Source organism: Netta rufina (assembly GCF_964035555.1).
Source record: "Netta rufina genome assembly, chromosome: 3".
Taxonomy (NCBI): domain Eukaryota; kingdom Metazoa; phylum Chordata; class Aves; order Anseriformes; family Anatidae; genus Netta; species Netta rufina.
In genome coordinates this window covers 33,216,073-33,288,161 of record NC_140125.1, presented here as the reverse complement: position 1 = coordinate 33,288,161, position 72,089 = coordinate 33,216,073, and the positions used below count along the sequence as shown (strand labels likewise).

Sequence of the window (72,089 nt, the reverse complement as noted above, 5' to 3'; positions counted from 1 at the left end):
TAGTAATTCATTGAGAGATCAACAGCATTCAGCAGAACTCGCTGCTACAGACTGAGCCGCACCTGGGAACTGGGAACTATGTCCCATGTGATAGCACACAGAGAAGTATATGTGCCAGAGAAACTGGTCCTTTATGTGCAGGGATGGCCATGGAGCTTGAGAAGCACTGTCCTTTGTCCCTTTGCATGTCTCTAGCCCCTTGATTTTACTCTTCTCTGAAATCTCAGTCATGAAAAAGCCCTAGATGAAGGAGTTAGTTTGAGTTACTAATGAGGCAATGCTGTAAGGATCTATTACATTTCTCATTTACAGTTGTGTAAATGGAGAGTAGAGCCACGGAAGTCAGCACAGCTCCTGCAAAGACCAAAGCACTTTAACATACATGGACAAGCTGGAAAGAGCTTTCTCCTTGCCCTTGGGTCTCTCACAGAATCTGGACTAAGTGAAGAACAGCAGGTCTTCACTTTTACTTTCCTCTGAGCTAAAACTGGGCTCAGGAGACAAGCAGGACTAAGGAGCTCTTTCTCCAATTTGGGAGAAAGATTAAAATGTTATAGGATTGCAGATGATTTCTAAATGCATTTCTTTATCCCCAGCAGTGGCGGAGTGATAAGGTGAGTTGTTACACAGATGCAGCAGCAGCATAATAATCTGATCTAAATTTAGACTCTTTTTGTGATGCTTCTAATGTAAACCTGAAGACTGCCACTGTGCAAATAAACCAGGTTCTGCCTATGGGGAAGCTGCGTACTCCTGGGCTCTGTGGGTTTTGATAAACATCATCTTGTGTCCCATATGTGGTCAAAAGGTAGGTCTGAAGCCTGACCTGAATGTGGCCCTGCTTTTTGGAGCAATGGTAATGCATCCTTTCTACCGATGTGTCATCTGGAAGAAGTTGTGTCTAGGCCGGAGTTTGCTTAACATGCTTAAAAATGGGTTCACATCTGGGTTGGAAACCTCAGTTTCAGTCTGTTTGAAGTACAAATTATGGTGTGGTGGCCGCTCACCCTCTCGTGCCTGTTTGTAACTAGCAAAGCCAGAGGTTTAGAGCTCTATTTTCTTAACCCACTAGCTGCGAAACTCCCACTAAACTGAATGGAGCCATTCAGCTGAGTGCCAAGGCATTTCAGTGCTTGAAAGTGAATACCAGTGCATTTGCATACCTCCTGGTGTGCTGACTGCTTTAATCCCAGAGGACAGACCTTGTTCCCCTGCTGCTCCCAAATCACACCACCTCATCCCCTGGGTCCCCCAGGGATTCCTCCTCTGTGCTCTTTTGTATGGATGCTCATTCACAATTTAAACATCACAAACTCCTGGTGACAATGTCCTAACTAGGAATAAAATGTTGGCACTGTCCCAGGGTACAGCATCACATACATGTACAGTTTTGGTCTGATGAAGGGGAACTTGGATGGAGAACAGGAGACTCAGTGCAAGCTCTAAAGCTTTAAATTAATGCCTTAGGTGACTTGTATTTTATGGGGGAATGCGTTATGCAGCTCTGTGTTTTTATGACTCATAACTGTAAAAAAAAAAAAAAAAAAAAAAAAGCAAGTGAAACCAAAACAAAAACACCATTTTTCTCTTTTTGAGAATGAGATCTGACTGCATGCAGCCACAGGCTGCTGTGATGAATAGCACAACCTTCTTGGGGCTTTAGACTTCTGAATTTCTCTCTGAAATTCAAAAATTCCCACATTTTCATCAGGTATAGTAAGAATTCCTTTCTTATTTGTATATGAAACGTGAGATGAGACAGGCTATATTATGTCACGTTTATGCTTGAGCTAGTTCATAAACTACATTTACATCAGAGGGACTACTCAACATGCGTAAAATTAAGTGTATGAAAGACAAATCTCACCATGCCTGTATCAGTATACAGATTTTTCATCATCTCCTCTTATGTGTACTTGTGACTTTCTCTTGTATAATCTCTTGTAGTAACTCATTAATTAATTAAGAACAAAGTTTCATTACTACAAATCAAAAATTCCTACAGTTTTATAGGATAAGTGAGCAGCTGCTGAGGTAAAAAGTTCTTATTTCTCATTTATGTACCAGAATTACAATGTGCTGTTTGTTGCGAAAAAAAAAGCAGCAACAAGTACAAGTAGCAATTCAGCTATTCCAGGAAATCCATACTCATCCAAAATAAATCCTTCTCAATTTGGTGTACCCATGGTAAAATGCTGTAAAAGTGCATCCAAATATATTAATGCAAACTCCAGATGGCAATTCATTTTGGTCAGCTTCTAAAACCTCTGTTGCTGTCCACAAATTTTCACATGAAAAGAACATTTCTTTATTTTTAGAGGCTGTTCAGTTGCTTGAGCTGTTGATTTTTCCAAAAAAGATGAAGTTAACTAACATCAGTTGGTCACGCCTATCCCAAAGCTTCAGATGTGTGGACCAGCAAGAACTTAACCACTGGATGGATGCAGCAAGAGGTTAGATTTAGAAATTGTATATAAATTATGAATTTCATCAATGAATCCAAGGGAGCTACTGGGCAGAAAAAGGAATTAGCATTGAATTGAGATGGATTTCCCTGCACTGGGTAGATAGCAGCACCTTTTGGCTCACAGAGGTGGGAGAATTTCATAACTTATTTGGGATACAACAATAGCATTTTTTAATATAGGGTTTTGTATTAATACAGTATGGCTATATATGATTTGAGAAGGCTTGGCAGTTTTTATTTAAAGGTTTATATTGATAAACTATACATATTTAATTTTAACGAGGAACTCAGAGAACCTGGGCCATTGTGTCCAACAGCTGCAGTGAAAATGTGTGGCTTTCTCAGAGTAAACTCAGAGTAAAACAGACCAAAAGGCTTCTCTGCAAAGCCTGAATGGCAGCACAGAAACAAGTTGTTTCAGAAGACACAGGTGCAGAAGCAGACTGAGGGGGCCAAAAGGCCACTTAGTTTGCTTAGCAGCAATACTTGTCAGCGTGGAGAGCAAGTGCATTAGGGAGATCTTCCCACCGGTACCAAGGCTCAGGTTTTAAGCATCAAGAGCAGGAGCTGGGCTGCCCTTGGGCAGTCAATCCAGACTGTCTGTCACCTCTGGCAGACCTGCAGAGGGCTGAGCCCCATGCACCTCTGGTGGGGTGTATTTCTCTTTGAAGCCCAGGATAAGAACTAACTGAGGTGCTCTGGCGCAGTACCTGAGACGAGGAAGGACTCCCTCCAGCGCGGCAGTGACAGGGATCGGACTCCATTGGAGAAGCTCCCCCGGTAACCAGCGTGGCCGGCCACTTTCTGAACCAGGATCTTCCCTCCTGCGTTGTCAATGATACCACTGCAAGGGGAAAACATAGTAGCTGAAGGAGGAAACGCTCCCCAGAAACATAGAGACCATTCAGCAGTGCAAGAGGTAGGAAGCATTTGCTTTCATCTTTAAGCCAGGATTTACAGTGGAGCCATGAAGCTACTGCTAAGTCTGCCACTGAGAAAAAATTGTACTTCTTCAACACAGAGAAGAGCAGTTTGCCACACAGTGCTGTCGGGCTCTGTTTGCTCTTCCCATAGATCTATGTGTTTTGTTTTTAAGGACGAGTCTCTGCCTTTGTTAAAATTCCTACAAGCTAGACTGCATGATTGAAGATATGCAATATACTCACAGGAGTTTTAGGGCCAGCCATGCAACAGAAATAATTTAGACAAATGCAAGGCAAGCCTCCCACTTGCTTGGCTTTTTCTTTCATGAAAACCGATGTTTTCTTTGATTTTCAGAATGCATTACCACAGAAAACTAAGCCTGGTTCTGGCCTCAGCCCAGACTAAAGTGAACAAAATATTACTACAAAAAGCTGCAGAAAACCTGACCATCTCCTTGTCTGGTGCACAATAAATGGTGTTTGACATTTGATATAATATTTTTCTCAGGACAAACAGAAAACCTTCACTGTATGCAACCTGCTGTGGCATTATTAGGACAGTACAAAAAATGATTGCTACTACAAAGGGCTAGTATAATTGACAGTAACTGCACAGTGCATGGCAATTAGTAATGGGCAGCCAGCAGTGGTGAAGAATGCGTTACTGCCTTAGCTTTCTCTGATGATTGTGAGAAGCTGGTGGTATAATAACCATAAGGAAAGGAAATTCACTGTCTGCAGAAATGCCGATGTAAGTTAATGAAGCCAAACTCAGCTCGCAAATGAGGAAAACTGAAATCCTCACTCCAATAACACAGGGAGCCAGCATTTGAGCTGTGGCAGAAATTGCATTCACCGTCAGCATTTTATAACCTCCCACCGGGACAAGCTCTGCTTGCAGCGATGCACACAATTTCCAATGTGCATTCGCAGGAAGAATGTGACAGGTGAAAGCCGGTCCCTCGAGAGCCATCTTCCAGCAAGGGGCTGAGCAGGGCAGCTGCAGCCAGGAGATGGCAGCGCTGCGCACATCGGCACCTCTGCCGGGAGGTGCGGCTTCGTGGTGGGCTCTCATCCACAGCACCTTTCGTTTGTCCTCGGTCCAGCATGGGCTTCACTGTCTCCTCGTGGGCATCACCCCCTATAGCAGAGCTTTTGTCTTCTTACAGGTTCAAGTAAAAATTCACAGCAGACAGTTAAGGAAACGAAATACTTTGCATCTTCTTATCGACTTAGAGATGCTTTCCCATGGCAATCACAAGCTTTGCATTAACACAGTTTTTCATCTCAGCAGGTCATACTGGAGTAGGCTGTTACAAAGATAGAGCAATTCATGGGCTGGGACTGAGAAAGGAAGGAGGGCAGAGAAATTCCCACTGGTGTTGCCTAAGATTCATGAACAATTTTCCTTTCTCAGTGCTGCTACAGTTCCCTAATGTAATATGAAGGGAATGTGTTTTCAAATAAAGTACAGAGTCCCAAAGTCTGAACTATTCAAGCTTACTCAGGTTCCCAGGTATTTCTCAGAACTGAAAGCATTATGATAACTCTGAATGAAGCCAAGATGTTGATCAGACTCTACAAGTTCTTCCTGCATTTTCAGCTGAATGCATCCTGCTTTTGCATCCTGCCTGCAATTATGGTGTGTTTTGGTTGTGAAGTTATTCTCCATTAAAAATATCTGCACACTTTTGCATGGCAAATTAAACTTGGTATAATTTGTACTATCAAATCTGCATTATACATTTCCTTGTCCAGTATTTCCTTCTGTGGCAGAAAAGCACATTACTCAGCCTCTGACATCAACGACAGCTAAATTCAAATCTAGAGAGCCAAAACCAGTCCCAGAATTATGTGAGTTGTATGTATTCATTGCCAGTGATATGTCTTTTTTTTTTTTTTTTTCTAAAGCTGTATTAGTAGCAGCAGCTCCATCCTACTTGAATAATAATAGTATAATAGTCATTTGCTATGCTTGAATGGCAGATCTGAAAAAACTCAAAACATTTCTCCTAAGGTTGAAAAACACTTTCAGACATGACTGATTTCAGTAGGACTAGAGGATTGACAGCACTTCATAAAACAGGATCCGTTGCATCACATGTGGTCTTTCTGACATGCTTTTCACGAGAACAGCAGCCTGCAATCAAACCTACAAGGCACTGGGAACTTTAAAGGACCTGAATGGCCAAGAGCTCCCCACACTGAGATGATGATTCTCTCAGGGTGCTTGGCTAACTTAAACCCACTCACCTGTGAATTGCAGCACCACACACACTGGAAAAAGAAGCATAAATGTCTGTGCCGTACACACGGTATTTTACATCTTGACATCCCGGAGGGCATTTTGCAATGAATTCGGGATTGATTATCTTCCCTGCCTTGGCATCACAGTCGATCTGTGGTATGTCTGTGAGGACAAAATCCTGGTAAAGTCAAACTGAATGTTTTCATAGATGAATTATCTTGTCATGAATATAATGAATAACTGAGTGACAGGGATGCCCTCCTCTTATGCACTTATACCAATGCTTTTGTGACACAATAGATGTCTATGTCTTCTGTATCTACAATATAACACATAACAACCTGTGTGCCAAGGGTTGTGGCTGTAAGTGGGGGTGGACTGAAGAAGCCTGGGGATACTTCTGATTTTCAGTGTTTGTTTCTCAAAAGTAAGTGTGTATAATACCTGGGGACCTATGAAGATACATTTTAATAGTGAAATACACAATATCCTCTTTACAAGTGTACAGTAGCACACATTTCAGTGATTTGACTTCAGTAGAATTTGTTAGTTAATGTATGTTCCTATTGACTCTGCAAAGAATTGTGAAGTTACTGGAATATGACTTCACTTTGGACACGTTTATGCATCAGTCTTGCCTGCAGTAAAGCAGCTAGGCACACTAATGGGACCACTTACATAGCTTAGCCTTTTTAATCTTCTTTGTAGCTTCCTTGGCTGCATATGTACATGTAAGAAATACACCTAGAACAAAGAAAACATAGTATCAGAAAAAAAGGAACTACCAGCATCAGTCAGAGATTTTTTGGTTAACTTGTTGGTTAACTTTTCAGTCAAGATGGCATCTACTGTGCCCCCACAGTTAGCTTTTTGAAGGGGATTCAACATCAATTGATTGCACATTAATCGGTGGAACTCATGTCAAAATATGCCATTAAGTCCAGGCACTTCCAGAAAATCACAAAAAAGCCTAAGTATCTCCAAGAGCGGTAGAAACTCATTGCAATTGGTGTATAGAGATACCAGTGAAACACGCTCTGTGCATAAAACAGCTAGGAATTTAGGGAGAGAAAGATATATTTTAATAGCCTATGCAGGGAAGGTATCCTATAAGAGCGTGTTGTGGCATTTCACTCAGTGGTGGTAGTGGATATGGGATACCAGGAGCATCATGAAATGTATGAGATTCCAGTGTGGCATGTCCAATACCCTGTCCCAGCAAGGACACTGCTTTCCTTAAGTAAGTAGAATTGTGATTTGAAAAGTGTGATTGTAGAAGAGACATACAGTTATGTTAAAAAATACATCACTATATATGTATGCTGCTTAGCTGGCTGGGTTTACTTGCTAAGTGTTTGATGTACAAACAGTTCTGTGTGTTTACTTTATAAGCACTAAGTTGTGGGTAATAACTGTTACAAATGTCTTGGCCTTCCTATTCACCTTCTTTTCTGAGCTTTTAGAGTGAAATAAAACTCTCTATGAAGTGTTGACTCAGCAACAGCAATGTTTCTTCTTCTTCTTCTCTCTCTATCTTCTTTTTAATATAATCTTCTCCCCCTAGACTGGTTGCAAGTGTTTGCAGACAGTAACTGTTACAACCTGCTCAAAAGTAAAAAGAGTCTCACTGTTTCTGAAGTTACAGCATATAGATGCAGTAGAGGGACTTCTTGACATCGGTAAAGTTGTGTGAAGAGAAATTGTACTTAGAAAAAAAATAGAAGCAATGTAAAAGAAAGTGCAAAATCCCAGCTGCACGCTGTGTTAGGGCCTCATTTAATGTGGAGGAAGATAGTCTTCCTAGTAAAGACAAAAGAACAACATAGGTAACTATGAAGTTAAACTAAACATGGATATGCTGCCAGGCTGGAGGGTCCCAGCTAAATGGAGCATTGCCTGGGAATATTGCAATTAAAGTCATACAGAAGCATTAGGTTACATGATAGCTGTAGCACCATCAAAGGGTGATAAGTGCACTAGTACACTACGCAAAGCAACTATGCCCGATCAACCAGGTTGTTCATGTCAGACCTATCGCAAATTCTGGAATCTCTACGCCTTCCCAGAAAGTACGATCTCATCTGACATCCAGAGGAAAGAAAATAGAACACATTTATAAGCATTTTCATTTGGCACCTTCTTGGCCATGGAAATCTCTCAGAAATTGTGTTCTCAGAGAAAGGGGTAAACGGGGGGGTGCTCCCACAGTATGAAATAAATAGCTGATTTTTCTTTATAGGGAATCTTTAAGTTACAGATATTTTCCAGCATTAGTGGTACCATCTGATGTGGACTGTGTTCAGCTATGGCCACATGCTTAGAGAGCTCTGCAAATAATTAATATTATTTCTATGCAAAAGTTTGGAAGTTTGGGTACCGTTTCTGAAAAGCCGTGTCAAGGCTTACTCTACCTTCCACAGAGAGCTTCATCAGCAGTGGAGTCACTGGTCAGCCAGGATGGGGTGTACAAATCCACAAACTACTAATTGTAGCACATCTTTAGTACTTACCAAAGAAGATCACAATAACTGAGGCCTTCATGGTGATTAAAGCAAAGTCTGGATGTGACAGTAAGGAGCACTGAAAAAAAAAAAAAAAAAAAAAAGTACTGTAAAAAAGAGGCTGTATTTAGAGTTATGATAAATGATACTGGAAACATCGGGGAATAGCAACTGTGCATTATTCTTCAACATTTCACAGTCCTCATGTACGGTGCTCTTTTCTCCTGAGCTCTCTGCTTTGCAGAGCAGCTGATGTCCCCCTGAGAAGATGTTTGGTCTGTGGAACAACCATGGACTAATTTTTTTCCTTCTGTCCAAGTTTTGCCTTTTTCCTCAGTGAAACCAAGATTTCATCCCTCATACTTATTTCTGAAGCCAGTGGTAGCAGAGGACATGACAGATATGAACATGCGCTTGCAGCTATTCAAGTTAATTTGCTAGTTTTCTAGGGAGTATTCGCAGACTTGTACTGTCTGCATGTCCAATTGCACCCCATAATTTCACAAATGTAAGGAGAACATAAATTTGCTTACTCTTGAAGCAAGTTGTGCAAAGTATCTTGTAATCACATCATAGATTTTGAGCCAAATTACTGGATTATTTCCTTTCCTTATTGTGTGTGTGTGAGAACATGCCTGAGAATGAGAAGAGTCTCGGAACATCTGGACAACATTTTTCTCTGGGTCTACGTATGCAGTTCCTGATGTCTGCCATTCCTGAAGCTCTTGTCCAGACTACAAGACTACAGGCTTATCACAGGTATCCTCCTTTTCCTGAGCATCACCTCCCATGTTGCTTTTGTGGTCACTTTTCCCCTCTGTAACATCTGGGAGATGTTATATGGGGGAATATTTTTATCTTTATTCGCATTCATTTATTGACATGCCCACTGTTTCTTTGAATTTGAAAGAGTTACAAGTGGGCTGAATGAGTAGTGCTTGAGCAGTCAGTGGATAGAAGTTTAGCATGACAATGAAAACAAAAAAGAATTGTATTTTTAAACTGTCTTTCTAATGAGTTACAGAGCTTGAGAAGTGAAGCTTTTAATCTCTAGCAAATTAGGAGACACTACTTTAAACAAGGCATAGGAGGAAACAAAAAAGAGGAAATCATCACAATGTATTAATTCCTTACCTCTAGTAGCAATTAATTACCATTAATTCCTTACCTCTAGTAGCAAGTGTTCATTATATTATGATTGCTGGGGAAATCCTGGGTTGGTTGCTTGTAATTAACATCAGTCATTAAAATACCACAAAATGCCTAACAAATATCAGAGAGTGAGAAAATATTTGTGTGTTGTAGAGGAAAAACTCAAGGAGCAAAATGAAAGGCAATTGATTACATGCTTACAAATGGCAAGCTTTGCACTAAAGTCAAAATTAGCTTGCTATCAAAGAAAGTATAGAGAGTAAGTACTAAAGCTGGAAACAGTTAGGGAAAACAAGTTGTCTGCCTCCTGGAAAACATGGCAGTGACAGATTCCACTCAGAGGTTTGTGTACTCGGACCTGGGCTTCTCCCACCTCAGGAAGGAAAATTAGAAGGACAAGACAGATATAGGGCAGAGGGAAAAAATCCACAATCTTTCCTCAAAGTCAATGTTTCCACATTTTTTATTTTAATTGCTCTTCTTTTCCAAGAAAACCACATGTTTATTGAGTGAGAAAGATGAAAATAGTTTGCCAGATTAAACTGAGTTCATCCAGTTGTAGGCCTATATAATTTATAACTGTTTTTACACAAGCCAGCTGCACCTCCAATTTCTGCTTCTGTATTATGGTCAGGGAACTCAAAATGCCACCAACTATGGTTAACAGTATCACTTGGAAATAAGTATTTTGGTACTGTACCTTTCCTCATCAATCTCAGTAAAACCTGCTAACTGCTGAGGTGGAGAGAAGCAGAAGTTGCCTAGAAGCCACCAAGCTGAATCCTGGGGCATGGAAAGCTGCTCACAGGGCTGTGTCCTTCTCAGAACAGTGGACAGCATAGTCAGGGGTCACCCCAGGCTGCGCAAGTAGTAGAAGCAAGATCACATCAGTTCTTACTTCAGCTCAATCCCAGGAACAGGAGATGCAGACTGAGGGACTTTCTGGCCACTTGCAGAAACACCATACATCTTTAAAGGCCGTGCTGGTGTTGACTGGGCATTCCCTGAATCTATAGCGAGTAAAATCAGCAGTGGAATCTTTATTTAAAGTCAGAGAGAGCTGTGAGAATTAGTCTTGACAGTATTTGGCTTAGTGCTAAAACACTTTCATCTCCAGTTTAACTAGAGTAGAAGAGGGATGGGATAGTGAAGGATACATGTGAAAGCTGCCTCACGGGTAGGTTGCTGTGTGCCTTGCTGTGGACAGAGTCCAATGTTGCCTGACTTCTCCCATCTCACAAAATATATAAACCACCAGTGCTGCACAAGAGCTCTTGTTACTTTCCAAAGGCCCTGCTGTCCCCATGCCCGACCATCCCAAGGCCAGCTGCACCAGGCACCATCCCAGCCCTCCTGGGTGGCAATGAAGTACTATGAATGTCCGGTAGAAAGAGGCCAAGAAATCTAAACAGAATTCATATATAAAATCTATCAGGAGGCAAATGAGTTCAGCAGACTCCTTAGCCTGCAATAACAGGTATTTTACCGACAGGAAAGTTAATAGAAGCATTTAGGCAAGGCTGTTCGATTTACCTGACAGATTTGTTGTCATAGCTACTCTCAAAAGCATGCTACTGGGGACTGTGCTGTTGCTGGTGCAGCTTTTACTGGCATCCTGATGGAAATAAATTTTAATAAAGAAACTTATTTTTTCCAACTATATTAATTTCTATGTTAGGCATTGGTATACCAGGAAATATGCACAGATATCCTATAGGTACTATGAGACCTCCTATATGGTGGGCTAGCATGGCATCTGCTACTTTCAAATTCTTAAAAGGAACAAATGTCTGGAATAAAATGGTGTGTTTGTTTGTTTGTTTGTTTGTTTTCTTTCTCTGGGAATAAAAGAGGAACTAGGGCTCTGATCTTCCAAATGGACCTATGTGTATGACTGGCCCTCTAGTCTAAATTCAATGGCAGCTTTGGAGATGTCTGCAGATTGAGAATGACACTTTGCAATTAAACAAGAAGCTAGTGTCCCTTTCTTACTTTACAAAATTAATAGATCTCATTAACGCAAAAACTGAAGTTTCTGCTTTGGGTTAATCTATAGTATGAGTTTTGCTGAGATTTCTCCTTTTATCTACCATTGTAAGTCTCAGTGTGTTTAATTTTTTTTTTACACCCTAGATTTTTTTCTTGGGAACCTAATATCACCACTTCGTGCATGCAACTATTAACTTGTCTGTGAAAGACAGAGGTTTACCAAAGTCATTAAATATTTTGGTTTTATTTCAATAACCATACAGAAAACCCCCAATTCGCCTGATTTTCCATGTTTTCTGCTAAAGTAGGGTGTGCTTTGTGTAGGTCTGGTATTGATCCTCCCCTTTGATCCCAGATCTTATTTTTGTTTTGAAGAGTATTCAAACCTCATGCCCTTCAAACACCTATTATATGCAATCTGATCCCACCTCTGAGAAATAATCAAAGTCCTCCACTGATGTTACCGCAAACTTACCATCAAGTGGCCACATGAGTTTACACCTCAGCCTTCTGCAGTTCTTGTCCTGACTCCCTGCTATCAACACCTGGTTAAACCACCTGTCCTTCAGAAGTGTGATGCAAGGGGCCGCATGGATGCATAAGAGAATAACCCATACTGCAATTAACTTCAAGAAAGCCAAAATGAGAAATCTTATGTACAAGAGGAGTGTGTCTGCTGTTTCCATAGCTGGGATAAATGATATCAAAATCTCACATGGTCTTTCTCTCGTGGATTTTGTATTCCTCCTTTCTGCCTATGGCATCTCTACTACAGTTTAGAGTACTCAGTTCAGAGTAAAGAGCCATTTAAAACATGATATGTTTAAAATATTTTTAATACTAATCTGTGTGGCATTATTACTAATGCATTAATAAAAATGTGATTACTGTACCTTTCTCAGGCATTTCTGAAGGATAATTACTCAGCCAGCACAGGAGCATGCTGTGTCCTACTCATTAACTTCTAGCTGGGAAAATGCATTTGGGATATTTTTTTAAAAAGCCAAGAGTGAGAGAATATACCAATAGTTGGTTAATAGCAAGGTCTTTCCTAATGCCTGGCTTCCCAGTCAGGTTCTGAGAGTTTTCACTGAGGAAAGTGTGTTTTCCTCAGACTTTTTTTTTTTTTTTCAGTGGAAAGTAAAGCCAAGAAACACCTTCTTCCAGCTGTCTTGGACTATATGTTCTTCCCTGTATTATCTTACTGTGAGAAGCTCCCATGGGCTGGGTTTCCTTGTCTTTGCATTCTGGTGTCTGTGGGGCTGTGCCTGACTACCTGCCCTCCAGCAGCCCAGTCTCCTGCCCCTGCTGGGGGACCGCAGCAGGGATTTTACATAATTTTAGTTTTCCAGCCTCATGAAATTCCTGTCATAACACACAAAATGGGAAAAAGAAAAAAAAAAAAAGTTATAATGTCCAGTGCCCTGGTTATGTTTGCTATGTCCAGTAGCTGTGGCTCCTTTCACTCCCAGCAATGGGATGCTAAAGCATCTTTTGAGTTTGTGTCTCATTAGTAAACCAGAATAATGGATGATATTTTGGAAGCCCTGATTCACTGGCATCTTCTGTTCCTTTTCTGTGACACTCTTCATGAACTGAGAGATAATGCCAGCTATGCTTACCAGATTTCCATTCATTATTTACAGTCCTAGTTGGTTAACTAGTGACCATTCAATATTAAATCTCCCAAACTTTATGCTGGATTTTTTTTTTTCCTAGTACATTTCCTCATCTGTATCCTTCTGACCACCATAACAGATGCTATTACTATACCAGGAAAGCAGTGTATGTGCATTATATCAATGCTGCTTAAACCCATGTTAAGTCACGCACAAATGCAGTAGAAAGCATCTCCTTCAGTGTTTCCAAGTGTAAGCCCCATCCTAACATTTTGAAATCAAATTTCTATTTGAAAGAATGTTGATTCCTTTTTCCTGTGCTAAAAATATTTGAAAATGCTCAAATGCCAGTGAAAAGACAGAGTTAGCAAACCATTCTTTTAGGATATAAAGTCAGATTTTTATGCCTTTTAATAGCAGCTCGGCTCTCAGGGAGCTGTTACATGAAAGAACCTCTACAAACAAACAGATGGTTTTGATCTGTATAAACTGTTACTGTATGGAAAACTATACTTTTGCTGATGGAAGCACAGGTTTTAAGTAAGCCCTTGATGTTTTGTGTAAGGCATTGCTGTCCATTACATGTGCAAACAGAAATTCTTTGCTGGTGCCATGTGCTTTGACTCTGCAGGCGTTAGCAGTTTGTTTCCTGTAATCTCCTGTGCTGCAGAAATTAATTTCTGTACTTCCTTTGTACCACAATAAAGCATGCTATTGTTCTCCTTCTCAAGAGGTTATAGTACAGCAGCAACACTGGCACTGTTAAAAAAAACAGAAGTGGACTTTGTTTGAAAGCTATTTGAGCAAGTAGTTTGGAGTTAACAACACCATCTTAGAGCACTGTGGGTTGAGTTAGATATGTGCTCCTTACAGGAAAATCAAGTGGGTTTGGTGTAGGTGTGAGTATAGCGGTTCAGATAAACAAGCTTATCATCGTCTTTGCAGATAAAAGATTTTATTTATTTATTTATCTATTTTCCTATTGTTTCTTTTAAAAAATGTTTCACTCTTTCTTGGTTTCATGTTCATATTCTGTCCCCATAGTATAGTACCTTGCTCACCATTATAACATAGCTGTGCATTTTCGTGCACACTAGGTAATAGGGCTAATACCTGTCACATGCATTTACTTTCCTCTCTTTTCTCCTCAAAGGGAAGGAATGCTGTTCACTCAGTGCATTGATTTGCTCTGAAAGTCTATACACAAAAAAAATCCAAATGGTAGTTTATTTTGAAAAGACAGGTAGTGAGTTCTGCTGAGCTAGAAAAGCAGTGGTGATAACTGTATTTCATTCCAGAAGCTTAGATTGTCCCGCAGGTATCTTAGGTCAGGACATTGGGTAACAGAAGTAAGACTGAAAATGCTAGCTTGTAAGCATGAGCTCATTTGCATGGGATGGTGGACTTTTGTCTTGTAATGGCCTGAAATAAAATATATTCATTCAGGGATTTAAAAATATCATAGAAACCATTACCTTCTGTTATAAAAAAGATGAGGCAAGAGAAAGCTTGTATCTGCACTAGCTCCATCTGCAAGGATAGGACATTTCATACCTTATCAGATCAAAGAGAAGAAAACAAATAAATTGCCCACACTGTTTGTGGGAAGTGTCAGTAAGAAACTCAGAGTCTCCTGTACCATGTGCATAATTAAACCTTCTTCAGCTTTCAGAGGAGCTTGGGCTTTGGTTGCAAACAGGAGGCTTGGCCAAACAGCAGGAAGAGACAAAAGGACAATCCCTGTCCCAGCTAGGGGTAGGTGCCTCTGTGGAAATACATGTAGGACTGAGAACCCAAAATTACCTCCTGGAGGCGGTACTCAGATTCACTTTGCTAAGTTATCCAGTGCCTCAGAAAGAGTTGATGAGGAAACACAGGCTTTTATGTCTGCAGCTGTTTCCACAGTGGTGGAGGAATTGGAAGAAATAATAGATGTTGCACATGAAGCAATTGTGCGTGTGATAAAATGAACAACCAGACCTCTGCTGGATGAGTTTCTGAGCCTGTGGACAGCTTGCACTTCTGCCTCAATGTGTCTTTGTGTAACATGCACAGCTAGCATTAGGATCATAGGCAGGACTATTCATTTTGAATAAAAAGTCTTTACCACCTGAGCAGTAGCCACAGGCTCCTTGTCATCTCTTCCCTGTGGCCACATGAATCCCACACTGGTCCACAGTTGCCCTTCCCCCCGTGGGTTGTCACACCCTCAACAGCAGGCTGGTGGTTGCTGCTGTTCTTGCTTAGCATTTTAAGCCTTTTGCTTCAGAGATGGGAGCTGAGGGCTTACATACTGCTCTGCTGCCTGAAGATGTGCTGCTTTCCACCATCTTGTTATACCGAGGTAGCTGTCAGCTCTGTTTCTCAAAGAAATTCAGCTGACTGGTGCCAGCATGTGGTCACTGTGCTCAGGTTGGGCTGTTCAGCCTATTGAGTGGTCTGTGAGTGTGAAGAGAGTTAATATTTTTTTGAGAGGGTGCCAAGGATGCCTGGGCACATTCTCCCCTCTCTGATGAAACTTGACCACTGCATGGTCAAGTCCATAAGAGCTGTGAAGATGCCAAAGGAGCCTTGCTCTGTGGTTTGGACATAGATGGGGAGGAGGACATAGGGTCCTGGGACCCTCCCTGGGTTTCAGAGGTCCCAGTGCTACCTCAGTTGCACTTGGGGCACACAAATCCTTTTCTATTTATTCCAGAGACACTTTAAGAAATGTTTACATGTGGATTTTCAAGAAGAATTTAGTCCAAAACAGCTCCAGTCAGGTAGGTAAAATGACGATGCTATACCCAGCAATTTAGAGCTGAATAAAAACACCCAAGCAGCCCTGTGCTTCTCGTTTTATATTCATGCAGTGCCCTGAAATTAAACCAACATAAGGCTGAAGTAACAGTGACAAATGGTTTCTCTGCTTTCCACAGAGCTCGTTTAGAAGAAGGTAATTTATTTAAAACTATAGTGTGATTTAACTTGCCAGACCTTTCTGAGGGCCTAAATAAAACTGCAATGATTATACTTTCTCATCTGTCTCACAGAGATAACCACCAATTATGCTGTCCTGATCTGTTCCTCCCAGCAGAGGAAGAAATACAGTTAGGATATGTCACCCACTCACAGAGAAAATACAGTTTGGAATATCCGGATGACTATATCTGTGAGGGTCATTGCACCATGCTTTCCTGTTTTCTTTTTACGTTTAATAATGTATTATTTTATGTTACATTTTTTCATTTCGATGCACAGCTTTTATTGCTCACTGGGAATCGCTGTTAGCTCTGACCTGTGAAGCTCTGTCCAGACAACTACCTTCTGTCTGTCCGTCCCCCACAGCTCTCGTATCTCATGTATCTCCTCCCCTTGCTCCCAGGCTTGAGCCCTATTCTGTCTGTGCACTGGAACTTGCTCACTGCTGAGGGCAACCTCTTTCCCTTTCCTAACTTAATTACTTCTCCCTAATACCAGCCAGGTCCCAGCTGGGTACTGTCAGTCCTGGCAGTGCTGTGTTCCCAAGAAACCGAGAGCAAATGTTTGACATGAAGGGAATGGGAATATCTGCAATCCAGCAGTGCCTGAGGGATGTATTAGGTAGGGAGAGTAAGATTCTTGGCCACATTTCTTTCACTTTTTATAAAAAAAAAGCGTTGTTTCTATTTTCAACAAAACACCCAGTTCTGAAAAGTCAAAGTGACTTTTGAAAGTGCAATATGTGGTTTCTCAGTTTGGATGCACAATAAACAAGCACTGAATAACCACGCTATTGTGCTGCCTGCAAGCTAAGAATTATTGTAGTGTGTCAGAATTCCCCTGAAGGTACATATTTGGCCTAAAAGTGAAGAATTTGTGTAAAAGGCACTGAATAAACTGCACATCACTCTGGAGATGGTTTGGGGAATTTTTGTAGCATGTTGAGACACAGCTTGACACCTTTTTGTTTGGTAGAAATTTAGACACAGAAATTTAGAGAAAATGTAGGACGTGTATGCTCTGCTTATTAAAGCTACATGTATCCCTCTACTGCAAAAGTAAATTTTATCTCCAGATTGAAAGCAAACCCAGTCCTTAAGCATGCTGATAAACTTATACAGCATCTCACAGAAAACCAGAATGGACGCTGTATCAATTCAGTATCTCCTGCACTCAGCACAACTACTCCATGCCAAAGCCATGGACTGGTTGGATAAGGATTCATAAAACATATGCAATTAAAAAAACTATCTGGAGCCCTCCTAGCATGTGGCACTGGTTTTAGATAAGGCAGTAAGCAGCCAATTTATCGATGCCTAGTAATGGTGACTTGATTAAGGAAATATTGTACACAAAATATCTTCAGCAAATCAGGAAGGGCTATCACTAGATGTGGCTGTTGTGTGGAGCCTTTTGAAAATGGTGGTCCTGTGAATATCGTTTCTGCTTTTTAATGATTGCAGAAGATATCTTGGGACTCCATGCTGCTTTTGAGATTAAAGTGAGCTACAGGTTTGCACGGGTGCCAGCAGTATAAATGAGGATGTTAGGGGTTTCTGAAGAGGCACTGCTGTCAAAGACTTGACATCGTGCAGGCCAAGCTGTGCAGCCCTACATTATGCATGTTGGCAGCCCTTGGCAGACGGCAGGAGTGGGCTCTCTAGCACACGGGGCATGCAGACAACATGGCAGGTGGTTATGCTTCCAAAACTGTATCCTTTATGTGTATGAGTGCCCTGGAGGCAGATAAAGAGCTAGCGAATGTGGTGGCATGGAACATGGCATCCAGAGCTTGGCCATGGATACTGTGACAGCGTAGGTGCAGCCAGAAATTTTTGAGAAATACATCTGAAGGCCAGGCTGATACTGATTTAATAATTTTGCCTATTAGAAACTTTTAAAACTTGCTGTTTTGGCATAGAGATGAATCACAGGATTCTGTCTTTGAGAACCCAAGATCAAAAAGGAAATCTGTGTTAATCACATGGATTGGGAGCAAACAGGTGATCAAGAGCAGGAATATGTAATTTAGGGTCAAAGGTCTGTTTTAAAAACAGAACAAAGCCTGCAGACCTTAATACTGCATAATCTACTTCCATGCTCAGGAATTTTGTTCTGAACTTTGGTTTGAAGAGACTACCATATAAACTTCTAGTTATTGCCTAAAATCTATTCTTTAGATGCACAAATTTTGCCTGTGAGAATCAAAGATGTAGACCATGGAAACCTGAGATGCTACATCCCAAATCACCACATATTTTGAGAGGCATTTTGGTAGAAAGACTGCCCCCAGAGTAGGGGGAACATCTGTCAGAGAACATCTGTCTGACCTGGGCATGGTGCTTACCCCATACTTGAAGAAAATGTCAGGTGTCCACTTTAATTCCTGGCAGATTCATGAGTACACGTGTGGTACCTATATTTAACCTCAGAAGCAGTTCTGTTTGCACCAAATTGTTTCATAGCAATTACTCTAAATTTCTATAACCTCCTCCCTCCCTCGTCTGGACACTCCTCTCCTTCTCTCCATTTAACCTCATCTCCAACCAGTCTCTCTTCATACCCTCCATGTCCAAACGCTTCTTCCACCAAGCCTGGGAGAACAAAATACTGGTGTGCTACAGATGCATTGCCAGAGAGATGAGCAAGGTGGGCTCCCACCAGGGTGAGCAAGGTGGGCTCCTATCATCTTAAGCTGGCTGGTAGTGGTGCCAACAGCCAACGGAGTCACGGATCCCTTACCCTTGTGTAACTCTGACTCGCTGGAGGTGACCAGGGCCAGGATACACAGCGCTGCTGCCAGCTTTCCTCTGTCTCACCCTTCTTCTACTGACTCCAGGGTAAGCTGCATATTTGGTGAAAAGAGAAAGAATGGAACCTTCTGAATCCTTAAGGGAACCTGGCAGAGAGAGACAGAGGTACAGACATGGCCGCATTCAAACTTCCCTGTAAACAAGTGATTTTGGAGAGGTAAAAATTTCCACAGTTTTATGTACAAGCCTAGAGGCACTGGAAATCCCCAATGCATCCTGGTGGGGACATTAAAGGATTGTGTGAAGCTACACAAAGATCATTCAGAATTTTACCAGAAATTTTGGCTCACGTAAAACTGTCACTTGGCAATTATGAATTTTTTCATAGGAAACCAGCTGCCAGCTGAGAAACTGTTGGCTGCTGTGTTACATGCATTGCATTTACAAAGCTATTTTATAGGGTGACAGGCCAAAATACAGTTTCCAAATGCAGTTTGCATCTTCAAAGTATTTTTTATATCTGTATCGATGGGATGTCCTGTAGAATGAGACACATTAAGGATAGCTGACATAGATAGTTCTGTTAATGTGCCTCTGAACTCTTAATGCACCCTGCTGCTCTGGAGATAGAGCAGAGGTAGGATGGGCTTAATAGTTACTAGAAAGCCAGTTCAGTCAGGACAGTAAGGCTTGGCAGGTTAAGACCTGCTTAAATCTTGATTTGAATGAAGCAAGGATGGTTATAAACACTCTTCTGAATTCAAATGTGTTCCCAGTTTGGGGGATGAGCTATAGATTTGGGTGCTCTGCTTCAGTGGTGAAAGCAAAATCTGCAGATGGTGTTGTTATTCTAATTAAAATATAGCTCCAACTTCAAATGCTGGTTCCTACTCATTGGGAAATCTTGTTTCTGATCTGCAAATCTTCTTTCTGGCTTTTTCCAGGGCTCATTTCCTGAAAAAAATGACCCAGCCACATCCTTGCTACTGTGCAGAGATGCCAGCTCAGAGAAGGTGGCAAGAGGTAAGGTGAGCAGGCTGTGGGCAGAGGGAGTGGGCAGCTGTGCTGCTCTGCTGGCAGGGCACCCAGCAGGGGATGTGGCAGCAGCCCTCAGACACCACAAAATCTGCAGCTGCCCCAGCACAGAGCTTAGTGTTGAATGTTTGTAGAGCCCTGAGCCAACGCTCAGGTAGCTAAACCATGAGTGTCGCCGTCGTGACTGCCCACTTCTGATTCATCTCCCTGTCTGCAAGGGTCAGACATAGCCACAGTCTGCAGTCACTGCTGGTGGGTATAGCTACCCCCACAGATGTCTTAGGAGCCTACACCATGTCAGAAGTCTCCCCAGGATGCCTGTGGGTAAGATCTCATCTGCAATACACACTGCTGTGTTACCCATCGCAAGCCCCTTCACACCCCGCTTTTTGCCACTGCAGGGCATTATAGGGAGTCTGCAAGAAGCATCCTTACTGCTCCCTCCCACAGAGCTTGCAGCCACACGTGCAGCCCTGTTGGGCTGGGGGCTAAAAGAGTTCACCCACAAGATGCAGGCTGTCATGAGCCAGACGGTCAGAGTTCAATTTACTGATGCAGATACAACCGAAACAGCCACAGGTTTTCTGGGCACTCTGCACCGCTCTGCCATCTTCAGTGACACGGGGAGGCTGCACTCCCTGTGCAGCATTCACCCAAGTTTTCCGAGTGTGAAATGTGCAATAAATAAAGGAATCAGGATGCAAAAGAATGGCATCTGCTCCAAGACAGTTAGAGAGGCTCTTTTACAGGCGAATGAACCACCAATTTGTAGTAAGACATTGTTTTCTAAACATAGCATAAAAACTGTTGTCTTGCTTGGCTGGTCATTAGAAGGGAGATAATTATAGTCTCCGTGTGACAATCGGGCCCTGAACACTGGCTGCATTGTCCCACACCCCAGCTGAATCCCCCAGCACAGGCACCCAAGGCCAACAGCACAGGAACAACATGCTCCTTGTGTGCAGGCAAGTTCAAAAAAGTGACTGAAGTGTTTAAGGAGGTGCTAAGCACCTATCTCTCCCTGTGGGCCTTGAAAATTACTCAAGGCGGGCAAAATAAAACCCAACCAACCAACTAACTTTAGTTTTGCGTTTATTTCTGTTTTGTTCTGTGTTTCTGTTTTCCAACCCAGATCAGCAAGCCCTGAATGTGACGTGATGCTGCAGCACGTCAGAGGAGTCCTGGTGGACCCAGAGCTTCAGGAGGCCAGAACATCTCCCAGGACTCTAAGAAAACCCTGGACCACCCGTCCAGAAAATACAGTGCCTCCCCACGCCACTGCAGTGGGCCAACACACACCTTGCTGATCCAGTATCTGCCCATCCCAGTCCCAAAATCTCTGGTATGGGGATTTGGTGACTTTGTGTGCCAGAGCATTGTTTTTCTGTGCATTTAGCCTCAAGATGCCAGAGAAGGAATACAGTCACAGTTGTGGATAGTAAGCTGAACTAGCCATTTTATTGCTCAGTTCGTTTGGCTATCCTAAATGTCTTGCCTATCATCAGTTAGGAGCAGAGATGTGAGCACATGTGTCCTAGGTCTTGAGTTAGCATGAAAGTTACTGGGCAATATTTTCTTTCTAAACCTCTATTTGTGACTCTGGGGTGAATAGGAAAAAATTTAATTTCTCCAGACAGACTAGGTACAGTCAAGTCCTTGATGCCACTGTTACATAAACTTCAGGTTTATATTTAGCAGTGTTTTCTAAAAAGCAACAGCCAGAAATAGCAAATAATTCTGTTCTTTCACCTGAAGTAATCAGACTCTTTTCCCATCTTCTGTGTTTACACTGTGTCTCACCCAGTCTTCTTCAGAAATACTCAAATTAATCAAGTAAACTAAAGGGAATGTTAAAAATTAATTTCCTACTAAATTCCTACTGCTTTTGTGAAAGTAAGTAGCTGGGTGAAGGGGTGAATGTTAATCTTTGCTAATGTTCCCACTAAATGAGAGACTTCAGTAGGAACTCATTCTTTATTAGGCATCAGAGAATCCACAGAGACTCATTCTTGCATCCTAAGTGTGAGGAAACAGTTTCCTTGATGGTGTTGGTTGTAAAACTACTTAGTTCAATCAGCAGTGGTAAGTCCTGTGCAAAAACACTGCCAAAGAAGAAAGTGTCTTACAGAAAGTAGCAAGCAAGTTAAGAACATGAAATTCCTGCTACAGGCAAAAGCACAATGCAATATTCAATTATACTGGTAAGACATCAAGGTTTCTTTCATTTTTATTTTTTATTTTTATTTTTTTTTCTTCTTTTTTTTTTTTCTTTTTTTTTCTTTTCACTCCAATTAATTAAATACTCCTATGTCTTGAATAACAGAAAGACGGGAAGCTTTTTCCAACACCCCAGTGAGAACAACCCCAGCAACTCAAAGCACTAGATAAAATATGGAAGGAAAATAAGTCTTTGCAATAAGATACCAATTCAATATTCAGAAACTAATGTGCACATGCAATCCTTTTTGCATGTGCACATTATTTTTCCTTGAGCTCTGCATTTCCTAAAGAGACCAGTCTTATAATAATCACTTTAATTCAAGTGATAATCTGAGCAAGGACTGAAGGACATGGTACTACAGGTACAGCAAAAAGCCAGTCTTCAAGCAGAGTTGTGCAAGGTGTTTTTATCTTTGACATGCTAAAACACACGCTATAAACATATATGGCTCCATTGCTATTCTCAGTCAAATAGATCTTCTAAACCATCTAAACTGAAGAAACTTTTTCTTTGTGTGTGCTTGCTTGTTTTTGGTCTTCCGTTTAAATTTTGGAGGGGTTAGAGGAAAAGGAGGATCTGCCTCTGAAATCTGTAACTCCTGTTTTGCTCTGGATGTGGCGTAGTTCCCATAAACTCTAGAAACAAAATATCAAGTAGGGTTGAAAGTTTGCTTGGGGCATTTGGTTCATGTTTGTACTAGTCTGACAGAAATCACATTTTGAAGAGACTTATCGAGACTCTAATCTCTCCACAGAGAGCTGAACGGCTGTGGCAGGCTTGACAATGCTATTCATTTTTGGAGCCTCACCAGCAAAACAAGCGCTCGGCACAAAGGCGTATATAGAGTCTAGGCTACTGTACTGCTCATGCATCTGTACTTATCCGACTAGCAAAGAATATGCTGTATAGGTCATATGAGTGGAATAACGCTATTTTCTGTTCTGTGTCCTGTAGATTAGCGTTCCCTGGAGTCATCTAGTGCTAATTAATGATACAACGCATACCTCCCTATTGATCAAAGAGGTGAAGAAAAAGTCTTGAAAGCAAAAGTACTTTAAACACAGGGAACAAGTCATATTACATCTTACACACTATTTGAATCGTTGGCATATATATGTCTATTGGTGTGTGACTAATATACACCATGCTTTATGAAAGAGTTAAGCCCTTGCTATTTAGCATGTGTGTCCACTTTAACAGTAGGGGTTTAATGCTTTTATAAAAACTTAATAAAATCTATATAAAGTACAGTTTCATTTTACATCTATGTCCAAATCTCCTTAAGTCTTTGATCTTCTGCACACAGCTGGAATGTTAAACAAAAAGTTATGTCCCTACAGTTTGTTAGCGGTGAAAATATAACTACTATCAACACACAAAAAGGCAATATTCCCTCTCCCCAACAAACAAATATAGTAGAGAAACAACATCAAAATTACCTTGCTTGAGGTGTGTAACTTTTTATTCCTTTCCTCCACACAGTATGAAAGTGCTATTTTTTCCCAGCTTTTCTGTACCACAAACTCCAGCCAACATTATTCTAAAGAATTGGAGGCAGGCAGCGAAGGGAGGCCTGGACACCTTTTCTCTTTCAGAGAGGAGCTAATCAAACATTCCCATCGAGCTCCCAGCTCTGTGAAAGGCACATTGCCCTCCCTTCCTCCCTCCCTCTGCTCCTCTCTCCCTTTCTGACTCTCTCCCTCTGTCTCTCCCTCTCCCTCCCGCACACACAGACATAGAGAGCTCCTTACAGTGATTTAGCAGCTGAATTAGGCGGTCCTATTTTAAATATATGCTCCCTCCCACATGTTTTTTGGTAGGGATTTCTATGCTCCTTTTGCACTAGCCTGTCAGATTTGTTGATTTTTTTTCTCTTTTGGAAGGTGAAGCAGTACTTCCCTGATGTTTTGGCTCAACTTTTTCCAGTTTCCCTACGCAGTTCAGCACTGTAGTAAAAAGGCTACAACTAGTAGCCTGGAGTAAACTAAGTGGCTCTAAAGATCATAAATACCAGATTAGTTAGGTGAGAGTCAGATTTAAAGAGGTAAAACAGCTTTTGAAGAGCTGGATGCCTTAAATGTGAATAACATCTTATTTCTTGAACAGTCACCCTGAAGCCAGAGGATTACTGACAGAGCAAGTCTGTGAGTCTGATGACACAGAAGCAGAAGTATGAAATGAGCATTAGCATGACTCCTTTCTGATCGGGGTGGGTGCAGGAATTTAACAAAAAGCTGTCTAGGATGTCTAAAATAGCACTCAGTGTGACCTGGCCAAATGAGATGATAAACAAAAGTCAGGTTACTTTAAGAGGAAAATTTTATCGAGACCATCAGGATCACAGCAGTCACAAGATTATCAAAGAAAGGACTGGTATCATACCCTAGGATACTGAAGTGCAGGCTATAATCTGCAATTCCACCTAAGTATTCAGAAGTGTAAAGGTAACATGAGTGAACTTACACTGTTTTATCTCAGATGATTATTGGTAAAAATTTACATATAAAAATCTAGAATAAATACAGGAGAAAGAGTTCAAAAGACGCATTGAAACAATACATCGTTCCTGGCTACTTCTGATTTAACAATGCTGTAAATACATTTGGTTTCAGTGAAACTGATTAACATTTATTTGTGATTTTCCAGTCCAGTACTTACGGAAACAGTACAATAGCTCGACATGGTACAAACAACAGAGGTTTATCAAGTAACCCCTGAGGCAGAATAAAGTATACTGGCAAAAATCTTGTCCAAATATCAAACCTACTAGTGGACCTAGCTAATAAATCCACTGAGAAACAAAACAAGAAAACAAACAAAAACAAAACAAAACAAAAACAAACAACAACAACAAACAAGTCTTGTTAATTCAAGTTATGACATTCAGAACTTCATCAGCCTTTTCATAATGCTTTGTGAGGTTCATTTAGTCAGATAATCCTGGGCAAAAAACAAACAAACAAACAAAAAACCTGAGTCCCTACGACTGCAATTTCAGATGTACTGGGGGCTACACATCTAAATACTGGGGTTTTACAGCTAAGTGGCTGTGTCATTTCCCAGAACAACTGCAAGTCCCCTGATAGCCCCTTACTTACAGGTGTTGATAGAAATAGTCTCATGTGTTTGGGCACATACATTCACTGGTATTTAGCCACTTATTTTCCACTCAAGAAGACTATTTTCAGAAACCCATAAACATTTATGTATGTGTTTAGATTCCTTTATGTATAGCTTCTTATTGGTAGGTCAGTAATTGACTAAGAAGCTTCTTGAGTTAAATCCTAAAGTAACTTCAAAACAGAGCTGTATGTCAGGGAGTGAGAACAGAAGAGACGTGATGATGAGAGTGCTGATGAGCAAGCCTCTAGCAAACCAAGACATGGTCGGGCAGCAAAGGGCAGGACTGAATAGAAATAGCTGGACTGGTGCCTTGGGATGGAGGCATACAAAGCAGTGGATGACTGGGATAGCTGATACATGCAGAAAGACCTCCTAAAGTTCTGCTTCTGGTACCTGCACCAGCTTTTTTGGGCTGTGGGTGTAGGCTTGCTGAACTTGGTCAGCAGGGTGTTGAAGCAACAGCTACAGCACCTCCACCTAGGTCATGCCCCATTGCTGCTGCAGGGTGGTAGTTTTACAAGAGGAACAGATGATAGACCTATTTCTCTTTTTCCATGGTTGGATTATCTAATTTGTGGATAAATTGTGCCCAGGGCAAAGAGCCAGCTTGTACCTGGAAGGACATAGCCCCAGCGCAGTGATGTGTGAATGCAATTCTGTTGCTTCCAGAAAGCCTGCAGTGGTGCAGCCTTCTCCTTGCTGCGCCCACCTGAGCTCTGCTCAGGGCTCGGGGTCAGGGATGCTGCTGGTGGGCTGGCATGTTTCTGCATCACTGCCTATGAGCTAACCCGGCATATCCTGGAAATGAGCATCCCGGGAACCACAGTGCAGAAACACTGAGTGGGCAGAAAAAGAAAAACTCCCTAAGTTTGTCATTATCCAGGGTATTCAGCCTCTCATTATTGTGTGTAATGGAGAGCTGAAGAGTATCAAAACAAAACACTGCAGAGGCATCAGGCTGGCTGTTTTTATCACAACACTTCCGAGCGCTGCCGCCTGCTCTCTTTCCTGACAGAAGTAACTCCCAGCCACCCAAGAGCTGTCAACACAGAGTATGGGAGCAAGAGGTGAACCTCGTTGTGGGGCTCCACTTTGGTGCCAGGATTTGCACAGGGGACGATTTGCTCACAAAAGAGGTGACTGTGCAGTCAGGAAGCCACTCGTTTGAAGACAATAAGTGTTGAACACTATTGTCTAGGGGGTGGAAAAAGGCTCAGTGTCTATGTGTGTTCGTGCCTCCTGCCATCACTTCTAATCAGAGGCCTCCGCTTGAGTTTGCTGTTAACTGGTAGTAATGTTTGTGGTGGAAGCTCTTAAGTTTTACTATACTGATTTTTAATTTGTCTGTTCAATTAAAGCAGGATTTCAGGGGATATACATGAACTACTGCATGGCATGTATATATAGACACAAACGTATACATATGTGTGCTTACATGCCTAGTAAGTAAGGCTGAGGCATATCACAGCCTCATTTCCCCACAGCAGCAGCTTAGTGACTCCTTTCAGTAAAACATTTTACCAAAATCGCTGCTCTATCCCTTTTCAAGGACACATGGAGTGGCTTTGTTTCCACTGTAATATGAGGCCTGAAAGAAAAGGATGTCAGATCTCTGACTTGTCCTCTGAAAGCCTTAATGAAGCAGCTGATGTACAAGTGAGTCTAAGTAGTTTGGTTTCAAAGAGGGTTTGAGAATGTTCTTCATTTTTGAGGAAAATTTTGTGACCACACTGAGTGATAATCTGCTCAGAAAATTCCCAACCCACTGGAAGATAAAGCAGAAGACGGAGATGAGATGATGTGCGCAGGTGATGTTGGCAGAGAAGGAGCAGACAACTTGGCTGAGACTCGGGAGGGAGGTTTAGTGTTTTTAGGCAGTTGTATGGAGCAGGAAGACCAGACACTCGCTAATGGATCCTAGTCACAGTCCCTTTAAGTCTTCATTTTGAGATCTTCAGTCATGCTGAATTTTTAAGGTATACAGTTTTTGTTTAAAAGTCATTGCTGGAATAACTGAAAACCTAACTGCCCTGAAAGGAAGGTCACTTCACTTAGTCAAAGCCTCATTACAAATCTAACTTCAACATTTTTTAGTGAAGCTTTTGTTTATAATACAGCCTGTGGGTTTATATATTTCAGACAACACGGAAATGTAATGTCCCTTGTGTCTCCCATCCTCTGCAGAGATGTACAAATAAATGAAAGAGGGGAAACCTCACCTATGTGGAAATGGCAAATAAATTCACCTCTTCTGGGTCTGATGTTCACCAAGTGATATGTCCCTGGGCCAGGGCGTGTGATGCTATACATCACACCATGCTTTTTACACTGAGTCACATGGCACAGGGTTTTCTCTCTGCCTGGCCTCGTGCTGTTGTGAGGATCTGTGCCTGCCTGCCTGGGGATGCCTCTTTTAAACAGGGTCCCCCTTTTCTTTCTCAGCCTCAGACTGCAAGGCAGTTGGCCCAACACAGATGGTTTATCACTGCAAACCTTTCAAAAGGTCACCCCACAGCCTTGGTCACTGGGACATACCCAACTTCAATTGGGAAATTTTTAGGGGGAAGATGGAGAGTCCACCACACACTGGGCCTCTTGTGGGTCCAGGGTATGTGATGATTTTCTGGCATGGGGCTGTGGGCCACCCTCCTAAAACCATGGGGTCATTTGGTTTTCTAATTACAGGTAGGAAATGTAGAAAGAACCAGAGTGCCCCACAGCTGGGCTCATTGTACTGTGATCATTGCACAGAAACTGTTGAAGACACTTTCTCAATGGATGATGGCAGGCTAAGCAAGCTCTATTAAGTCCTGGCTTTGCATTTAAGAATGGAAAGAACAGACACATGAAATGGTTTCTGCAAGACCACATGTAGCTGTCACACAACTAATCCCATCCAAATGCTAAAACAGCAAGGGGCAAATTTTCTGCCCTCAAACAATTACTCTCAAGTCTTGTCAAGCAAACACTACTGCAGGAACCATGGAGCAGACACTTCTGCATGGTACAGCACCCCAAGGTGTCCTGTGCAGCCTGGCAGCCCTGCTTTCTGCAAGGACTCCGTGGCAGCACATGGTAGCACTGAGATCCCAACAAGCGACAGGGGAGTTCAGCTTCTGCAGCACTGCTGAGTTCCTGAAACTACGTGAAATGAAATATTAATTTCTATGCTATTGCGTTTAAGTTAATCTGTGCTTACCATTCATATCTATATGAAGAAATCAAGGCACAAGTGTGCAGGAGAAAGTTAGAAGTGCAATTGGGGTGGCAAGGCAAATAGGGGGTTAACATTGTTTGGCTCTAGCTGTTTAAAGCACTTACATCTAAATTGACCTCGGGTAAATAAAATAACTGATGTCCTGGAAAGCTTATATAAAATACACTGATGTGTTTGTCTTGTGTTTCAGAAAGGTACGAAGGGTGAATTATGTATGCTGGAGCTGTTGCCAGCATCAGAAACTTCTTTAAATAATTAGAGCAACTGGGTAGCCAGGCATCTGTTTTTTCTTTTTATGAATGGGGAGACCTCATGGGCCAAATGAATGCATAATGTTGGCGTGCCTGCCTTAAATGGATGGATACCAATCTCACACAATGTAAATATGTCCCAGTGGGTGTTTCTCAATGAAAATGGCAATGTTCATCTCTTCTGAGACTACAGAGAAACTGAGCTCTTTCAGTAAGCCCCAAGCCAAAGGTTCATTTGTACACCCCCACAGGGAAGGCTGGGACAAGACGTGCCCAAATTAGCCTGTTTGGGTGTGCCAGGAGGCTGCTGTCCCAGGGGTCAAGCTCAAAAATGGGGGTTCATTGCAGGAAATGAGAAATGGACCCTTGTCTGATAATGATACATGCGTGACTTGAGCCTCATCTGGGTGGTGAGGCACTGGCACAGGTTGCCCAGAGAAGCTGTGGATGCTGGAAGTTTTCAAGGCCAGGCTGGATGGGGCTTTGGGCAGCCTGGTATGATGGGAGGTGTCCCTGCCCATGGCAGGGGGTTGGAACCAGGTGGTCTTTGAGATTCCTTCCAACCTAAACCATTCTATGATTCTATGATTTCCAATTTCGCATTTTAAAGTTTTGGTCAGTCACTATGAAAACTTTTGACCTCATTTGCCTCTATAATAATCAAAAGGCATAATGAAACATGAACTTGGGCATGGACAGAGGTGTTTATAGAGGTGTTTATAACCTATAATAAGGTGTTTGAGCAAGCCCAGAAGTAACTACTATCTGTAAATAGTAGTTGTATATTTTGAGAGAGATTTAATGTGTAGTGCACTAGCTATGGGCATGCAGACAGTAACAGGACCAACAAGTCACCTGGGTTTACTTATAGATCTTGGGCTGTTGCAGAAAGAAACAATATGCATATATTGTTTTAATTTATTAATTATCTCAAGTTCTTTCTCTGCAGGAAAAAAAGGAAAACAGCCAGAGGATGCACATGAGATACCACAGAGAGCTATCATGGGCACCAAAAATCTTCATTATTTCACCATGGAGCTAAATCTTCCCTACCTTTTTATCCCCCATAATGGCATATTTAGAACAGGGGTGGCCACAAATGCCGTGCTGAAACATAGCTGAAGTGATCAGTAAATATTGATGAGGGAACAGCGCCCAACACTTCTGGGGTCGTCACATTGTATGATGATGACGATGGTCTTTGGATCTGAAGGGGTGCAGCCAGCTTTAAAAGCTGTTACAGGATGGAGATGCGCTGTGATGCTTGCATCTCACCAGCCTGCTGTCAGAAACCAAGCAGTCACCACGATGGAATCCCATTTTAAGGATCATTTTTTTTTGGCAAAGCTTCCAGTTATCGCAAAGAAAAATGTATAGTGACTGAACAGAACTGGGTCTGTAGGAAGTCTAGCATATGGATTTTGTTCATCTCGAACACAGTGTAGGTGGGGATTGAGTCTTCCCAGAGTAAGTGGGATATATTTTATAGCTGTACAACCACATATAAAAACTGATTCATTGGCACAAAGGTCCTTGTATGAGGAGTAAAGTCCTCTATTTAGGAGAGCACTCTTCGTTGATAAGAAGTTTCAGCAGTGCCGAATTCAGTGCCGGAGCCTGCAGGTGAGGATGACAGCTCTCAGGAAACACAAATGTCTTTTTCAGTGTGTTTTCCCTAAGTGCTTTCAGTGTGAGACATGTGCTATCACTGCCACTGTTAATTCAGTTTGCCAAGAATACCAGGTCTCACTCTGGATCCCGGTGCCCTTGGCAGTAAAGCTCAACTATTCACTGCAAATCGGGCCTGGAAAATGTAAACCCAGTAACAGTCTTCTGTCTGTTCTTCCTGACTGTTTTCCCGATGTGTTTTCTGTTTACGCTCTGTAGGGCATCAGGTGTCAGAGCAAGTAGGTGATGCCAGTAAAAGCCACTTCACAGTAGAGAGCTCGTGGCTGCCTCCCAGAAACTGAATGCATCCCCTCTGTGGTGCCCTTATCCTTGTCTTCTCCAGCTTTGGCTCTTGGCACTGAAGACTGTTCAAAATGCAGGTTTTTTCTGGAGGCCGCATGCAGAAATCATAGTGCTGCTCTGGCAAGCAGAAGTGTCCAAACATGCAGAAGGGCCAGAACTGCCAGTGTGTTTAATGGGTGGATTAATGTATTTTCTTTGCTTGTATGCATCTTTCAAAACGGGTATTTGCCAGAGTTCATGAAAAGCCCCTCTGCACGCAGGCCCTGTGCAAAGGCTCGCTGTGTAAGGGCTGAAATCAAATTCCTCTCTCCCAGTCTTGTGGCAGTGGCTTGGTTACCACCAGGGTCTCCCACCCTCCAAAGCCTGCTGGGCTTGTGGAGGTCCATTTGCCTTCAGGGATGCAAAATTTCCAGGATGGACCCAGATGGAGGATGGTGGCATGGGGAGGTATGAGGGATTGTGCCCATATTCCTGAGTGGGAATGTGGGGAGACAGCAGCAGGAGGGCAACATGGTGTCGCCTCATGTCCTGTGTAGTGCTGCACCCATATAAACCCCTTGTTGTGTGGATCCAGATGCTGGCAGCACCTTCCTTGGGGAATGTTACGTGTTGTGAAGATGGTTTCAGCAAGGTGCATCTCCGTTGGGAAGCAAAGAGCAGAGCTTGTGGGGTGCTGGCATTGAGGGAGAGGGGAAGGCAATGGGGAAATGGGAGAGGAAAATACGGTCCTGCTGGAGGGATGGGGCAGGGGGAGGGTGCTGGGGGGTTAAGCAGTGGTGAGTCCCTGCGATGTGGATACAAGGGGGGTTTGGAGGGATGCAAGGGCTACCTTGGGCACACAGAACCCAACAAGGTACCCAATAAGGTTGCCTCCAAGGTACCCATTACCTTGTTGTCCACCCAGGGCTTCGGAGCCAGGCAGCAGCTCTGGCAGCCCTGGTGGGGCTGCGGGGCAGGGCTGAAGGCAGGAAACACAACTCCCTTCCCCATGCCCTGGATATTTGTTACTAAATGTTTATTGCAATATGTGTGCAAACAGGACAAGTATGGGTGAAGAACTGTTCTGACACTTTTTGCTGCCTTTCTATATATGCAGGTCATTGAATTTCTCCTGCCTGTAAACGCACAAGTCCTTATTCCTTACTTCCTAATGACCAGAGTAAAGGGAAGGTGATAAAAAAAAATGTTTGCTATCCACTGTGAGCACAAAGGGAGCACACAGAATAATGGACTGTTCACCTTCCCACAGCTGGTCTCCTTCAGCACACGGTCTCAGTCAGCTGCTTGGTGCATTAGCAAGGTGTTACTAAACAACCTCCTCTTTTCTATCATTTTAGTTAAGCAATAAGTTGTTTGGGACATTTCCAGCCATATAGAGCAATGGAGTGTACCCTACAGTACAAAAGATGTAGACACAAGTTTCTGCAGTGTGCTACTCTGCATCCATACTTTTCTGAAAGTCACTAATTTCTCATGATTCATTTCAACTTAAAAAAGCAGAAAACAGTATGTATAAATATCATGCCATGCTGTAGCAATTCAGTTAATTATAAACTCAGTATTGTAGAAATAGAATCGAAAAGGAGATCCATCTCTCCTTCTATAATGCCCTTAAGGGCTGCACAAAGATCCAATGCAATTTTAAATCCTTTGAAATCAATCCTTGAGAAGAAAGGATGCTCTTCTCTTATATATAAAAAAAAAAAAAAAAAAGTGAACTTTCAAATCTTATTAGAAAAAACAAATCTCTCTGAATAAACTCTATCCTCCGTTTCCTGCCGCCGGTGCCTAAACCATATATTACAGAGTAAGCTCTGCATTTTGATCCCCAAATTAAGTAAATTACTTCTAATAAATTGCTTTGTCACAAGCACAGTTAAGCTGGAAATACCGCATGCATTCTTATAATTGCCAGCATTAAATCTCCATGAGAATTGCAAAAGGAAAACCTCTGCATTTTGAGCTTTGTAACTCCTTTGTGTATTTTATACTACGGAAAATACTGTCTGCGCTTTCAAATGTTAATAACTGGCGTTTTCCACCTTAGGTTCTCAAAGCTCTTTGCAAAGAAAGGCAAACAATGAAAGAATGTGAAAAAGGCTTTGGGGAGAGAGAAAATTAAATTACACTTATGCTCTTATGAAGTATCAGAGGACAAAAAAGGCAAGCAGCTTTTGCAGAAAAAAAGGCTGAGAAGCACAGAGCTTACAGAACAGAGCTGGGAAGGACATTTGGGTTACTGAAAATGCACATGGGGCCAGGTATCTGTATAGAACCCAGACATGTATCTCCCAAGGCTTGCTCCACTGCTGCCATCCCCACCAACCAGCCCCAGCTGGGCCTGCCCAGCCCTCTCCTCCCCTCCCTTCACCTCAGACAAAGCTGGTGGAGGAGGTCAATGCTCTGGTTTCTTCTGATTGTTGGGGACTCTTCCACAAGAAGCTAAGTAGGTAACTTTGGAGCCTGGTGGCATCTGGGAGATGTAGGGATGTATGAATAAGCAATCTTTTTCAATCCAGCAATTAAAAACAAAAATGTTGTGAACAGGTTCTAGGTTTCATATGCCAGTGAGAGGTGCCTGTGGGTTTTCATGGCTCACAGAGAGGGTTGGGACTTTGCAAATAGGTGCTGCAAAGACAAGTGTGAGGGGAAAAGAAGGTGTTTAGGACCAGACAAAGTGGAAATGTTTCGTGCTGCCGCACCCACAGCTCTACACCACCACCTTGCATGATCAGGTGAGTGCTTGGACTGCAGGCTTCAAAATGCTGGTGGCTTCTGCTGCATCTTGCTAGGAGGCTGGGAGTCCCAGGGAAAAGGTCAGAGAATAATTAAGCTCAGAGGAAAGGCATCTGCCCTATTAATTTTGCTGAGTTATAGCTGCAGCCATACCTTGGTGTGCCCAGAAGTTCAGTTTTTGCATTTCCTATGATAGCTCACAGAAGTAGAGCAGTGCAAAGGTTGCGTAAAATCTCCATTGTGAATTTATTTGTAGGCTCTTATGTCCTGGTAATGGTTTCTGTGAGTCCCTTACCATGAAGTGAAAAGATGTTTATGATGGGTGAGAAATGTGGATTGTGTGTTATGCACATGTAATGTGCAGGGAGAACAGAAGACACAATCCTGATTCACGCTAGTGTCAGAAAAGGAGGCATCAGGCCTGTGGAGCTCTGTTAAATGGTGTGTTCCCGTCCTCAGTGAGCTAATAAAGGACAAAACCAAGCTGTGTCAGCTGTGATGTTAAATATTATGCGCTACCCTGCGTTATAGCTCACTGAGTGCTTGGGCTGTTTGCTCTGGTTTGGTGGGGTGGTAGAGCTGCTGTTGACAGTGTGCTAACAACCCCAACGAGCTGTAAATATTCGCTAGTGAGGCCACTGGTGCATCGTGCAGTGGTTCTGTACTCAGGCCCAGCTGTGTTTGCTGAACGCCCCTTTCACTGCCTCCTCAATACACGGGCTTTCTGCCATTAAGCCGTTTTTGCCATGGATTGGGATAGTCCGTATATATACTTTACATTAATACTTGAAGGAGTTCAGATGCCCAAATCTCAGTTTCTCTTCTTTGTGCCACTGTATGGGAAAGCCTGTAAATAAACCTGCAAGTGCTGACTCTTTCCATCCAGCTGTTTTTGTCTAACTAAGCAGACAGTGGACAATAGGAGGGGACAATTACATCTTAAAGCTTTGTTGCTGCTTTGAAGTGAATTTCCTTGGTCTTCACAAAACTAATGCTTCATAGCCCAGTCTAGTCTTCATAGGTCAGGTAAAATACAAAATCCAATCTTTAATAAAGTTCAGAAAATTTAACCGTAACTTCCTGGCCCTGTTGGTGGAGCTCTGGTATGAGCTCTCTCTCTGGCTACTTCTCCAGAGCATGCCTGGCATCAAATGGAGGTTGCACTGGCCATTTGAGAATACATGCTGTTCTTAAACAACATCTAATGACACCACTTTACTAATTGTCTTCCTGAGAAGCATTATGGGATAAGTGATCCATTTATGATAAAAGAAAGAAACTTTAAATTTTCCTCTGTACTAATTCATCGCTTTCCTTTTGTTCTGGGAAGCACATTTTTTCACCTCTCTGCAGGGAACCTCTTCAAGACAGACGCAGTAAAAATTCTATTGTGAGGAAGGACATCCAATCCTGTACAATACTGCCTTTCTGTTTTCTTTGTTTCTTTCAGTAAGTGAATGCATATCATCATCTAGCAAAAAGCCACCTTACAAGAATGAGTAAGAAAATTAAAATAGGTACTGATTTCATATAAATTGGATTAATTTGCAGTAAGTGTTTGCTTTGAGGCTGTTCTATTTCTTTTCACACCTAGGGTGGAAAAGGGAATCGGTGTACCTATATATATATATATATATATATATATATATTTATATATATATATGTGTATCAAAAGGGAATCAGCGTAATCAATAACCTTATTCTGCAGTGCCTAGACACTTGGTCTTGGTGTCCTCTTGACTCTATACTGTTCACTTGTTCTGTGAGTTGGCCTCATCTTGAGATGCTGTGGATGAAATCTCTGCTAGTTAAAATAAATCAGTTGGCTGTTTCTTGCAAGGGAATAGAATTTCTGTCCCATATCTTGGGATAAAAAGGGACAACCTTTTCTGCCCCTGCTCCAAGTGACAAGTATAAACGCACGTGAGAAGGAAGAAGAAGAATAGGGGTTGTTTCCCTCTGCTATCCTCTGTGTCCTTCTTCCCTGAACACCATGGGGAAGGATGCAGGCATAATCCTGGCTGCTTGGGTCTGGCAGGAGCGAGTGTAGCCACTGGGGGGAAGATCATGTGTTTTGGTCAGTGGCTCAGCAGCTGATCCTACAGGCATGGTCATGTTTCAAAACTGCTGTGACCATGAACATTGCAGCTGTGCCCTTATGCAAGGCTGGGGGGATTTGACCCTGGATTTGCAAGGGATGATGTTTGTGATGGCTCTTTCTGGAGGGAAGCAGAGGTGGTGGGGTTTACTTCGGTCACATGGCGTCTTAATCGCAAGGTTTTACACAGTCAGGGTCAACACTATGCTGGTGGTGTAAGGAATGTGAGCTGAAGCCCTGAATTTTCATCACTGCAAGGGGTAGAGGAATTCTCTCTGTGATATTTAGCGATTTCTGCAGCTGAATGGCATTATTGACTACAACATTTCAAATGAATAACCCTACACAGATATTGCACTGCTGCAATGTGCATAATTGTAAACACTCCTCAATATCTTTCTTCCCACCCCCCTCAGCCAAAGCACAAACACTCATTTCAGGGCTAAAGATATACTCTTCAATCACTTCTGACATTTCTTTGTTGCTGCCTAATGAAGGCTGGTTTGATGGGCTATGTAGAAGGGTTATATAAGCACTCGCAGAGGCTTTGTTGTAGGATCACAAGTGGGCAGCAGTTGCAAATGTTAGCATTTGGCTCTGGAGTTTCTTTAATCACAAGCCTGAATGCCTGCATGGTGCAGGGGACCATGTCCCCCCCTGTCTGGGTTTCCTGAGTCCCAGTGAAATGTCATGGCATAGAGAACTAAGAGGCTCAAACAGCAGCCACGCTGCTGTCCTTGCCTTGCTGACAAGGGGCCTCTGTGTGTCATTGTCTGGGGGGAGATGGCCCATGCGGGACATGCCAGCTGCTCCTCTCAGCTTTCCCAAGCCTTTCCAAACACTCTTACAGCCTGCTTCCTTCTTTAATTGCATTATTTGGTTTTTAAGCTTGTTGCTGAGCAAGTGTGGCTGGCCCACGCCTGGCTCTCAACTGGCCCATGTGGGCCTTGTCCTGTTGTTGCTGTGGGTCTGTTCTCCCATCCTCCATTTGCAGCCTGGGCCTACGCACCAGTTTACACACCAACAGGGGTGAGCTGGCAGTCCTGAAGGGAGTCTGGAACAGCTTCCGTGCTCTGTTGTCTTCATCCTGGTGGATGAAAGCAGTCGGTCCAGAATGGGGCTTCCAGTTGCCATCTGTAGGCTGGGTGGTAGGGTGCTTCTGCCTTGTGAAGGAGAGGTGGCTTGGCTCTGGGCAGTGAAATGCTGCAGGACCACCAGGTAACAGAGGAGGAGGTAAACCTGCTGTTGTGGTTAAGTAGAGGAAACCAAGTCAACACTGGTAATGACTGCAACTGTCCAGACTACAGCTAGTTTTCACTCTACTTACTGTGCAAGACCCCATATTAAAATATATGATAAATCCGAATTTTTCATGGCAGAATTACTTTTGCTATTCAGAAAGTGATATTAGAGGCAACTGAGGCATGTTAGTTTCATTAAAACCTTTGGGATCTTAGAGCTGAGAGATCATAGGAATAAATGCTTTGCCTTGCCTCAAGTCCCAGTGGCCTGGCAGTAGCTCCCTCAAGCTGTAGGGAGATTTGGATCTCATCTCTGGAGCTAGAAATTAAACTTTAAAATTACTGAACTGGTCATTAGCCTGGGATGATTTTGTCTGAAACAGCACTTGTAAATGCTTCTGTACTTGGGTACCTTTCAGTGAATGAAGCCAAGCATTGTGTCATCAGGTAACATGGTGTCAATCCAGTACTAGCTAAAGCCCTTTTCCCACTCCCTTTAAATCTACATATAGGCCACAAGCTGTCCCCAAAATTGCCTAGCTTTTTCTTGGAGAAGTTAGCTTTGCTAATTTCATGTAGAAGTTTCCCTGTGTTGTAAGAAGTGCTGCAAATCAGCTTGGTTTCTCTCCCCTTCTGTATGAAGAGAGTATGATATGAATCCATTTAAAATTTACCTCTGGTGTGTGGCAAGGCTTTCCCAGGTCACACCACCAAGACCTGCTTGCTCATTTATACTGCCAAACATTGTTCTTGACTCCAGGCTTCCTTTTGAAAATATTGTGGTGAATGTGACCTACAGGCTCTCCTGTTTGGGCAGCTTCCACTGACCTTGCATAGGACCCAACAGATGTGCCTCCAGCCACACGTACACCCTCCATGGTCATCTGGACTTTGCTCAAGCAGTGGCTCCTCGCAGTGGTCAGGCTGGCTGGTGCACAGCATCAAAGGCTACCAGAGGCTTGTGAATATCAGCAAGGGAGAGGTGGCATTGCAGTGATCTCTGCGAGTCCTTCCACTTCTTTTTTACTAGGATACATGCTATTGCATAATTAAATGGTGTATGTTTGTTATCCCCAGAGGGCTTTTGTCGCATTCAATGAGCAGTAAAGATGATGATTATTGACATGGACAGCTGGTAGACAGTATTCAGAGTGTGTCCCTGATTTTTTTTTTTTTTTTTGTATTGGCAATAGGATTATTATTTTTCATGTAGTAACTCTCTGATATGTTGTTATTGCAGTACTATTTGGACATCCCTTGAATCTTTACTTTATTCTTGTACTTCTTCTGCACATCAAGTAGTACCCCTGAGTGGGGGGCTGGCGTGAAGTCCTCACTGAATTAGGCTGCAATTAGGCACTTCAGACCACATGGTATACACAGACCCATTTGACCCTACAGGCACCTTCACTTTGGTCTGCAAAAGTGTTCCTGAAGTGTTTGCAAAAGTCTTTTGCATTTGTTGATGCACTGAATAGGTTCAGACTTTGTTCTTTGGCGATTTGAGAAGTAGGCAGAGGGACAGATGCAGCACTGAAAGAGAACCTGATCTGCTAGGCTGGCTTATAAATAGTGCTTAACTGTCCAGGTAGTTCAAAATACTGACATGGTAGCATTGCTCCTTTTTTCATTATTGCCCAGAGGTGAGAGCATTCACTGGGGCAGCAGAACAAAGCTCTAGTACAGCCTCACCCTTGGGAAAGGATTTTTCCCTCCATCTCTTCTTCAGATGAGAAGTGCCAACCATAGGACGCACTTGGATTGGTGCACCTTGTAGCTACCTTATCTTGTTAGTCCTCACAGCAAAGAATAAAGGATTTCTAGGTGTGGAAAGAAACCCTGCAAAGGTGTGCAAGCCTGAGTAGTTCGCACTGTAGTAGAGTCATTGTAAAGTCATTGTCTTTGAGAGGTCAAGGGAGACTTGACCAGACTTGATCTCTGCTACCAGAAATGCTTTACATGAGTCATTAGATAAAAAGGCATAAATAGCACAGAGAACAGGGACTGGTATGCAGTATGCTGTCCTTCTTCCTCTAACTACACGCTCAGGTTATTCATGTTACCATTAGAAATGTCAAAGCTATGAAGAAATGCTGTTATGTATTTCAAAGTGCTGACACCCAAAGGGATTTTCAGCTCTGCAAAAATGTCAGCAGGGAAAACGTGAGCCCAAAAGGTTTTCTTAGCATAAACGAACAAATTATAGCTTTATCATATTTATTTTTTCCTCAATCAGTTGCAGCTATTTTTAAGTGTGGAAACTGAATGTAAGTAATTCATGCTTAACTTTATTGCTTGAACTGTGTAGCCTAAGTAAAATGGTTGTGTCAGCAACGGGAATACTGGTAATCCGCTTACAAGGTCAAGTTGTATGTACAAACCTTAATAACTGCAGTGACCGTGGTGTAATGGATATGTTGGTTATTATGAATAATCTAGATAAGAAATAGTCAAGTAAGAGTTGATGAGATATTGATGCACATGTAAAGACATTAATTGTGTAGCCATTAAGAATTCACCTGCTCAAGTGTATTACTGTTAATCAAAACAGGCAATGTTTGGAAATGAATATGTAGGGTAGTTAAAGGCATATTTAAAAGGTGGCTCAAGTGTTTCAAGCGTTTTGCAGAGTGACTTTTAATAAGCTGAAGCATGTCATTTTTGCCAGAGTGCTTTAGTGTTGCCAACAGGGCTGTGAGTACAGAAATGGATAACAAACAGCAAGGTTTGCTGGCTGCGTTCCTTGCATCTAGCAGTAAAAGAGAGCTAACGTATGTCTCAGATCCCTCTGGAAAAAGCCAGCAAATGCTGACAGCATCCTTTTGAAATGGTAGGATTGCTTGTCCTACCACATTCAATTACAAATTTCACAGTAGTATCCAGTGTTGAGTAAGAGATACAGAAGGAGCCTACATGCCAGAGCTTCTATGCCAAATGGAGGAAGATCTGAACACATTTCTCTTCCAGCATGACGAGAAATTCCTGACCATTTGGCTGCTAGCAATAGTCATGGGATCTCATTTGTGCAGGCTGGTACTAGAGCATTCAATTAAAAGCACATTTTAAAAGGACCCTGGTGGAAGCAGTGTAAGACCTGGGCCCATGCTGCCTGCCTGCTGTGATGCCTTCACATGGTGATGTGGCAGCACTAGGATGTCCTCTTTCATGGAGATATGATATGTTTCCACCTTTGATGTACCACCTGCTTTTAGCATTAGAAAATGTGAAAACAAAATATTTCAGAACTGACAGCTTAGGAGCAGCTGGTTCTTTGCTTCATCCAGGGGCGCAGGACCTCCCTTCTCAGACCATCTCAGACTGAGAGCATTCAAAGCCACAGTGTCCCAGGAGAGCATCCTTATCACCAGTGTATTGGTTGTGACAAGAGCCCTCTTGCATCTCTCCTGATAAAACTCATCCACTGCAAAAGCAAACAGAATGTTTGGGGAATGTGATGTTGAGGGAGGGATAATTTGGCTCCAGGCCTTTGTATGCCATTTACATGGTATTTCACTGTTACTGGGTGAAAATCATAGGATTCCTTCATCTACCTTCAGCAGACCTAGGTCATGTCTTCCCTAGCTGATGCTCTCAAGCCCCTCAGCTCTTTGTTGCTCCCTGGCCAGTGGCATGGGCTTGGCAGGTGGAGCAGCCTCCTGTGGAGGGAGAAACAGGGGCCAGCCTCATCCAGGCAAGTATGGGACCACAGACAAAAGGAGAAAATGCAGAACAGGTGAGCAGGATGGAGGCAAAGCATTCTGCAAATTAACCTGCACACTTGAAAACCTGAAGTGCATCCTCTTACCTGCACTTGAGCAGTAATGGGTTCTGGATGGTGTTTTGTTATTTTTTTTTCTTTTCTCTGTCTTCAGGCACTTGCAGGTGCCTTGCGTGTAGCTACAGGAGCTGTTGCTTTAGGGCTAGAGGCTTAACAACAGGAGGAACTTCAGTGACAAATGTGCTCGTGCTTTTACTGGGCCCGGAGCACAGGTTGGTGCCTGCAAAGGCATCTATCCTCTTTTCCCCTGAGTAACCAGCAAAACCAGATGTTCTGCTCTACAGACAATGCAGTCTCATGGTACTACCCTCTATCCACAAAGCATGGTAGCCTTAGGAATGGCAGGAGGGAGGTGTGCGCAGCCCAGTCACAGCTTTTGCTGTGTTAGCGGTTTCTAGTTGTGTTCCAGCAGGTATGTATCCTTCAGCTGCTCCTCTGCCTCTCTCCCTCTTATCTCGCTGTTCTGTTCATGTTCTGGTTCATTTTAACTACTCTCTCATCTCTGTCTCACTGCTGTGTACATGTGCAATAGCATATGAACTAGCAGAGATTTTGGCTGGCACGCTGATGGAGTGGGAAGGGGCGCAGACTCCTGGAAAAGGCCTTGTTGCTCTGCTGCCCCCCCCCTTGCAATTTTCCCATCTTTCTGCATCAAAGTCTGGATCCCACAGATCATTGGCATTGTTACAGTGCAGTGGGGCAAGTACTTTCCCTAAACATCCACGAGTTAGTGTAAATGCAAACTAAATGCCAGCCTGGCATCAAGCCATATCTGATGGGGACATATGTCCTGCCTCCCTGCGGGGACACCTGGGTGCATGCAGCAGTGGCAAGGCCTCGTCCAGCAGTGCTGCTAAGGTAGGTTTTGGGTTAGGCCTAGAAGCTTTCAAAACTGCGTGGCAGCTTTGGCTAGCCCAGCCTGGCTTCATCCAGCTGGGACAGGGTTTGGCCCTAAATGGCTTCGTCTGTTTCGGCAGTTACAGCATGCACTTTTATCTGGAAGTCAACAGTTTACTTATTTGCTTTTAATTATTTATGGTAATGAAGTAGCACCCATGTTTCAATTTTCCACAAAGACGAATATTCTTGTAGTTAGATCTGTGGCCATGAAAGAAAACAGTTCCTGACTGTTGCTTATAATGTTTATTTGTTTTTAACTTCAAAACGCAGGTGATTTTCTCAAAACAAATAGAGTAATGGAGGAAATTAAGGTGGGCTCTCTTTGCTTTTCCAAATGTGTTTCTTGGGAAAGTTACAAACTTGTGCAAAACAACTGCATTTTAGCATACCTGGATGGTGAAAGATTCCATAAAGTCATAAATATCAGTGAGCCTGGCAACAAATGGTTTTGTTCCCCTCCACTCCCCTTGCTTAGCATGCAAATGTCACTGAATAAACCCCCAAAATTTCCAGGGCTAATGCATAGTAATTAGCTGTGTACTCAGAGACTTCTATAAAAATGTGTAAAATGGGGAATTAGGACCATATACCTCCTCACTTCCATGTTGAAAAATAAACTTGATGGAATAATTGGATATTATAGTATCTGATAACCTTGCTGCTGATTTAATTCTACAATTTTGCTATTTAAACCACTTAGTTGATTTATCTATTTTTTTTTTAGGCAGGTACAAAAACTTTCTTTAGAGCAGCAGCAAAGTGTTGGATTATATTCTGTAAATAGCTCTGATGCCATACTTTGCCAATATTCTTGCAGGCTTAATGTCCTTGGTTTCATTGCCTGCATGGCATCTCTTGCTCCACCTTAATAGTCATGTAGAAAAACAATCAAGCTGGAGGCACATCAGGAAAATTAAAGCCAGCTTTTTGGCTTTAATGAATGGGCACACTACAGCCAGGCCCTGCTTACTGGGAAAGTTGGGAAAGATGGAAATAATTCTGCAAACAAACAAGGAAAAGTGTAAAGCCACTGTTGAACCTACAGTGACTACAAAATGCCGAGATCTACAGCTCTGTCTTGCATAGACAAACAGGGAGTGGTCCTCTATGGCTGAGACTGTTAAAGAGTAAAAAAAACAAACAAACAAACAAAAATTTGGAAATGTAATCTCATAATTAATACAGTTTGGATGGGAACATTAGTGATCTTTTTGCTAGCTAATCCATTGTCTTCATAAGTCAGCCTTCCTTTTTTTTTTGTATACATGTGAATATGGAATGTTTCTGGCACTGGGTGTGCTGCCCACATTATAACATGCTTTGTAGCATTTTGTACCTACACAGAATGAAAATATCACTTTGTCATCTGATTTGCTTGAATTGCATAACCATCAGTGCTATAGCAAGAAACAGATGGATCGGGAGTTGGGAGATCACTCAAGCAGTGATCTGAAGAGGATCTTGCTGAACACAAAGTGGGTGAGTGCGTTAAGTGGCCACAAAACTCACAGTCTATCACATTCAATGTCAGGGTTATTAGATGGTGTATCACGAATGCCAAAATATTCTTCCCTATTTGCTGGAGGTGGAGTGTTGCTTGGACTTCCCACCCCAGAATCAGGGCTCGGTGCAGGGTGCATATCTGCTGCATACTTCTCTTCTTTCTTTGAAGGCTCTTGTTTTTGCTTGAGGTTTTTGAAACGTTTGAGCTTCACAGGGTCCTTGACTTCCTTGGCACAATGAAACAAGATGAAAATGTCCCTCCGAAACTTGGAGCTCATTCCAAAGTAGATAATGGGATTGTAGAAACTGGCAGACTTAGCAAACAAACTGGCAAGGATGCTGGTAAGGTTGGGCACAGGGTGACCGTAGGCAGACCATATAGAGATGACAGCATATGGTGACCATGCAATAATGAAGGCTGTGCAAATGACAATAGAAACCTAGAAGAAAGATGAAAAATAGCCTTAAATCTATACTGGGAGACTGCATCAGGGAAGAAATACACTGGTAATAGTAGCTTGAAAACACAGCTGGAAGGGAAACGTTCAGCTTCTACTGAAGGTATGGCTCACAGGAGTGTACAGACAAGCAAAAGTTTTGCTTTGATGGAGCCAGGTAGGCATAGAAGTTAGATACCTAATTTGGGTATGAGGTGTGCTTGAGCAATGCCTCATCTAATGGAATGAAAATAGCTACAACCCCCTGAATGTTTATCTGAACTCAGAAGACTTAGGATAGATTTAGGTCTAGGAAAAGTAATTTGAAAGTTCCCTTGTTGCTTTTTGAGCACACACACAAGTTACATCTCTGCTGAAAGAAAAGGGAATATGCCAAACAAAACTTCAGTTTTTGTGCTGTATAACCTGCTCCAGTTATATTTAAATTATTTTTCTCGTGTTATGTAGGACTAATATTAGCCAACTAAGGGAGCAGGAATTTTAAACAATCCTTATGTTAACTTCACTGAGTTCAGACTTTGTCACTAAAGATTACAGAGAAATTAAATGTGAGTGGTGGGTTTTGTTCTCTTCTGTTCTCTTCTTAATTTTTGGATAGACAGCTTTCACTGAGATGAATCCTACCCAATATGAAACCCACACTCACCCTGGTGACATCCCGCTCCATTCTCCTCTGTCTGTCTGTGGGATCGCTGAGTCCTGTTAATGCATGGCTTAGTTTGACAGTGTTGATAATTGACACATATGAGAAGACCATGACTGTCACAGGTAGGAAGAAACAGCAGATGAAAATGGAGACAATGTAGGACTTGTAGATTGTAGAGAAGTTGGCTTTTGCCCAGTCTATTTCACATGTTCCGTACATGCGATCTGGAAAACAAAAATAAGTTGGTTAGCAGTTTTAGAACATTTATCTGGTTTTGCATGATTAATATATCAATTTAGAAGCTGTATTTTTCTTCTTTTAGGCAGTAAAGAATGGAGTGCTCTTTCTGATTTAATGAGCTGTGAAACAATCTCCTACATAAACAATTTTTCAAGACTGGCTAGACCATAACAAGTTTTAATGCATATTATCATTCTGTACCATTTAGATTTCCTGTGTAGATCCATAATGCACAAACTGTTGATTTAAGATAGGAAATTATGATGCTAATTGTGGATTAACTTAGTAGGTTTGATATTCCTCTGTAGCCTGTTATTTGACAGTGTTCTATGTAGTAACTTTCTAAGACGAGCTCTATACCAGCATAACAAGCAATTGCAGGGACAATATGTCATGTGTAAGAATTCAATACTTACATAGCAAAGTAGGAAGTAAAAGTATTGAGTTTATTATTATTTTTTTTTAAATAGAAGCAAAATGGTAATGAACGTTTTACTCTAGTGAGAGATGAAAGCAAATTGATACAGCTGATCAAAATTATGGGAAGATGAAGCATATAAATACAGATGATATGCTGTTAATGGAAAGGATATAATTTGCAAATGTGTTCTTACACAAAACTTGAATTTTATGTCATTAAGGATTTTCTATATTTTGTGAGTTGTTGATTTTTGGTTTAAGGGAAGAAAGCTATTTTGTGTGTGGTTTAATATTATTATTACTATTATTGCTATTATTCCTCCCCTGACAGCCATGGCAGTAAACCAAATTATAAATAATTGAAGCATAAACCAAAATTACATAAATCAAGTATTAACAAGTCCTGGAAATACAACACAGGTGAAGCTTGCATGATTTAGCAACAGATCTCTCCCTGGCATCCAGAAATAATTCTGAAGAAAAAAATCCCTTAATTCCTCATGGGTGATAGAAGGTTTAGATAGGATGAATTAAAGGAGCAAAAGATTAAAATCACTTTCATGAGTCTCATCAAAAAGAGCTCAATATTTTTAACACCAAGAACTTTAGGTGTTGCTGTCTGGATGTGCTCAGTAATAGAATCTCCTTTGCCTTTTTAATCAGTAGATCCCAAGATACAATTCAAATAGATAACCATAGTATCTGGCTTAATTCTGAGTTTCTCATTTGTGAAAACTTCTGACTTCAAAAAAGAAAGCAGCTTCCACATGACATGAAAAGAAAATCCCTCAGTTTTTCTATGAGTCAGAATTCAGGGCTGTGTTTTTCCCTCCCTCATCAGGGACACTGGCAAGTGGCATTTTCAAAAGTCAGTGGGGTCCTGGGGACCTCTGCAGCTGCTGTGAAGAAGTGGCAGATCAGAGGCTGTGTTACATGCCGTGGTCGGCTGGCACCCATCCTGCTCCACTGCCTGCTGCAGAACTTGCCCTTGCTGGACTCCCACATCTTCATGGGTGCCCTTTGTGGAATCGTGTTTGGAATCAGATAGACCGCGATTTCTGAAACTGCTGTGATTCTCAGCAGGGAGAAGCACTCACAGAAGCTGCTATGAAGACTGGCATTAGGAAGCTGAATCCAAATAACAAGCAGGATCCACGGGGGCACTTGGATGCCCTGACAGAGCAAAGAAGTCCCTGACTCCAAGTTAGGGCCAAAAACAGATGTCAGAAATCATTCTACAAATGAAGTATTATTAAGATTATTGGAATATGAAAACACAGCATGCCAGAAGATATACAGAAATGACAAATCTAACCTCCTCCTCAAGTCTTATGACATATCCAGAGTGCAGAAACAAGACATAAAATTAGAACAGTCATTCTGTCCCAAACAAAAGATCCACAGAGCCTAATACACTGATAAAACTGTTTGCTTTGGGATTGTTGGATTTGATTCAACAATCATAGAAATAGCTGCTTTTCTCATGTGTCCTTCAAGGGTGCAGCGATACTTCAAAGCATATGTATGTAATAAATAAACATACACATGCTGCAGCTCTGGCTTTGGCCTTTTCCTGATATTCAGCCTTGCCATAAACCTCACCCTAGTAGTAGACCTTGGAGTCTACTGAGCCTTAGCCCCCAGTTATTGACCCCATGAGCAGGTTCTCGTGGGAAGAAATCTCTTCTCTACCTACACTGTCGTTCTGCAAAGTCTTTTCAGCCACACCAGAGATCTAGGCTTTCTGATTTTTGTTTCCTGATAGTACCTTGTGTTTTCTCCCTATTTTTCCATCTCTGAGCATCATGTTTATATTTTCATAGACCTATAAACACAGCTCTATATTCTGTTTTCCAATTGGTAATCACCATTTCAAATGCACCAAGTTTTTCCTGTATGATTTTAGATTCCTTAGCTCTGAATTATCTCTGACATGTTATTGCCCAGAAGCTCAGCACACCAAAACCCTTCTGCACATTCCCACAGTGAAGCTTTGTTCTCACTGCAAAATGAATGTTATCCAAACTAATACTGTATCCTCAGCAACTTTGTAATTTCATTTTTGCCCCTTGACTCTTGGCTACTGTTTTATGAATATGTTGAATGTTGTAGATCAAAGGGCAGATGTCTACAGGATCCATACACTTGGACAATTTCAGTCATAGAATTTTAGTTGTTAGGACTTCTGTATTATTATTATTATTTGTTCCTAGAAATTTATTTTGATTTGTTTAGAGACTTAACTTGAGACAATTTGTCCACCTTTTCCCCCTAATGAAAGTTTCTGGTGTGAGAAAATTAGCTATTGAATCACCTCAGTGTTCACTAATGAATTATTCCCCCTAGTCCCCCTTCTTTTTTTTTTTTTTTTTTTTTTTTTTTTTTTTTTTGCTAGGGCCTTATCTTGCATCCTAATCACTTCTTGGACTGACAGACTTTCTGGCATCTTTATCATCTTTTGCTATGTTAGTTTTCATACTTTCAAACTGTTTCACCAGATCTTTCTGGCTTGTCTTACTATAGTTTCAAGTTCAACTTGCTGGAACTTGTGTTCTTTTCTAGCTCCCTAATCTTGACAGTTTTTGAAGGATGCCTTTTGGTAATTTCCTTTATCTCACTGCTTAACCATGCCAAATATTTCTGGCCCTATATTCTTTTTTTTTTTCATAGGTAATACACATTTGTGATATCTGCAGAAACAAATCTCTTTAGAGCCCATACCAAAGTAGGCACACTGTGCATATACATCATGCATGATAAATGATTTTCTCAGTTCCACTGATAATCAGTCTGGTTTATCACAAACACCAAGAAAAAAAGCTAAGTATCTTTGTTTAGTTAAGTGGAGAGGTGCCAAATATGTACAACTGAAAGATAACTGTTACCTGTATAACTGCCCCAGCCAAGCAATGGAGCTGCTGACCAGAAGAAAGCTGCTATCCAGATGAGAACCAGAGCCACCGTCATACTGCTGTTGCTGATACAGTGACCTGCAATGGCATGGTTTAGTCAGAAACCTCTTAACCTCTGAAATCTAAAGCCATTATTAGAACAACAAACAATAAAGGAAACACAGCTATTTAAGAAAAGTTAAGTCAGAAATAGGTATTTATAAGAAAAACTGAAATATGAAAACTTGTCTGGATTGTGTTCAAGACCACTTGTAGAGCAGTGGAACTGAACAGCTTTTTAGCAGAAGACAGTGTTTGTTGAGCACTGCAGAACTGGCAAATTCTGTGTCAGTTTTGTTTTGTGATTTTGTAAAAAGCACAAAACAATTCTATGTTGTTTTATATGAAACAAACAATAAATCCTAGGATTTTCTTACTCATTTCAAAGTTTTTGCTGTTAAAAAAGGACAAGAAATATTATCTGGTCAAACTATATTAGTCATTCAGTATAAATGATTTAATCTGTCCCACTGTTGCCATACATTGCGGTAATTTCTTTGTCTACACAGAAAGTATTTATGTGGCCACTAATCTCTGTTCTTCAAAATTTATGTAAAGTTATATTGAGTACTTGGTCAGATTTCCTGAAGAGGCAAACAAATTATGCACACTCTCAGATGAACTTGTGCTGCAGCTTTACAAAAGAGAAACATTTTAAATATGACTTCCTAATTTGCAGTGAATATAAGCTATAGAATACAGCAGAGACAAATTTGAACAGGTTGTTTTGAAAATGAACTTCAACAAATCTAAAACTTCAGCAAACTGCAGAAGAACTTTGTGGAAAAAAAAAGACCTCCCTGTAGAAGCTCTTTTCAGAGCTAATAATGCTCATGCTATTAGAAAAACAAACATATACAATGCATCCAGTGCATTTGTACATGTTTTATATGGAGATACTAGTAAGTTCCTTCTTGAAAGATGGTACAATCCAGTCATAATGAGAGCATGAAAACTTAAAATACATTATGTATGCATGGTGAAAGGAAGACTAGGGAGAATTTATAGAATATGTAGGCATAAAGAGGAGTGACAAAGTAAGGCTCCCAGTGGAGGTCAAAGTTTCAGCAGACAGAAGATCCAAGTTGAATGGCAAGGAAAGGTTTCTCCTGATCCTGTGAAAGAGAGTGTCTTGGGGGAGAGTGGTGACATAAAGAATCACAAAGGAAAAACAGTAGAGGGTGGCATGTTTATGCTCTGATGGGGTCTTCACCTCACATGTAAAGGATTTCAGACTAGATTTGAACAGTGGAGCACTCATATGCCTTTAGAGAGGCATTTATACCAAAGGTATAAATGACATATAAAGGTATAAAAGACATATAAAAGCAAACAAACAACAACATCAAAAACAGAGCACTTGGTGAAAGGTCTCTAGCACTGCAGACAGTAATGAAGAGTAGTTGCTTGAGATATTCAGGTTGCAGATACCAGGACATTGGAAGAGGAGGAATTGTGGGTGAGAAGCTGTGTCTATGATGCCTCACAGACCCAGGAGATAGGCAGGAGACAGAGTAGAGATGGGTTATGGTCAGTTCTGGGAACTGTGCCAGTAATTCTCATCTCCCGTGGTATGAAACTGTCCACTGAGGGGAAGTGGGAAGGGCACATGGGGATGCCAGGCTGCACAGAGCTGTGAACGCTGGAGGCACGATGTGCAGGCTGGGTATTCCCAGTGCCATCTAAGCAGTCCACAATGCCTGTGCTTTCTGAACCAGGGATCTTATCGAGGCTGGAAGCTCTCCTAAATATCATCTCACAGAAGATGAAAATTTGTTGGTTACAGTGATTCTGGGCAAAGAGGTATGAATCACTTGAGAGCTATTTAAGTTGTACTCTAAGAAACCCAGAGAATCAGCAGGTCTTGTCTTCTGCACAAGTAAATTTCAACCATGGTAACCAAAGGGTACTGCTAATAATTTAGCCTTTTTAGGGGTTAACTCTTGAAGGATTCTGTGCAAACATGTTTCTAACATACCTGACTACATTAGGCTATGGTTTCCAGTGCATCTAATTTATACTTCATAAACTGTATAACTGAAAGGAGTACAGATTTAAAACAAATTCAGTGAAGGCAGAACTGGATCTGCCTTTATTCCTTACCTCTCTCAGGATGGCAGCCTTTTATGTAGCGAGTCACACTGATCACTGTAAGGGTATTAATGCTCGCCAGGCCAAAGAGAAGTGTCAGGAAGCCATCAACCTGAAAAACAAAGCAGCACAGGGTGCTCTCTTACTGCAGTGCCGGAGGGGAAAAGAACCACAGGGATTGCTCTTGTCACTTTCATGTTAATGCTCTCGAAAATTTTTCCAGCAACCCAACTAGCAGGGAAATATAAAATGTCAGGAGGAGTCATCTTCTATAGGATCAGTGAGCAAGTAAATGTTCAAAAATTAGAAAAGTGCTCTGTCACGTACATCAGATAAACAAGAAAACACACCCTCACATCTAAGTTTCCCTGAAATGACTTGCCAAATGAAGGAGAAAAAAGATTGAACTCAAGTGAAGAAAACCCCTGAATGTGCACAAAGGGTCTGGATGTGGCCAACCCACTGAGGCAGAGTAAAAACACAAACCAACTCCATGAATTTTAGGCCAAAGAGGAAAGAACATAGGAGGTAATGGGTTCAGCTGAGCAAGAAAAACCTAGCAAAACATTAAATAAAAACATCTGACACTCAATCTTCCAAATGGATTGGGTGTCAGTGCTGGTGTTACTGACTATTTACCAATGCTGATCCTCACCTCCGGCTCCCACTGATGTCAGGTCTCAGCCGCACACGTGCAGGACAGGAACAACTCTGCTGGTGTCAACTGCGAATGTAGGAATGGAGCCACTGCTGGCTGCAGTGAAGGTGGATGCAGCCATCTGCTAGGGAATGCTATCTGACTGGGAAGTGATCCAGGCAAAATACTGAAGGCAGTCCTTTTTTTGTTGTTGTTGAAAGCTTGTGGTGATGTACCAAACCGGGCAGAGCAGAGGAGCTCTTGGAGGTGTCAGTTTTACACCAAGGGAGGCAGGAACACTGAGCAAGTGTCGCTGGACTCCGACTTGGCATTCGAGTTGTAAAATTATCGGAGGGAAGGCACATCATTATTCTAAGGGAACAAACTCCGTCTTTGTGTGAATGGGCACAATTCCCATGGAATTCAATTTATCCCAGAATCTGGGGCTTTAATCCAGGTTCAAAGCTGAGACCATGGCAGATTGTATAAATTAAATTGGGTGAAGGGTTAGGATAGGAAAGGGCGGCTTCATCGTTTTTCACTGGTGTTTTTTCTTGCCACCAACACCCTTATGCTGACTCTAAGTACTTTTTAAGGCCAATGTTTCCAGACCTATTTTAAATGCACACAATACTTGCTATTGCGACAAGCTAAATCCACCTACGCTCTCCTTACAATCAACTCATACTTGATGTATAAATGCGAACAAGGTTCACATCAGAAAACAGATGTCCTCAGCTACTTACTATAGGCTGCATTTGGCTGAATTTTACCCACTGTGTATTGTGGAGATGAGTGAAATACCTGGATACAAGCACGTGCTCTCCATTTCATCATCCCTTTTGATGCAAACAGCTGTCACTTCTCCATGTGCTCTAACAATGCTTCATATAGTCAGAAAACAGCATGGCTGAGGGCTACTGAGAAACCACACTTAAGCGTTAAGCTTAACCAATTGCTCCAGTTATTAGATTAGAAAGGAAGTAGTCTTTCAGCAGCGAGGCAAAGAAGCACTTTGAAATTACTTTTAAAGGGCTATGAGATTTAACACTTCAGTAGTAGGACAAACTTTGGAGTGTGTATCCATTAGCCCTTCTATGCTGAAACCAGGTGGGTTTTTCTGAGTTACATCACGTTATGTTTTGCTACCTGCAGGCATGACCACAGCTCTTCCATTCCCCCATTCCCTCACATCAGAGCTAAGAGACAATTACATTGAGTCCTCAGTTGGAATAGCCCTTGGGCATGTTTACAAGGGAGGAAAGTGGGTTTAGAAATATACTTCTTCCCCTTTACTATTTAAGATGAAGCTCCATCACCATAAGAAAGAACAAGCCAAAATATTTTCTTGCTATTCCACAAAAGCATTTCAGCGCATCAGAATACTGTTGCTTCTGTTAGTGTGGGGCTACAATCAGAGATTTGAGCAGGGCCACACAGTCACTGTGTCCAAACCAGCAGCAGCATCCCACAGGCGGCTGTGCTGCACGACTGGGACACAGCCAACAAGGTAAAGGGGCAAGGAGGAGAGGGAGCTCAGGGGATGACAAGAGAGCTGGGATGAAACAAATAAAGGAGGTAAATGAGATGGCTCTCAAGCTGCAGAGCAGCCCGTGCAGAGGCCATGGCATCTGGAAGATTGAAATAAGAGAGAACATTGCAGCAGCGTTAGGGCTGCTTTGGGAGCAGGATCCTCAAACCAGTGTTATCCCTGCCAAACTTCTCTAAAGATACAAGGGATGAGCAAGCTCTTGAGACAGCAAGCATATACAACTGGATATGGAAGAAAGACCTCTGCTCCTAAACAGACAACGCTGACTGCAGGTAGCAAGCAGAGTGACTACCCAATGTAGTTAGCAACAGAAAAGCTACTCTAGCATAGTCCTGATTTTTGCAGCCACAGCTTTTACTACCTGTAAGTAACAAAAAAAAAAAAAAAAAAAAAAAAAGTATTTGCAACTTTCTGCTAGCTTAAAGATGCACAGCCAAGGAAACACTTGACTAACCATTTCCTTAGAAATGGTTGTACTTACTCAGAAAGAGCAATGGTTTTCTCCTTCCCGGGTTCTGTTTTTCCTTTTCATTTATTCTACCCCCAGCTATCTCCCTCCTGCATAGTCACATTTCCTCCATTTTTGTGTAATGCAATCTTGTCCTTCCTATTATGACTGAATACCAACGGTGTTGATAGGTAACAATGAATTCCAATAGAAACAAAAAATTGACCATATAGTAATTTTGACCCACCACCTTTCCTTTTTACCTATTAAGAAATAAAAGTAAATTAGCAGTTTTAAAAGGTTTTTTCTCAGTGCCATACCAACATTGCTCCTTTGGCTGTGTAGATATTCACAGAACTTTCTCATTATCTTTATGTTGCCTGGAAGCTAAGGCACAACTGAAGAAAAGGCTTTTTTTTTTTCTTCCTTTTTTTTTTTTTTTTTTTTTCTCTGCTTTGTACTTATTTTAAATCTCACTAATGTTCTTGGTATACTATTTACAAGCCACAAGACATAAAGCTTCTACTGCATGCAAATTTGTTTCTTAAGTTTTCCTTCACCACAGGGAGAGTCAGAAATCCCCAGTGTACCATCACATTTTTAGCTATGAGCACCCGAGTTTTACTACCTTTATTACTTATGTATCCCTAATGACTTCATAAGGATTGTCTTCATTTACAGCAGACAAAGAAAAATATAGCCTATTATTGGATTAATCAAGGTTTAATGGCACAAAAGCAGATTGCCAGAGTAGCTATTACATTTCAGTTAGGCTGAAACATAGATCTCAACAGCCAGGATGGCTGCATCACTCCCTCCTCTGGCCAGCTGGTGAATCTATTGCAATTCCCTGAAGCGCATTACTTCCCTTCAGAACCACAGTGCCTCTTCTATTACATATGAGATAATGAATATGTAAATAAAAAGATAAACTTTTAACAGAGATTATTTTTCCGCTGCCTATAGTAAAATTGATCACAATATCATCTCTCAGAATAATTTAATAAGTACAAATCAGATTATTCCCTTATCATAATGTAAGTAGACATTGGCAATAAACCTCCCTTTTGTCAAAAGACCAAAAAATAAAAAAATAAAAAAAAATCATCTAATCAATTTTCAAGAAATACATTCATAAAAAAACAAACAAAAACAGTGAGTTCTCTTAAAACAGAGAACGTTTTAAAGTTTAACAAGTTCTCAGAGTTTTCAGTGTGAGAAAATATTCCACTCACATCTAATTATTCTCAACATTATTCTCCCATCTCTCCAATACTTCAGTAATATGCCACTGAACTATTTTGCCTTATAGTGAATCTTCTGTCAAATGGAAGAACTACCAAAGTTTGTGATCAAAAGCAGTCTTCACAGTAGACTGCTTAAAACTCCCAATGTGTAGTGTTCCTAAAGTGCTCAAACTGCTTTGGTAAAATTTAGTGTAATAAAGTAAAAAAGATTTATAATCTACCACAGTCTCAACAGTGTCTTCCGCTCGCACCACATTGCTGTGCTTCAAAGGTAGCCCTGTTCAGAGGTGATTGCATTAATCCAAGCTATTAGAGGTCTCTGACACCAACAACATTTAATTTTCTAGTAGGAGATGAGAACTGATACCCAACAGGATTATACAGCTTAAACCATCAGGTGTTCGGTATTTTGTGTTCACCAAGTAATTAAACCTTTCTGTTTACTGCATAAATATTAAAGATAGGAAAACATGAATCCAATATTTAGGCTATACAATTATATATAAAGATATAATTGTATTAACTACACTAGATAGTTGAATGTACAGTTGGTGCAAGCTATTAATATATACAGTATTAATATATGCAGATCAGGTTTTGGCTTTGATAATATTAGGGAACTCAGAATAAGTCTACTTGCTTGTAGTTATTTTAGATTTATATACTGGCTTAATGAGATTCAACTTTTACTTTTGGGTGGCTTTGAGTTATTAGTTGTAGCCCTCTCAAGTCACAATTTATACTCATGGTATTATGCCTGTACAAATGTGTATGGTTATGAAGGTAACAACTACAGCAAGAACACGTAATTTAACAAAGTCAAATTTCTTTCAGAATTTCCTTACAGAACTTCATTGGATTATAATCTTACTGCAAGTACCACATGTGCACATGCCTGTGAGCACCTCCTTTCTGGCTCTGGGTTGATGCTGTGGGACCATGACAGGTTTCATGCCTCTCCCATCCATCCATAAAGAATGAATGGGGAGGAAGAGACAAAGCACATATCTCATACCACCTAGATCCAGAAACAGTGGGAAAATTCCCATCTTCAGGTTAAATGCTGCATTACTATTATATTTCTGTGGCTTACTGCACAGGGAAATTCAGAAGCACTAGATAAGAAACTGTCCTCTGGGAACCTCCACGCTATGCTGTGTAAAAGTCAGTGGGCTTGAGCCAAAACTCCTCTCCACTTTGGTGATGTTAAGTCAGAGGCTGCTTCGTTTATTGTTAGCAGCACCATTACTATAAATAAACAAATACATAAGCAGATAAAAGAAAACAGCCTCATGAGTCACCTATCTTATCTTTACATTTCCATGGAAAGCAATGCTTGACTTTATGACCTACGGTGATCCTACCCCAATAACTGAGGTCATTTAATGTCAGGTTAAGTCAAAGTTTAATTTTCAAAGTGAAGAAGTACCAGCTTTGCCTTTTCTAAAGGTCATGGTAAATGTTCATGTAGGCTTACACATCTCTCAAGGGAAGAAGAGGTCTTACAGACTATTTACAGACCCTGCCAGGACAGCCCAAAGATTACAAGTAACCATCCAAGTTCTCCAAGGTAGCCCAGGGACAACCTGGAAGGAAGTGCAAAAGATATTCTTGGGAGTTATGTGGAAGGCCAACAGGTGCAACATCATCCTATCCTGCACATACAGTGATGTGAAAATATTGGATGCCATACAAAGCCCACTACAAACAATGGTCCTCTTGTCATTGATCCAGTCAGCACAGGGTCAGAGACAGGACCTGAGCAGGAACTGCTTTCTACACATTAGTGGTTTATTGACTTTATGTACTTAGAGTATTGCGTTCAGCTATGGGAGCCCCAGCACGAGACCTGTTGGAGTGAGTCCAGAGGAGGGCCATCAGGAGGATTGGAGGGCTGGAGCACCTCTCCTATGAGGACAGGCTGAGGGAGTTGGAGAGGACAGTTGTTCAGCCTGGGGAAGAGAAAGCTTTTGCAAAGATAACATTTAGTCTTTCAGGAACACACATCAACACTGAAGAATGATGAAAACTACTAATTTCAACGTAAGAAAGTGGAAAAAAGGAAAGGATGTTTCAAAGCCCTCCAGGAGGAAAGACTGGTCCAGGAATAAGAATTTAGGCTTTGGAATTCCCACTTCTTTATGATCACTGTCCAATGAGTCCCCTTTCCAGGCAGCACTGTGATTTTATGCAGTACCTAGGTGACACAGGAGGGGCTGCATAAGTCCTGTTAAACAATGAAACCAATAGTTTGAGTAGTCACAATTTTTCAAGTACCAAATATATATATTCCTTAATTTGTCACAATTGGCTGCAGAAATAATCATTTACAGAAAAATGAGAGAGATTTCATCATTAATGGAAACTGGCATAACTTCCCTGCAGTCACATTAGTTACACTGAAATGATCTACTGTGTTGCTAATGATTCTGTTTGTGCAAAGGCACAGTTTTTTCTCCCTTCCCTGCAGACAAAGTATTTTTTTCATTAAAATTTAGCTCACAGATGTCTATGTGAGCTGCTTTTACCTTATTGACTACAATGTATATACTCTTCAGATTATATCAAGGCAGACCAGGAATAAGTAGGGAAGATTACTATCTTTGCCTGTCCCCCTTTTGCCCCCCTCGAGTATTCAAATCCATTATGCAACGAAAAAATGTCCATGAGGTAATATTCTTGTATTCATAATATTTCAAATATAAAGATTGTTCAGAGAAACATATCTGGGTGAGGAAGAGTCTTTACGTAGCACAGTACAGGCAAAGTAAAGGGCACCAATTTTTGAATTTGCTTTATAAATCAGTCTCTACACCCCACCTTTCAGAGTGGATCAGTGTGTTAGGGTGAGCTGAATACAGAGCTAATGTTACACAGCTTTTCTTCAGCACCTTTAACACCTGTTTTATCTCTTAATGCTCTTAGTGCCAGTTCCATGATTTGACTTTGGGTTATTTTCATCTCACTGAAATGTCAGGAATGGTAAGGTATATATAAATAAAATCCCAGCAATATCACACCACAGCACTATGCTAAGATATTCAGTAACTATTTTTCACTCAATTTTTACATTTGTTTTAATTTCTTTTACATTTTATAGTTAGATAGCTGATTACTTATCAACTAAGCAGACATTAGGCCACACACCTGTGCCATTATGATTTGAGAAAACAATCTGTTTTCTTCTGTCCAAGCTTCAGTCCTAGAGCTCTTGGATGCTGGGATACAATGATCTTGCAAGATTTTTACACCAAGCAAATCTGTGCTTGCTCTGTCTGTGGTTGTGAAATCTCTGCCAAATCTAGTCTGCTCCAGAAAGCCATGCTGAGGATGAAGGTACTCCTATAGCATGTGTTCTGGCTCCACTGTGCACAAACAGCAGTGAACTCAAGGAACTGAAGACAGTTCCCTAATGTTTTCTTCAGTAATCTCTCAAGTACCAGGAGATGAAAGGAAGCCTGTGAGCTTTCATTTTGGTCCTTTCCATCTGCCATTGCGTTTACCTCATGCTGACTGCTGAGCTACCACTGGACATTCATTCCACCCAGAAGGTGGAGGAATACCACACCACGTGCAGTAATACATTAACACCATCTTGACTTTTACAAACATGTAAAAATCACAAACTGAGTTAACAGAGTCAATAATCTAGCTAAGCCAATAGATTGGTTGGTTATACTGGTTATATTAAATGGACAGAAATCTAAGCACTTCAAATCTGCTCTATTTACAAAAGAACATAAATGTCTTCAGGGTTTTTGATTTATCAGATTATTTGCAGAACATGTTGTTAAAACAAAAAGATATTAATCTTCTGTTTTCCCCTCAGAAAAGATTTAGTAACATTTTACAATCATTGTGTAGGAAAAAAAGATAAATGTATGTTCTGAGAAAGCAAATGCCATCAATAAAATATAAAATAATTTATTCAAGATTGTAAGTCCTTGCTTCAAAACTTCAGAAAAGAGCCCATATATTTTCGTGTTATTGATCTCAGAATTTCCTGTTTCAAGTTTCCTTTCAGTGTTTCAGAACCCCACCTCCAACGTTTACAAAAGATGATCGTTATTCCTTCTCAGAAATGTCAGATTAGACCTTTAAGCATTTAATCACACCAAAAATGCTGGCCTTAAATGTCAGCAAGAGGCAATGACTGGAAGCTGCGAGTATGGAAGGTGATAAGCAGCACATGCGCAGTTTTGCAGGGCTGCGTGTCTGGTTGCTTACCTGGTGCAGGGGGAATTGTGCCTTAGAGCCTGGCTTCTAGACTGGACATGGCAAACAATGCTCCTAAAGTGGACGACAGCATTAGGTGAGGGGCATCACTCACCTCCCTTCTGATTTTCAGTGTCTTATTCCAGGCTGCAGATCAGACTTGCTTGGGGTTCACTGTCCCTTTAACATGTAAGGCTTTCCAAAATTAAGCAATGTCACTGTGAAAAGCAGAGGGATTGCTGATCAAGTTTCTCTTTTTCCCCACTGAGAGTGCAGCAGAGCTGGATTCCCTTTCCTCCATTCAAAAGTGTTCAGACCCACATCCCTTGCCTGCGAATACAAGGCCCAAGACCATTTATTGTATGCCGATGCTCCATGGTCCTTAGAATGAGCAAAAGCCAGGGCCAAAGAAATAGGATGAGGCCCTGGGCAGGTTAGACAAGGCCTTGGGCAATGTGATTTAGTGGGTGGCATCCCTGCTGACAGCAAGGGGGCTGGAACTAGATGGTCTTTAAGGTTGCTTCCAACCCAAGATGTTCTATGACTCTGTGATTCTACAAGAAAAACAAAACAAAACAAAACAAAAACAAAACAAAACAAAACACACCTATATTCTCACACAAACATAAGAAATGAGATGAATCAATTAGTGACTGCAAATATTTGGCAAGTGTTGCAATAGTTGGCAAAATACCAGGATTATGAAGCATTTCAAATTCTAGGGCTCCCCACAGCCCATCCTCAGTATCTGACATGACTACAATGCACTTATGTGAATCAGATAGGTTACAACCCTTTGCCTTTATATAGAAGCTCCCTGAAGCCCACATCTTTTGTATCGAGCACATAATTGGCAGATACAAGAAGAAGTTTCTGTTAGTTGAGTTAAAAAGTTTAGAATAAACAGGGATGTTTACATGCAGAGAATTAACATAGCTTTACTCCCCACAAGCAAGTAGGCTTGCATTGCAATGTTATTTGCAGGTTTCATAGCAACTTCTAATTCAGCAGAACATATGAACAAAAAGCATATGGAAAGGACAAAAATATATCTTGAGGTAGCTTTTAACTAGGAATATGGTAAATGGGGGAACAGATGGCTCTTGGTTGCTGACTTATATTCACTGACCTGAACTTTACTAGATGAGCTGGTTTACTTGCTGATAATTTTACCAGAGGGGGAAGAAAAAAAAAAAAAAAAAAAAAAAAAAGGACTATGCTAGAGACTGTCTGTCCTCCCTCTGTCCAGAACAGGACTAAGACACAGGGTTACAGCAGGGAAGGGATAAACGAGAAGTGAAAAGAACACAAAAGCCACCCTTGGAAAATCATATCTATACAGAGCATTCAGTGGGAGCAGTATTTGTATACAGACCTACCATGTAACCTCATTCTTGACAGCAAAGCTCTGTCAAACCTCCAGAAAAGAAAAGTAATATCTGTCATGAGGAAGAATAGTAGTGTTCCTTCCATACAGAGGGGGAGAGCAGGGAGCACATGCATCTGTCCTGTTCAGCATGCATGCAACAAGGTGGTCCTTTTATCTAGAGGTACTTCTTTTGTTACACAGGGCTTTTTCCCAGACAACATTGTTCTAGAGGAGAAGTATCTGTATGTCTCCTCCCCACTCCCCCTACCTGGGACAGCCAAGCATGGTGAACCTTACCTTTTGAAAAATATCACCGAAAGGCACTGAAGAAGGCCCAAGGCAGAGGAAGGGAAAATAGCTATGTGGATTAAGTGAGGTGAGCTCATGAAATTTCTTCATAAACAGAAATGACAGGCTAGCTTGGAAAAATAAATTTTCCCTAAGTATACCTGACAGAAGAAGCTGACTGATCAAACAGGAGCAAATGTTTAATGAAATGGACAAGGACAGAAAGCCAAAGTGAGGCTATCCTTGGGACCCAGCAAAATGAACCAAGTTATGGAAAACACGTGAGTCATGCTGAAGAAACAGCCTTGATGTGTGTAGCAGTCCAGATTGTGACTCTAGCTACTTACAGAGGAGCTTAAGTGAGAACAGGGGACCAAGAGACACACACTTGTGACAGAGAGCTGTGACAGAAAGCATGACTTCACCTTCCTGGCACCGAGGCCCCCACTCCCCGGCTTCCAGATGCAAGACCCATTCTGGTCAGGCTATAAATGTATCACACCATATAAACAGCAAAAAACAAGCCATCAAAATCCTACTGCTGTTCAGTGATGAGCATTTTCAGAATGAGCTTTGTGCTGGCTGTCTGCATATGCACAGAAGTGTACAAATCTTTTTTAACACAGAAGCTTCCCTCAATTTCAGTACAATATTCTTCCTAAAAACCTGAAGATCATAGAATCATAGAATAGTTTGGGTAGAATGGCTCTGAAAGATCACCTGGTTCTAACCCCCTGCCATGGGCAGGGACACCTCCCACCAGACCAAGCTACCCAAAGCCCCATTCAGCCTGGACTTGAGCACTTTCAGGGATGGGGCATCCACAGCTTCTCTGTGTGACCTGTGCCAGGGTCTCAGCACCCTCTGAGTAAAGAATTTCTTTCTTATATCCAATTTAAATCTCTTCTCTTACAGTTTAAAACCATGACGCCTTGTCCTACCACTGCACTCCCTGACAGAGTCCCTCCCCAGCTTTCCTCTAGGCCCCCTTTAGGCACTGGACGGCCACTGTAAGGTCTCCCCAAAGCCTTCTCTTCTCCAGGCTGAACATCCCCAACTCCCTCAGCCTGTCCTCATAGGACAGGTGCTCCAGGCCTCCAGTCGTCCTCATGGCTTTCCTCTGGACTTACTCCAGATGCTCCATCTCCTTCTTATAATAGGGGCCCCAGAGCTTCACACCGTGCTCTAGGTGGGGTCTCACAGATAGCCACAGTACTTTTACAAATTATGAACCATCTTAACAAATATTACTTTTTCATCACTGGCTTCTGTTTTGCCAAACTTAATAATCAAGAAGATGGATGCCAGGGTTTAAACTTGTTTTTGTGACCCTCAAGACAGAATAAAATCTTGATGGAAACAGGAATCCTACCTGTTGTTGAATATATCCTGGTTTTCACTCAGCAAGTCACAGACAGTTGATACTATTCATTGGTAGTAAAAACTGGGAAACCAGAAAGGTCATTTAATGCTACCTCTTTCAACCAGCTGGGCTGTAAATTTTCTGATATGCCACAGACCTCAGTTCAGGATTTCAGCCTAAGTGGTTTACCCTGTCTGACAGATGAGGTCTGTGGCAAAGCTGGAACGGAACCCAGAGATCCAGATTTCACCTTTCATTCCCTAACCATAGCACCAACCTTTCTTAAAACATGTGGAAAAATGGGATTCTGTTTTATTCTAAATTTGGGTGTGACTTTTACAATTCATAGGTATGTCTTTGTTTGTCTGGTGAACTGAAAAGCTTCCATTAATAAAGAAAATTAAAAGGTTTTCTGGAAGCTTATCCTCAACAGACCTTAAATTCCAATTGTAGATTTTCTCAATTTTCTCATTAGAGAAATAATGGGATTTTACTGAGGAAATAATTAGCTTCATTTTGATAAAACCTTGTCTGCCAAATGGGTATAGACACATATTTTGAGTAAGAAAACTTTGTTTTATTTTTATTTTTTTTTTAAATGAAGCTACAGCTCTTAGGTTAATCAGTGTTCTGCAGAAAAATCGTATTCTCTGGGTAAGCAGACACAAGCTGTAAAAATTCTCTTTGCTGTGTTACACAGTAGTTCAACCTCCTCTTTAAATAAAAATAAATAAATAAATAAAGCAAGAAAAGAGGATTATTTCTCTCTCTCTTTTCCTTCATCATGATCTTACTTGTACCTTGCTGTAGGCTATCCTGTCATTTTCAGATTTTCAGATTTTTGATTCCTTCATGAAGCAGACATTCACATTAAATATACTTTCTCACAGATGTTACTGACAGCACCAGAGAGCCAGGCTTGTGCTTATTTATCTGTGGAACATATTTATATTCTGTCTATGAAGGTGTGTGTGTTTCAGAATTAGCAATAATAACATTTTTCAAATTTCCGGCAAAAAGTTGCCTCCAGGTTCAGGGATAAGTGTGCCATAAAGGGAAGTCACTCATTGTACCAGACCCCAAATCCAGAAAGACTTTAGACATAACGTTGCAAGCGATTCAGCACAACTAGCTACATGCTGTAATTAACGGCTATGCCCAAGTGTCATGCAGAAGCTTTGCTCTAAATGCCTTGTCAAGCAGGAGCCTAGGTTGCTTTGAGTTAAATGCTGAAGTGTCAACAACTGGGCTAGCTGCAAGAGAGCTGAAGAGAAGCAGAGCCTGCAGCTGTGCTTTCCAACATGAGTGTGAGCTATGACATGAAGCTAAGGAAAAGCAAACAAACAAACAAAAAAAAACAGTAAGAAGTATTGTGAAGAGATAGAGCTAGATTCTCTGATGGCCCACATGGAGGGGAAGAAAAGCTTGTTACCTACAAAGAGCAAAGTACTCTCTGGTGGATACCAGAGAAGGAAAGAAAGGGAGAAGGAAAGCAATGTGCAAGTCTGCCTCCAAAAAATCAAATCCCTATCAACTCAGTCTTGTTTTCTTCGTTTAGATTAAATGTCTAAAATACCTTGCAAAACACAAGTCCAAGTCCCATAATACTCTGCAGATGCACTTCTGATTCAAGTAAGAAAAGAAAAAAGGATATAAAGCAGATAATAAGAGGTAAATATAGATAAGAAAAAATGCTATAAGTATCCTTTTATCACTATGGAAAAAAAAATCAACCAAAACAAGAAACCACTTTGTTATTGTTTTCCTGTAAAACCAAGATTAAATGACTCTGGAAAGTGCAATTTTAGACTAACTCACTAGTAAATCTTCTCTATGGTATATGTGGATTGAACTGATCGGTGCTGGTCTCCTCAGGTGACCACAAGAACATAGAATGAAACTGTAAACACACTATAGCAAAGGACATCTTTTGTGCAATAATTGTGAAACTTTCATTATACAAACCTTCTCTAAGGTTTCTAGACCCTCTTCTACAAAGCAAATTATGAATTTCAAGCATACAGAATCCTCCTGTAGGAAGGACAGCATTTAAATGTAGCATCAGTCAGCGTGTTGGATATGTTTATTTTTTGTGGTAGGAAAAATCACTGAAAATATGTCAAAAGCTGATCAATCACATGGATTTATGGATGTAGCAAAAGAGACAACTGTCCTTTTGGAAGGTTAGTCAGTACTTCTTTTCACCTTTTTGGTCCTGCTTTGTTATTTATACACAGTATGTACACAAATAGCTACACTTATTTTGTCTAATTGAGTATAATCCAGTCTTACCTGGCAAGTCCATATTGATGTGATAATGAATCCATCATCTCTGAAAACATTGAAGATTTCAATGATCCCCCGTGAATAACCAAACACAGAGATGCCAGCATCTGATATTGCCAAGTTAAATGTGAGGTAGTCAGTGGGCTGCAGAAGATGTCTTTGTTTATACAGGACAAAAATCACAATGCTATTTCCAAACCAAGACAGCCAACCTGAAAAAAAAAAATTAATTAATGAAATCTAAAACCAAACAAAGCAAGCAGCAGTTCAATCTGTAAATGTGTGATGTCACTTCTAATGCTACCCTTTTGTTCCATTAGAAATTAATTGAAACTGTATTTTAGCCACTGGACAGCTTATGCATGAAACCTTTATAAGTAACTAGGTGTATTTCAGAATTAGGAACAAGTGAATAACTGACAATAAAACAGAATGAACACAAAGAGTTGCTGCTGTGTTTCCCGAAGATCCACCATTTGAAGGCCTAGAGTAAATTTATTTATTTTTTCCTAAATAGATGGATGAAACTCATGAAACAACTCCTGGGGAAAAAATAGAAAGAGTCGTAGAGTGGAGCAGAGACTACATAAAATCTGCCAGAAGCTGCAGCTGTTTAGATATGTTGTATACAGTAATGGATCCTGAATGATCACGCAAATAGTCACAGAGATGCTTCAGCAGTCTTTTCTGGAGTACTGCCCTTTTCAGCTAATACAATTAAGTTTATTCTCTTAGAACAGTCTAGGATCTCCTTTCAGCAAAGTCTGTTCCAGCTGGAAATGGCTTAATCTGTATAAAAAGAACATTTAGAAAAGGACATTCACGGAAGCACTAGAGGAAAAAAAAAAAAAAAAAAAAAAAGAAAAAGTTGTGCCTTCTCTTACAGTCTTGTATGTCTAGCTACACAAAGAAAACACGAGGAAGGGAGATGATTCTGAATCTGGTAATAATCAGTCACCTACTCATTTGGAGAGATCCAGAGTATCACACAAATATGTGTGGCTATTGCTCTGCCTGTCCATGCAAGACCTGGGTTGTTTGCATCCCACTTTCTGAAGTGATACAGACATGTAGAAAGGAATTACGTTTAACAAGATGCTTGCTTGTAAGTATCAGGCTCGTTGTTGAGAATGGGACTTAGCTGGTAAAGGGGACAGCTCCAGGGCAGCTTCAGGAGTGATGAGCACTCCTGATGAGCACCAGGTTAGGTAGCACCCAGCTCCCATCAACTCACACCTCCACCCCAAAACCTGCTCCATGACTGCACACACCTCACCTTGTTAATGCAGAGCAAAACACCACCTCTTCTGAGTGTCTGCTGCTTAGAACAACTTTGTAGGAGCCTAGGAGCTGGTGGATTTGTTTCCCACAGCTGGTGCCAAGGTGCAACCTTAACTAACAACCAGGTCAGAGAAAAACATTAATCTTCCATCAGGACACAAGAAGTAGTTATCCCAGAGTATGGATGCTGAATATGGACACAACAAGATGCAAATACATGTACTGAAGAAGGATGTGATGTGACGGCATTGCACAGCACCTCTAGATATTCAGAGAAGTTCACAAGATGAAGAACAGCTGACAGGTTTATTATCACAGCAATGGGGCAGCTGCCTTCCTTTGGGAAACATAATAACCCCAAATGATGGGAACCTGGTGTTTCTCGGTCAGACTGTGGCTCACAAGGCAGGGACTTAGCAGGAAATTTCCTCTGTATGTCCAAGCCAGCTGGGAATATCACTAGCTGAAACACCAGTGAGCAATGCGCTTGTTCTCCAAGTAGCGAGGTTACATATTTACAGCCCAGCAGGGTGCAGCGGCTAGTCTGGAGCGGGAGGTGCTTGGTAGGACAGTCTCGGTACTGCAATGCAAACAGCTTTTTCTGCAGACTAATTTCCTTTCTAATAACTTCTTTGTAAAACTGCCAAGAAGCTGCCGTTCTGGCTCGCATAGCAAACACGCACGAGTTGCTGAAGCGCTTTCAAACTGGGAAGAGCTGATGTGTCAACATATGGCGTTAACCAGAAATAGACATGGGTGTAATGATATGTTGAGATTCATACGTGTAGATATATATATATACATACACACACATACATATTTATACAGATATATGTCCTTATAAGATCAACAACAATAAGTGTATCTTATTCTGGCCACTAGGTGACAATGTTTCTTAACGGAGTCTTATTACCAGACTGTGCGTTCTTCTAGACAGAAATTGTTTTCAACTTTTCTCTGGGTCTCGGCATTATAAATAGGTACAGCAGGGCATGGGAGGACTGACTGCTTTGGGAGTACATTAGGACAGTTTGCAGTGCAATCATGAGAGCTGTGGTGTTTACATGCGTCAACTCTACCTCCTCTAAGGTAAGATAACTTTCAAGGCAGTAGGTGTGGAAGTATTTTCCCTATCAATATTAAGAGACTGTGCTAAAATGGCAAACATAATAAAATTTCACCTCTATAAACAGTAACCTTTTGTCAATGCAATGCAGTGTAATAGATAGGAGGACTGTCCTTACAATGTCATACATGTGCACTTGCTAGGAATACACAGAACAAATTCCCTTGAGCCTGGAGAGTAAGGGAGTTTTCAGTCAAAGTGTCTTAGGGGAAAAGAAAAAAAAAAAAAAAACAACAAACCTGAGGAAAAAGGTCATGCAAAAGAACAATACAGCTATTTTAGATGAAGATGACAGACACCCTGTATTTGTGATCACTTTCAAAACTACTTTCAGACACCGAGGAATGGGGGTGGGGGAAGCAATGAGATAAAATCAGAGACAGAGTGCATGCATAACACTTCTGAAGACAGGGGCAATGCTCTCAACCACTGCAGGTGGGTAACCTTCACTGGCATATGCAGTCCCTAAAACACCTGATGTGTCTTGGAGGTATGCCTGATTAGTACTCTGATCAAAAATAAAATAAAAAAGAAAGAACTCGGTTCTAAGAAAACAAGTGAGTTTTGTTTTGAGTAACAAAAACAATGGTGACATAAAAGTACTATTAACCAGAGCAGTGACTGTGGGACACTGGATCTCTGCACCCTCAGATAGGCATGCTGCTTTGGGGTTGCTGACTTTGGACTTTACCAAACCCAACCAAACAAAAACACCTCTTCCCCAGCCCTGAGAATACAATAAGGGAAAAAAGGTTTAAAAATGTAATGCCAAGCAAATGCAGCAATAGTTTTGACACTTGGTGAGGGCAGGAATTTCCTCAATTGCTTTGCAGGCATGCGTGCCTCAGGGCAGATCACAGGCCAATCCAGACCCCAGAAAGAAACCTCTGAACTTTGAAGTGCTATAAGGCATTGGTGTCACCAGGTGGTCTCTCAATGAAACAAGGGGTAGAAGAGATGGAGCTGAGGAAACCAGTTCTGCTTTCTGCAGTCTGTCTGCAATGTTCTACAGGAAGATATGGAAAAACAAAATAAAAACAACCCCCCCTAACCCAATCTCGGGATCCTCAGGAAATTCTGGTGAAAAAGGACAGACAGGTTCCAATTGAGATCTCTAAGCGGCTGAGAGAGAAAAATAACAGACAGGGTGAAACTGAGAACTTCCACTCAACATAAGGTTCAGAGTAGAGCCATCGCAGCTCCCCTACAAGCTGTAATGCTGTCTGATATGGTCTCATTGACGAGGGATGCTGGCAGTTAAATGGCAGGTGACAAAATTGCTGATGTTCATTAACAGAGGACAGGACTGAGAGCAGCTGTTGTGAGACTGCCAGTATCAGAGCAGAATAGGCTAAATGAGCGTTGATAATCGCTACATACTGAAAACTAAAGAGTCACCCATACTCCTCAGGAACCTGCTTTTATCTGTGGACAGTGCTGTGAAGACCTTTTCGACTTACAGAAACATAGTTGGTACCACATTTGCAAACACTGGGAGGTAGGAGGAACAGGATGGAAAGCAATATTAAAAACCATTGTATTGCCCTTATATAACTCAGTAGTAATCCTTCCCCTGAAGTAATACCTCCTAATGGAGCATTTTAATCCTCGGATTTCAAAAATGCTCCGCAAAGGAGGTTGATGCAGTTATCCATGACTTGCAGGGGAGGAACGGGAAGGCTGCCAAGCAAGCTGGTAGAAGTCAGGAACCGAAATGCAAAGTCCTGTATCAGCATGTTGTCCACCAGCCAGTGCAAAACAAGCATCCAAAAAGTAGACAACAAGAATGAATAAAGACAGTGAAAACGTCTCTGCTGAAAGCATCTGAGAAGAGTGAATTGCCAGGATCAGGGAACAGCTAATGTGGAATGCAACAATTTTACAAAGATTTCTGCCAGATCACCCAAGCCTGAGCATGTAGGCATATCCTCTTTTCTCTCATCTGTTTGAGAAGGGCTATGAACAAGGGATGAACACCAGAGCCTGTGTGCAATTTCATTGTTTGCATTAGATTTCTTTTTCCCCAGAGTTTAGTTTGGTATAGGGAAACTAATAGCTTATTTTCAATATTCCCATATTTTCAATAGATGCGAGCATCCATGCTCAGCTGGGACAGGTAATTGTCCTTTTTACATACATAGGCTTCTTCATACTACACATACACTGTTGTGTGGGCCTTACTTTTAAAAACTTATAAGAATTAATTAAAAAAAGGGGTGGGTTATACCTCACCCATCTACAGTTTAAAACATACGGTCTTAAGTGGAAGGATTCAAGTAATGAAGTAATGAAGAACAAAAGGTGAAGGCTCAGTGTCATAGGGCAAACTATGTTTTTCCCTTGGCTTCACCTCTAGGAATGAAATTGGATTGAGTATCTATATATTGAATATATATATTGAGTATATATATTGAGTATAGAGCAGGCATGAATGGAGTTGAACACTGACTCCACCGCCTGTACTACGTAAGCGTAAATCCCTATCTGAAGGAGTCTGCTGTCAAGTTTTATCATCTGAAAGTCTTTTATCTAAAACAGTGAGAAAATATAAAGGTTGCAAATCTGTCATTAACTACTGCAGCTGTGAAGTGACCCTGTTCTGTTTTCAGTCTTCACCGCTAATTATACATACACAATATCCTATCTAGGCCATATTGCCAATTTTGGCAGAAAGAAAAGTCATCATGTTTTAGACTTGACAAAGCGTGGAGAGATTATTTGTTCAGTAAATACAATCATTTTGTGGATGGATACTTTGTGAAAAGTTTGTTTTCTTTCCCACCTTCTCAGGTTTAGTTGTCAAATAACTGTCCAAAATAACACTCATTCTGTCACTTGTCAAGTATCTTACTGACACCATTCAGAAATGAGTGCCATTTAAAGGCAAGTTTGGGTCTTGTGGTCCGTTCCCATTTTCAGATCAGGCTGGTAATGCTCTCAGCATGCCTTTCTGATGTGAGCACTCACAGAAAGTCAGAATTTTGTTTTCTATCAAATATTCTGTCATGCTCAAAATTTTCTTTTATGCCAAACTTTCATTCTAACAGTCCCAGTTAAATATGAATCTAGGGAACTAGGAAAATGAGCACAGAGCAAATTGTGTCTAAACACAGAAAATAACAATTACTTCAGGATTACAATTAATATTTATGGGGGGAAAAATGTCATCCCACCCCACCAGTCTGGATTTGACTTAGGTAGCAGTTTTGAATCTGGTGGTAAGTTTCAATAGCAGCTGTGACATTCCAAGCATTTACAAGCTTGTCAGAAGGATCTGGAGCACTTAAAAACCAATGAATGTGCAACCTTTAGCAGCTGTATGACGTTATCACAGTAGGACTTCAGCTTTACAGATACATGGGGCAGATGAAGTTGATTAGAAATAGACTTCAGAAAGTAAACTCAGATGAAGCTTAGACTAGTTACAAAGTTTGAAACATTTTGGTAATAACTTGTTGGTTCATGTGTTTGTCCATTTTCAAAAACAGGTAATGTTTGGCTGAATGCATTGGCCCCTTGATATATAAAACTTCAATTATAATGAAGTGTATAGATGTGTTTTTTATGTAGCTGCTAACAGTGGAATTGTATTGCTGTCTCTATATTTAAAATAATTAAATAAATAAAAAGCATATCCAAATATTTCTTAAAAGAGATCCGGAAGAAATACATATTGAATTCTAACATCATAAGCTGGAAGAAGAAAAAAAAAAAAAAAAAAAAGCAACCCACCAAACACAACATTCCTGCTGAAAATTGTTATTTTCTTGTTGTCTACATTTCAGCTGTCAAACTCTGAAAAACATTCTTTTAGAAAGATCATAAAGGAAATTCTCCCCCCTAATATTTTTATACTTACAGCTTATTTTCACCAGTCCCCTCAAAGAAAGATTCTCCTTGACAGCAGTACTAAAGAGTGCTTTGGAAGATATTGTGGCGACTCATAAAACACACACAATTGGAAAGTTCCAATTTTTTCTCACTGATTTTGAGACCTTATTTACAGTCTTTCAGTCATCCTGCAGCAGCAGGTCCTTAAGCCAAATTTTAAAGGGAGGATAAAGAGATGGTTATAAAATGAAAAATAGATTCTTTGGTAATAAGGGCTTCTGAAAACTAGCTTATGCCCTACTAGTATTTTTCCAAAGAAATTGGTGTAGAAGTACTAAACTATCTTTAATAAATACATGTATTCTGTTAGCATATAGGAAATTGTTTATTCACACAGGTGAGGAATAGAAACAATTGCAGTGATGTGGACCTGAGCGTGAATGTTATGTGCAGGGAGATTAGTAATGAGTTTCCTCCATGATCGGCTTCAGAACAGGTTTTAGGTTCATGAGAGGTTTGGCATAACCAGAAGGAGCTACAGCAGCTATGAAATTGCTGGTGAAAGCTGACAATCAGTGATAGAAGATGACTGGATAGCATATAAAAATTACTTGGTGACTTTGAAGACTGCAGTAATTAGGAATGAATGAAATTTAACAGAACAGTGTAAAAGCTTGGGTGCTTAAGTACTTGAAGGTGTATTTGCTAATAAGATGTGAGGTCAGCATTAGGAAGCAGTAAAGGAAAACACCTTCAGTGGAAGAAGCACATGCTACCTGTCTGTGATGCACAGGCACCACTAGGAGGGATTAGCAGAGCTACAGAAGTGTAAATATGAATGAATGGTGATGGTGAGATCTTGTTTGGATTCTGTATGTAGTTCTGGTTCAAAAAATGAGTCAAAGTTGGAACTGCAAAAAGCTGCTATGATGACGGGCTAAAATGACAGAGGAAACACTTATGACAGGAGATAAAGAAAACCCTCATTTGCTTAATATTGGAATACAAAGTTTGACAACAGGATATTAATGTTACTCTAGGGATACAGAGAGGCTGTGGGAGATTAATTGCAGGCAACAAAAATTATTTAAATTAAAAGGAGTGACAAAAAGGACAAAGTTCATATGATCAATTTAGCTAAGAATTTAGGAAAACGGTCCTACCCAACACAGAAATGAAGTCAGGAACAGGCTGTCAATTGGAAGAAGGGCAGCAACAACAAAAATCCCTAACCATTTGTAAAAGGAAGCATGATAGCTTTGTAAAAGGGATTATATATTGTCACAGCAGGGGACTGGCCTTGCTGACCCACAAGGTTTTTCTAGTCCTAAATGCAACTGATTAATTCATTAGCCGATGGTGCAGCCTGTTCCCAGCCATTTGTGCTGGGGTGTGCACATGCGAACAGATTGGGAATGAATTTGAGATAACTCCACTTTATCTTGCAGGCACTCTTCTAATTAAGTTTCTTAATAAGATAAAAGTCATGCTTTTTTATTTACTTTTTTTTTTTTTTTCTTTTGGCTAGAATCTCTCTTTTTATTCCAAACCAACTTCTTTTTCCCCTACTTTTTACAGATAAAACAGAAAATCTCATATAAACAAAGTACTTATTGTTTTACATTATAATTTTCACAGTGTTTTTTTCAAGCATTAGCTGATGGTGAGTGAGCTACTTGCAATATATGGCAAGCTTAGAAAAAGAAAAAAAATGCTTAGGTCAAACATTTAAAAATAAACATTTTTGTATGGGCTGCTTAGAATAACTGATGTAGAAGTTATCTTTTCTTGAACTTTAATGTGAAACTATACAGATGGAAATTTTGATTACTTACCAAACCTGCATTCTTTAATATGAAGTTTAATATGAGGTTTGCTCATATCCTTCAGTGAGCCTGCCTCAAGTAGACAATATTTAAACAAATGACACCAACAAAGTTGCACTGTGATCCAGCTGAGTTCATATTAGGTTCCATTTTCAGCTACTATGCACTTATAATAGCTGTCACACAGGAGAACGTAAATGAACGCGAAGTATTGGAACTGCTAACACAGGATAATGCTCTAGTCCTTAGATCTCTCATAGGCCCTGTTTAAAGAAGTTTTTTTTGTTTATTTGTTTGTTTTTCAGTGAACAATTAAAGCAAAAGTAGTACAAGTAGTTTAATTTAGGGAAAAAAACATATGATAGAACTGTATTTTCTGTCTCTGCAGGAGGTAATTGTAAGATGCCAACCGACCAGCAGTAGTCAAAACTCTGGAAATCACAGAACATTAATTCAGTGCTACTGAGAAGATAGAGAAGTATTATATGTACTTCTGATAAGGTGTTTCTTAATATGTGCTCTTTCCACATATTAAATTCAGTGAACAGTAATTAAGAGTTTGCAGGATTGAGTGTTTTTTTTCTTTCTTTTCAAAATTTTTGCATTGATTATTAATCACCTTTTAGCAAAAGAAAGCTTAATCTTGTAATAGCTGAAGAAAAAAGTTGCATTTTATAACTTCTTATTCTGTTATGGGTAAAAACCAAGTGCAGTCACTCTGAGCTTTATACCAAACTCTACTAGGAGCTTCATTTTACAAGCCAAGTCAAAACAAAGTACATACCTAAAGCCAGTAGGTAGAAGCCTATAATAGTCTCTCCTTGTTCCGTGACAGCAGCCTCTCTGCTCAAGAAACTGATGTTGTTGTTCCTCCAGGGTGCCTGTGGAGACTGGAGAGACATTTTCAACAAAGCCTATGACCCAGAACTTGCCTTTACCCCAGTATATCTCAAATGCCAGTCAAAATAAAATAAATCCAGCCTTTTCTTCTGCTTCTGCTCCCGCTATTCGGAGAAGCTCTTCAATGAGACTAATAACCTAAAGAAGGAAGTCTCAAGGGACAGGAGCTTTACAGCCTTCAGACCTGTGCTTATTCACTAATCCTATCTATTAATACAGCCTGT

At 41.1% G+C, this 72,089-nt stretch overlaps 2 protein-coding genes across 2 annotated transcripts in view; both read right to left on the bottom strand.

Moving 5' to 3' along the window:
* VIT (vitrin) overlaps positions 1 to 8,179 on the bottom strand; it is a gene marked incomplete at both ends in the record, with an annotated part of 35,132 nt that extends 26,953 nt beyond the window's left edge. Inside the window, 4 exons of the mRNA XM_084283918.1 lie at positions 3,178 to 3,311; positions 5,644 to 5,800; positions 6,317 to 6,382; positions 8,149 to 8,179. Coding sequence (XP_084140044.1) covers positions 3,178 to 3,311; positions 5,644 to 5,800; positions 6,317 to 6,382; positions 8,149 to 8,179 — 388 coding nt within the window. The remainder of the gene's footprint in view (positions 1 to 3,177; positions 3,312 to 5,643; positions 5,801 to 6,316; positions 6,383 to 8,148) is intronic.
* A 34,513-nt stretch (positions 8,180 to 42,692) lies between these two features.
* Positions 42,693 to 71,867, bottom strand: LOC311207368 (visual pigment-like receptor peropsin; the record flags this gene model as incomplete). Its single annotated transcript, XM_084283373.1, has 6 exons — positions 42,693 to 43,130; positions 43,795 to 44,018; positions 47,340 to 47,444; positions 49,509 to 49,608; positions 62,908 to 63,113; positions 71,750 to 71,867. 6 exons carry the CDS (start codon positions 71,865 to 71,867, stop codon positions 42,693 to 42,695), a joined length of 1,191 nt encoding a protein of 396 aa, XP_084139499.1.
* Positions 71,868 to 72,089: the final 222 nt, after the last annotated feature.